We start from the raw sequence: 64,721 nt of genomic DNA, 5'->3' as shown, positions 1-64,721 counted from the left end.
CTGGAATCGCTCCTGAACCTGAGGTAATTAATTATTTCGACCTTTAAAATTTTGACTTTTTACATTAAAATCTTAATGAAATAGTATAAAGCCTACACACAATTTAATTTAAATGATTTTACTTTTTGATTCATTATTTGTGATAGGAAAATGTAGACAAGTGGCAACATCTTGTTGATTTGGCCGATTTTGCGCTTGATTTGATTAAAAAATTAAAAGAAATAAACGAAAATTCTTTCAATAGCTTTCACTTAAGAATTGGTAAGTGAAGTACAAATATTACAAGTTTTAAATACAAATGCTTTCGCTCTCCAAAATTCTAATATCAACAATAGATTATTTTAATATCTAGAATAGAAACGATTTAGATTCATTAAATATCAATAGATGTGATGTCTAGACAGATAATAAGGATCTAACGTATGAGTATATTCAATGCTTTCTTATAAGTAATAAATGAATTAGTACTATAACCATCAGCTTTCTTTCACTTCAAGCACGCTTGTTAAACTCATTTTCAATATAGCTTTTTCTTGATAATATCAAAAGTAATGATATTAATAATGCAAGATTATTAGCATATATTAAATTGACGTTAACGTATTGCTTTGGCATGATTGCTCGATCATTTACTGAGGCCTCATATATTGCAACGAACATAGATATTGGTATTGCTAGGCAAATGATTATCATATAGCATATGAAAATAGTATAGTAATATATTGCATTCCAGCATAACAATAATAGTTAGCACTCAAACAAGGTGAAGAAATTCGCCTTTTGGTATGCCACTATGCTCAAATGGATCCTATATAAGCTACTCTATGCTTATCTTTTTAATTATAGGAATATCATCTGGCCCTATAGTAGCTGGTGTTATTGGTGTAAATAAGCCACATTATGATATATGGGGAAATACTGTTAATGTTGCTAGTAGGATGGACACAACTGGAAAACCTGGCTCTGTTCAAGTAAGTTTCTAATTCTACGGTATCAGTGGCATCAGATTAAACTAGTAGCTATTTCAATATATTAAATATTATTAATCCGATTTATTAGTAATAATTAGATTAATGATGCATAGCCTCTAATTAACTTAATATTGATAATTTTCTGCCATAGGTTTTTCAAGAAACTCAAGAAATTTTAGCTACTAGAGGATTTAAATTTACTTGCAGAGGATTGATACCTGTCAAAGGCAAAGGAAAGTTATTAACTTACTATTTGCTTGGAAGGGAAGCGACTGGTGCAAATCATTTACCGAATATGCTCCATTAGCATACAGTATTTGTTTATAAATTTATTTAATTTAACATTATTTAATATGTTTCATGTTGGCTAATATATGGCATTAATTTATTATTACCTTGTTTTAAAGCTCAACATTTTAAATCGTATATATGTATATGTATATATAAATATAATGGTGACATGTTTATTTCACTTTCTATATAATATGCATTTATGCCGCTATTCGTAAATATAAAAGGCATAGCTACATAAGAAAACATTCTAATTTAATTTCGCTGTTTAAGTTTAGAGTTTTTAATTCTTTATTTCGACATAAGTTATTGCGCCTGTCATGATTATGACCGAAACATTTCCTAATTTACTTTCTCTTAACTTTCAAACATAAATATTGAGAATACACTGTGTATTTGTAAAATTAGGCGTGTAATAACTGACAGGATACAAAAATATTCTATTTAATCTTATCTTTTGAATTGATATCATGAAAATTTAAATCTAATTAACTCTCGACGGATACACATTTAATTGATCTTTTAAAATCTTATTTCTTGCTGTGTCACTTTGCTGTATATTTATGAAAAATGATTGATATTGCTAAAGTTACATCAGTAATTTCTAGTTGAAAGAATTTTTATACACTAGTGTAGTAGGTATAATTATAAACGTCTGCAATCGTAAATAAAATCAGTACCGTATGAATTAATATTACTTGCAATATGAGCAACTATAACGGTTATAAGTTATTTTACGAGTTAATCAATATGATAATCTATTTTCAAAAATAGGGCTCTTTGTTGAATCTTATACCCAAATTGAGTAGTTATTTTAGGTTTGAACTACTATGATTTTATGCATGACTATATGTATTATCATCCGCAGAATAATCTACGATATGTTCAGAGAAATATTTATGAATAAGGGTAACTTAGTTTTGCAGGCGATACTCTAAGCTAAAAATTTAAGTATTATCATATTTATACAAATATGACAACTACCATTCGAGATAGTAGCGGCAGGTGAATTTAAAAGTACTATTATTGAATACATTCTCCAACGCTCTATTATATGGCTAAGTTTAGTAGATACGTATGTTAAAGCTGGATATAAAATATCGTGTGATGGCTGAATAAGCTACAGGATGCGTCAAAATTTAACAAATCATCATATTAAAATATCTCGCTCTTTAATATGAAATATTAAGTTTTCCCAATTGAAGCCTTATGTAAGAATCATTATACAATACAAGTAATGTTGTCTAAGTTGTATTGGCTATTAGGTACATGCATCCAAAAAGAGACATATATATTTTGAAGGTATCTTGTCTTCATATGGCTCATTTTATATTTCATAATCTACTGAAAACTCACTCATAGTAAATTAAAGTGATATAGAACGTGTTTAAATTTCAAAATGAACCATTTAATTTGTAAGTATTTACGAAGGTTATCGAATTTTTTCGCAATAACAAATCGATTTACATGAGTTGAGCTAAATCAACTAATATTAAAGTAGAATATACGCGTTGATAAAAAACTTGGGGATAAAAAGTAGACCAGTACCAATTATATCAGTGCTGAAATAGTTATTGAAGTGTAATTGTACTTAATATCAAGTTACGAAGTAATTTTGCTGGATCGATGAGGTTAAAGAATACCTATTGAGAGTGTTAATAACCATACCATAGTCTGGACCGTATAAATAGTCAATCATTTTACAGACAATCTATTGGCATAACATATTGTAAACACATATGGGTTTATTACTGTGTCATGTAGGTAAAAATGAATTGAACTGAATAACCCTCTTTTAGGTATATACGCTGATAAGCATAGTATAAGATTTTTAGAGAGGAAAGAGTACAAACTTTTTCTTGATTAGTCCCTTGCTATAAGCACCATACGTTAAAGAATATTAATAATCAAGTAATACATATAAATGTTTTGTGTAGTGCCCAAGACGACTAATATAATTCAACAAACTAACCATAACCTAACGTTTCTATCCATAATGTTGCGAGTATTCCGTAAGATATTCGTAAAAAATAACTTAAGAGCATCCTTCAAATGAAAATTATTATGTTTACGTACAGTATTCATGACGTACTGGAGAGTATATCGATTGTTTGTTATTAAATTATAGATTGACTTGGCCATTATCTAACAGTCAGATTACAGGACAGTACTGAGGTTTCATTCATCCCGCAATGCATTATAAATTATACCGTGACAAGATTCATTGAATAATATCTAGAGAGAACATTTTACTGTTTCATTTACAATTATTTTGATGATGTATATATAATTATATGTTTAATTAATATCAGCTAATGTTAGTACTTACAGATACCTAAATATCTGAAATGCTGGCTATAGGATGAAACGAAAAGTTTTTATCTAACAAGGACGATGATTATAATAATTATAATAAACGATACTACATCAAGTTAATTTGTCGTGAACGTTATCAAACTCAACTTCATTATCACAACTTGTAAAGATAATTATCATAATTACTAAAAGACATAAACGAAATGATTACATATGATAATAGTTATAATATCTATTACTTTATAATTTGGTAGACAATTTTTTATAACATTCCTTTTATGATAAATGATGTAAAAACATCTCTTTGTAAACTAGGGCATTAAATTGACAAACTACAAAAAGTCGATATAAGTCACAGTTGCCATATGGCACAAATTTAATTATATGCATGTAGTTAATTAATATTAATAGTCATATGTTAAGAGGGTAACGTAACAAGGAATCTATTTTGCTAAATAATTGGGTGTTTATATTATATCGTATACTGTAAAATAGGAGAAATGGAGAGACAAAGACAGGTTGATAGGACGAGGGTAGCTAAGAATAACGTCCGTGTTTCATGCTTATAAGATTAGTATCATAACATCAGTGATATGAAAGATATTAATAAGTTCAGTAAAATTGACAAAATACTTGACTATTTAAATCAAATATTAACGAAGGAATGAATTCAAATGGATTAATAAGTGTTATAATACCATAATTGATAATAATTTTGGTTAATAACTAGCTGATAAGCATGGTATACAATATAATATGCATTAAAGATAAAAAATCAACTATCTTGATGACTACTGATACGAAAATTTGCTGGCTTTTAATTTAATCTAACTAAAATAATAATCAATGAATAAGGAATGCTTATTGTACTATAAGAGATACGGAAAGATAATGCTTGAAAACAAACTTATCACATATTACAAATACTGTCATACGCAATTTTATGAATTAATTCTACTCCCAGCTGGCTGCTGGTGTATATTGGGCAGGAAAATAGAAATGCACTTCCTCTTTCTTGCCATCATTTACCCGTTTACATTTCAGCATTATAGCAATAATCCGCTTTGTTATGCATAACCAATTTATTATCAACAAAATAGAAACTATCCGATCTAGTTTCGAATGGACTGTTGATCATTTCCTCTTCTATAATGATAGATTAACAATCAGAAGATGAAATTGAGAAATTATATAAGGACAATTTTCCATGCAGGATATTTATTATACGAAATACTTTAAAGTTAAATAAATTGTCAAGGAAATGGTATTGTTATAGAATGAAGAAATAGTATGATAGTATTAAGATGAACTATTGTATCACTTAACATATAATACTCATCTGCTTTACAGCGAAATAAGCTTAAAAACTATTACTATTAAAAATTTGAAAGCAGGTTTAAATAACTATTCCATAAGCTTATGAATAATCAAAATGGTTAGTAATTTATAACGATAATACGTAAGTCATTTAGAAGACGTCTATGTAGAAACTCTAGTTTGGTATGGGATGAGCATAATATTTGCTTTTTCATTTATGTAAGCAATGCACGACGATAGAATTCACTATCAATCAAGACGGAATAAACTTGCACAGCAAATTCAAATTATGAAAAGCACCGCTATTAAAGTTGAGGGTGCCTTAAACAATCGTTAGGTAGCACTAAGAATTATTAGAGAGTTATATACTTCACAAACTCGCGAATAATTATAGATATTACTACAGAAGCTTCAAATTGGTGTATTTGAAGTATTACAGTTCTTTTCTTGTTTTAAAGTGACTGATAGTGCTCTAGTTGTGACTGCTAAAGACACACTCCGCTTCACAACAAATCATATCGTCGGGAATGATACTAGAGTTGAAAAGGATTTATATATCGTATACAAGCCTACAATCAGGGCTTAGTTACACTATACGGCGACTTATAGGTAATCTAAAACGATTTTAATTTCTTAAAATGCTGCCATTAAAATCGAAAATGAATTTTGATTAGCATACAAAAAGTTTTACTACCCGTCTGAATAGTTGTTTACATCATGGAATCTATAGGTAATCTAAAAGGATATTATCATGGAAGGTCTATTATAATCTGCTAAAGATATGAAACTTACTTTTCCATTGCTTTTAGGTTAATAAATAAAGTTGTACAGAGTGAAATTACGGTAGTAGTTAACAACTTACTCAGATCGGGGTTTAACTCAGGATATTCGTAGATGTGCTCGCATGTATTCTTGCTGTTAGGTATACAAAAACCGAAATCGAAATCAAAGCTCTTTAACAATTTTTCACGGAAATAATGACATTCAATCATTCGAAAGCTATTAATAGCTTTATCGCCAACAACAAATTCTACCCTAAATATTAAAAATAAGATATAAAATGATAGAAATTGTTAGCTGAATTGTGACTGTAAACTATTTGATAAATAAGATTTGATATTAAAACACATCCATTTGCAAGCATATCACCATACATGAATACAACATATATATTATTATGTATAGCTGTAAAGCATTTTTAATTAAAAGAATAATTCTTTCATAAATTTTTCCTTTTCAGCCTCGAATGGAAACTACTACGTAGATTCAATTGTAGTTAGGTTACACCTTTAAATATCGAACAATGACAGAATTAATTATCGTTTAGTTTCAATCATATTCTTGTATCTAAATGAAATCTCTTTAGCTCGTCTATACTTGAGCCTTACAATGCTGTCTTCTAAGATTTTGGATTACTATTTAAGTCATCAATATGATTAAATTCTCATATTATTCTCGTAAAGATTCAAAAATCTCTAAATCGCTAGTGACTTTGGAAAGTAAAGCCTATCTCTTCTGCATGATATAGTACGGTAAATCGGTTTGATTTTATTAAAAGACTTCATCAAAACTACGAAAATTACATAGAGACGAAAAAATATATCTAATGTTATACCGCATGCAAATAAAAGAGAAAGGTAATAAAATAGTTTTACTAAGGCTTCATTTATCTGATTATTAGCTAATGCCAGCTAAGCAAAACTTTTACTTCTTGATACTATATAACAGATACAGTAACACGTTTATTTCATAATGTATTAATACTTATTCTATTCCAATTATTTAATTCATTTCTTATTATGTTTCTATCATCACAACGCTGTAATAAATCTTAATTCTTATAGCAATATAGAAAAATAAATAATGAAGTCGCTTAGAGATATTAGATCGCTTAGTTCCCTCTAAATACATACATTTGCTTTATTAAATAGACTTATATCGTACTAAGATTATCTAAATTTTGTTAATTTGCTTAAAAGATGTACAGGAACTAACTTCACTTCAAATTATATTCTATTATTAAAGCTATAACGAAAGATTGTTATGTTGTTTATCCTAAGATATATTATATAACGTTATTATCATAACGATTAATTAACAAAAGCTATACGTAGAAGATTGAATACATCTAAACGTAAATTATTATGAGGTTAATGACGAAAAAATAAAAATTGTTTGATGAGGACTGTGACTATCAAAATTGTTAAACTAAGTGAGCACTTAACTCTAATTTTATTTCGATTCCGAATATGAAAAAGTTATAGAGTTGATACTCTAATATCATTATTAACTGACGAATACGTTATAATCTATATAGTAAAACTAAGATATTGTTTGCCCTAACGGTCATGTATTATGACAGTTATTGGAAAGGCTTTTAATAATGATGAGTGGTAATTTTTGCTACTTTTTTAATCTCAGTTAGAAGGAATTGATATATAACTCTATATTGGATTATATCTTTGCGAATTTAATCGGAGTTAATAGCAACGAATCAGGCTAGATTTTTACTTTAGTTTATTGCCTATAGGCAATAAGCTTGAATATAACCCTATTATAATTATTAATCTACGTGATAGGTATCATATAATAATCATAATAATGATCTACTTCGTGTCAGATTCATTCAGGCTATCGTCATACTGTTGATATGATGGACATCGACAATCTTAAAAAAGAGGTTTAAATCTGTAGCATTATACAGTATTAAACTGGAGCTAATCTAGCAAGAATTATTGCTACTAAAGAGGTTCAATTCAGTAGGCCAAATGGATTAATTATAGAGTCTATCGACTGCAATGATAATGAAAGGTGAAAGTATTAAAGACACGAATACAATTAATTGTCATACTTTGGCATATAAATTTGAATATATATATATATTTTAAAAGACTATTCTAGAAGATTGGATAAGAATTTTCGATCTAAAATGAAATTAATGGTAGTCGATAATTGTAGTACAGTAGATGGTTAATTGATTAACTTAACTTAGGATTATTATAAATGTAGAAATATTTGCATCTGTAACAAAGCTTATCCACAATTGCTGGAAAGCCGAACTAATACAGGAATTCATGGTTAGTGGTAGAACTAAAATTAGCTAAAGAATGCTTGAGCAAATCTACTTAAAATTTTCAATCTACTCAAAATTATTTGTAAATTGTAATGAAGTAAATTATTTTTAATAAGAATTTGATCGTATCCATGCTAATATGGGCAGCATATGACGGGTTAATGGAGTAGAAGTAAAAATTGTATCTAAGTCATGCTGAAAAAACAAAAGGAAATTGTTTCAGCTATTTAAACTATGACCTATGGAATAAAAATTCTCCTCTCGTTTTCTTTAGAGATAATAACAAGAAATTATACAGAAAAAACTTTAGAGGAGGAAGGGTTGAGCTATACTAAAATTTTATGCAATGATATACATTAAATCGATCAGGAAGAGATAGTAACATCTATTAATTAAAATGTGATCTAATAATCCATCTAAGTACTACTATTATGCCATATATACATGAAATAAATTGAATTAAATTTATTGCAATTATAACATAATTAAGAAATTCAAGTATCAGTAGGATACTAGTAGAAGATTTAGAACAAAACAATATTTGTGAGTATCGAGTAAATGAAGGGGGTTGATTATTGGATTAACCGAAATTTACGACTAAAAATGGATGCTTAGTAGTTCTTTAGTAATGTTGGTTTAGATGATTAGAGATTGTAAAATAGATTTTCAAATGACACAGTATAAAATAGATAAAATTTGCTCAACAGCGTGTATAAAATGTATAGGAAAGTCTCATTGATCTTTCTTTAGGATCTATTAATTTTACTTATTTCAACACGATAGCTATTATAGTTGTTCATAGTCAATTGTATTCGATATTGGTTGTAGTATACACTTACGTTGCTCCAACAGATTTCAAATCCAGAAATTTAGGACTAAATTGATATCGGACATATCGGCCTCTTCTTGGATCATCATCATCATCGTTGTTTGTTTCCTGTGGTATTTCTTCAGCATTATCGGGTTTAGCTATTTCAAATATGACATCTCCACTTTCCATATCCCGTATTTTAAATCGCGTAAATTCGATACCAAAGACATTGGCCGAAGGCTTACAGAGGTAATCTATATAACGTTAATACAGCATAACAAAATAATAATGACGCTTAAAAATAATTAATCAAAAGCTGAATATTAAAAAATTAAAGGCATAAAAGTGCATAAACAGTAAATGCCAATAAGAAGTTGATTACACGTATTTAAAAACAGAGGTGAAGCTTCTGCCTTTACATGGTTAACACCATAATTAAACAAAGCCCTGGTAGTGTCTTGAATCAGTGTCGTATTGATGGATAGCCACTGAGCAGAGAATTGTAGAGTATGTAGAGACTTATTTGCAATAAGTTCTATTCTAGTACTAATTTTAATTTACTATGCGTGTTTAATAATTGGAAGAAATGGCTATAAATACAGTATATATTACGACATAAATCGTGTGTTTGATATTTTGGAGAGCACCAAAATCATTATGGGGTTAGAAATTTCTCAAACGCACGTTTAATTGTGAGAAGAGAGAAAGAAAAATTGCGGTATGATGTAACGGGCTTACGCTTCGAATATAGTTACTATATCAGTCGGAAGAGAAATGATAAAATAAAATATTCTATCAGGCGTTAATTATCTTTATTGCAACGATAACTCAAATATTACGATAAGAAGAAAGTGAATATCTTCAACTTTCTTGTTATTACGTATAGCTGCAAATTAATTATAGAATATAGAAGTGTAATGTGTAATCTAGCTTTAGATAAGATGATATTATTTTGAATTAATTTTTAGTCATGACGAGCGAGCTTGGTGCGGCGATGTTATTTCTATGTCACGTTTTGAATAGCCTTCTTAACTGTTCAAATTTGACATAGTATCTAAATAGAGAGATGAATAAATACCTAGTCTGTCTGTCGTAAAGGTTTATTCAAGCTAAAAATGATACATCCAGACTTTATCAGGTTGTACTATGTTTGGTATCTACTAGATGACGTAGGCTATTCAAGACTACAAATAAATTTGTTCTGTCTATAAAAATGTAGGGGCCATATGTGTTTTCCTACAATGCTATAACTGCTGTTATCTAATTTTAAATTCTATAAAGCAGGCTGACATATGAAGCACTTTAAAAAAAATCGTAGTGAAAGGTATAAAATATAGAATTGAATTACAACATAAGCTAGAGTAAAGATTGAATGCAAACATTTGTTAATGATCGCATAAAACGTGTGATTCAAATGCTAAACAGAGAATTAATGTTGATAGAGCAGTACGATGCCTTATATAAAATATTATCAGCATTTCAGTTGCATTTAATTCAGTATCATCCAAAAGCTCTATAAACGTATGATTGAAATCTACTGCTAAAATAAATGGCTGCATGACCTTTAGCTTTCAAAAAGTGGCTGTTACATAGTAATGATATTGGTATAGAAATAGCCTTAGAGAATATAGCATTCCAAATACGAAGCGTCTAATTTGTAGTCAACTTGGTCACCATTAATTGCCAATTTTCAGTTTTAACGAAGGTAGATGATTTTACAACTTTATAAACGGATAAAATAGTCGCAACGAAGATGAAATATCGCCTATTGGAAAACTACTGGTAGGTATAAGAAAAAAGAAATGGTTTTTCCATGTGATGGTGCATTTGTTAGGAAACCGACGTTTCTTTGGCGATAATGTGAGAAAGTATACTACTTACAATCAATATAGCCTAATCAAGATTGTTGTAATTTGCAATTAATTTGAGTAGTAAGTGAGCTACAGACTCCTCACTGATAACTTATCTGATACTGGTATAAATTGAACAAATTTAAAATCATCATTTGTATAGAAAGAAGATAGTAGTCTACAGTACTTTACTTTCTGTCATCTTGCCCAATCTTGTAACATCTTCCGGGCGAATAATATCTTTATTAAGTAGTTCTTCTTCGGTGATGGATTTCTTTTTTTGAGCTTGTCTAGCTAAAAATCCGCCGCCTTTTTTTCGACCTGCGCTAGAGTTGCCACTCATTTTTTCGATGATTTCAAGTAATGACTTTTGATGAAGAAGAAAAAAAAGTACTGTAGGTTATGGCCTAATGGTATGCCAGCGCAATCTTATGAATGATACAGGAGGAAATATTAAGTTAGTAAGGTAATCAACTGTCGATTTACTATGACCAATAATGATCGAAGTTGTTGTAAAATGTAGTGGATAAGATCGCCAATTGTGGACAATAATGGACGATAACAAGACTTAGCTAGGTAGGGGACAATTACCTAGAGGAATTGCTCCAAATGTAATCCACCGCTACAATAATAATTGTGCTGAAAGCCCTCTGCAAGTGCGGCTAAATACTGAATTGTGCCGTTTATACCGTAGCTTACGATACAGTAGTCCTCAACATTAGGTGCAATATACACGTTATCGTAGACGGTAGCGTAGGAGCTGATTGGAACAAGATGAGAAAAAAGCAAGGCAGCTTTTATCTGGCGCAAGAATCCATTTCACAAGTTAAGGGCGTGTCGTTGCTAGGATATATTGAGTGATTAGTACAATACCGTGGTTGGACTGGGGTTTTACTACCATGGTCTTCGTTGTCGTTTCACTCGGCTGGCCTGTATGGGGGGTGGGGGGTGGTGGTTAAGGAGTCCCTGGTTTGAGACGGTTTGTTATTGATTGTGAAACAGTAAGTGGAACAGTATTGTGGTGCAACTGAGCAACCGCAGTAGCCAGCGGCTACCGATTCTTTATATATAGTTAATTCATTATTTCCTCTTTACAATCATTTAGCATTGGTATGAATCGATTCTTTAAAATTGCAGTGAGTAATAACGATAATAAAGAAAATTTTCCATCAGCCTGAAGCACGGATATGCTGTAAATAATTTCCTCTATAAATACGTGTATGATGGATATCAGAGTGGAAGGGTTCATGCATGACTGAGTAAACGATGATTTGTATCTTGCCCTGGCTTCTACTAACTCATACCAGAACAGTACTGTACTGTACATACAAAAACCTGTACGCTCTTGTATATACAGTATCTCGATATACACACAGCCATCGTCCCATCGACGCCAGGTGTGCACTGCGCAGTCTAAAGTACATTACAGTACTTTACACTGTACAGTCATGAACTTCTAGATACTGTACAGTACAGTACTGGATTCACTATACTGAACAGTATCTCTCTCAGAGGTATTTGGGACTTCTGCCAGTGGAGGTACTGTACACTGTGCAGTAGAAGTCCAAGTTTCAAGTTTCAACATGGTTGGCACTGACCAAGTGACCATGAACTAAGAGAGTATTGATGGCATAGCAACGATATCATCGAGATAGAAGAAAATAATGTTAATCATAATGAAACTAGACCGTGATCAGGTGTAAAGCCACCAACTGGGCAGTAAAGTACCTCGAATCTCCATACAGCACTGTCAACATGCACTTTGTGGTTCCTTTTCGGTAGTCAATACCTCGTAACTCCAGTTCTCTTCTCTGATCTGTCTGTACAGTACTCAACCTACTGCCAAAGCTCCATACTGTACACTGTACACTGTACAATCCTATTGTGGATTCTCACAGTGTACAGTACTTTTATCGACAGTACTGTGCACTGTACGGCATCTTACTGTACTGTACTGTACTGTAGTAAATAAATTGTGGTGCATTTTATGATCTGCTTAACGTACTTACGGCTATTGGAGAATTGATCGTTCTTAACGGGGTAAATAAATTCTTATTTTGAACACAAACCTGATTGGAATATTCTCAACTATGACAAGTAGAGAATTAATTGTTCATTTTCTATCTACTAAGTGTATTGTAACGAATTGATTCTTTAGGGTTGTACTCTACACATTGTGAGGAATCCATGCAGTATGCCTGACGGCAGAGTTTATCCCGACAACTTTAGTGGTTGGCTGTATAAATGGACCAATTATATTAAAGGATATCAAAAGCGCTATTTCGTCTTATGTAATGGATTGCTATCGTATTATCGGTCAGTACTCTATTTTCTTTGATAACTCCACTCGGTAACCATAAAATAGTACATCCAATAATCATGGCAGCCCAGACTGCAAGCCATCCTTGAATCTTGAGACCATTTTACAACTTGACCACAACATCAACCTGATTGGACCATGAGTATTGCTGATCGTGTCGATGACTGGATGACGGTACTGTAGCGTATGATGCAACGTGTCACCTACTGGACGTCACCCAGCAGAATAGTTGACTCCCAAGACGATAAACGACAAGACGCGTAAACTGTCATGGCCGCCAGATTGGCAGTCTTTCAATGGAGATTCTAGTAGTTCTATCAAGTGGATAAAAACATCCATGTTGTCTGATAGTTATTGAATCTTCATAATACATTGAGCAACTTGTCTATAAAATCAAATTACAATACTTTGACTGCGTTTTAGGCTCAGTAAATGAACTTTCATGCAAAGTATTTTTTGTTTTGGCGTCCATCCAATTTCATCTCTTTAACCTAAGTTACAGTACCGTATCGTCCTCACAAGTCATGTTGAACGGTCCCTACTCTACCCATCGACACTTAAACAACTCTGGAGCTAACCGATCTAGCTCTCAACCTACCCCATTTTCATGCACAATAATCATTTCTTTTTTTGGGGGGGGGGGAAATACAGCCATGAATCAACTAGAGAAGCACTTTGTAAAAATATTTGCCCCAATTTTTGAAGGAAAATTGGACCTGAAACGGAATGTACTATAGCGACTGTCTCTGATGTCATTTTTTTTTTTTTTTTGCCTGTTGGTCTATATATCGCTCTCGTTCTCCTTAGAAATCAAGCTGAAATGGCGCATACCTGTCGTGGTACCATTAATCTAGCTGGCGCACATATTTATACTGAAGATTTATTCAATTTTGTCGTCAGCAATGGTAGTACACAAGTATTCCATCTTCGAGCTGCTAATGAAGTGGAACGCCAGCGGTGGGTAACCGCTTTGGAATTATGCAAAGCCAGTGCGATCAAGCTATTGGAATTAGGTAAATAACAAATGTCATTTACTACTTGTAAAATAAGCGAGAATGAATCCCAAAGTAGCTGCACTACGATATGCTTGATTAGTATAGAACATAGTATAGCAATCCAATAAGAATGGCGCTTGATTTGTACACTTGATGTGACTTCTGGCACTCGTATTTTGGCGACTTGGCTAAAGTACCTATTCTTCCTTCATCAACTAACATAAAAACGTAGAATAGGCAGTTTTCATTTTCAGTTGCTATGGATTGATTGATAAAAGCCATTTTCGACTTTTATAAACGGAAAACACGATTTCAATGGTCTATTAGGTATCATTTCTAAAAAATTTGGCGTTAACTTTCCTTTCCAAGTCCAACACTATCCTTATTTTATCCACCTACACACAGTACATCAATCTTCAATTGCTTTCTAATGGTGATTTTATGATGTTCAAATGCAACAAAGTAAAACATCGATCAAAGATACTTGTAACATTGATACTATTCCGATCCGATTTTCACTGTACCCGTATGATTCCAACTTGATGACGCTCCTTAATCGCCTTGAATATTTTCAACATTGCCTCAAAAGCTACCATGATTGAATTTGAATTCCAAGCCCTAATGATGAATCACTTCTTTTTTGTCTTTAGTACGACTGTACGTACTATTGAATTTGCTACAGTAGTTACTAGCTACATATTATAGTTCAAATCAAAATATTTCTATCCTTCTATGACACCATTTGATAGTCATTGTATCCACTGTAAATCAGTGAGATGATGAACATAATAACGGTTCTATTCTTCATCTCTTTACTTCAACTTACAGCATATTTTACACCACATACAGTAGTAGTGAAGATAATGATTATAATTCTATCTTACAGTATACTATACTGTACGTTAATAAAATGAAGAAAAGAATCGAAATTCTTCAATTTCTGATTCTTTTGCAGCCGTAGTATTTCATCATTAGTGCCCAATCTCCTAAACTAAAACAATGGTAGGATTATTCAAACTTTAGCCATTGACTGCAGCCTACGTACTATCATATTGCACATGCATAGTTGAAAAGTTGGTGTTGCAGTACTCTAGTTGGATAAAATTAAAAATGTTGGATAAATTAAAGTAATCGATAACAGTGATGATAGCATGTAATCCTCAAATCAGGGGGGGGGGTGCAATGCCAATTTAATAATTTGCCAATAGCTTATACTTGATATGTACGAAAGTGGGTAACAAAACTGAATTTACAGTGATTAGTCAGTATGCTACAATAATAAATTATTTGACGAATTTTTATAGACAGTATAGTACTACAATTGATGGATGATTGGAATTGAACGGAAAAGTATATTCTGAGCGAAAAAAATTTCATTCAAAAGAGCGATATTGTACACAGACCTAAATTAATTTAATACCTATCCAATTGCTATTCTATTCGGGTGTTGCATTGATAATTTGTAATTATAATAAATTCAAATGAATCCGATTGTGTCTATATAGGTAATTAAATAGCAATATTCTAATAGAAAAAGTCTTATTCGTGTTTTCTTAAGTAGTTCGATAATATGTTTTTACAATAGTGCCTTCCTTATACGTTAGGAAATTACGAGTTATTTATTATTATATACTACTGTACAGTAAAGTGTTTTCTCCTCAGCTGCAAGTTTATAGCACCTTTTTAAGTACACCTGAACCTTAACTGATTTCAAAATACAGTTATTTTCAACAACAGCCGTCTATTAATTTTAATTAAATTATCAAAAAGAGCTCGATTCGGGGTAGGAATTATATCTTAATTTATTAATCGTGAATATGAATACAACAAATACGTCTCCTTACTAAATTAGCCTGTAGTACATCATGTACTGGTAAGAAAGACCGTTGTGTACACCTTACTTTAGACTAAAATAATTATTTTAATTTAATTATACCGTAGCTTACTTGTATTGTATGTAAATATTTTACGGTTAGACACCTACGTACATACTGTACGTATCTAGCATATGCTTATAGTTGATACTGAAATTATTCAATTCGGTTAAGTAATCTAATGTAGGTATACTATACGTATCGATAAGTTACTGCTAGTTTATAAAACTCCAACTTTTTAACACTCATCAATATTCTCGAATGAATAAGTAAATTAGCGTATCAATAATCAACGATGATGAAATTTACCGACGATATAACGATGCTTAATTGACTGTATGCCTACTACGATGGACTACTAAAATGCTATGGCGTACTCTAATACAAAGTGATCGTGATAACCTTGCCCTAACATAACTATTCTAAATTATTATGATACAACGATATCGAGGTTAAACACTCTCATCTATGGCTAATTATAATAGACTATTAGTAATTTATATTTTGAGTGATATTACTTCATAGCGGCCGTAAAAATAGTTGATCTTTAGACCTATAGACTTATTATAGTTAAATAGCTTTGAAAGTGATATTATCAATGTATCAGCAACTTTATTCTGTTTACTTGACATATCACTATAAGATTAGTTGCTAAAAATATATCAAGAAAAACGCTTATCAGTCTATATCTTAAGTAAGGGAAGAACGTCTTAAACTTAATTATAATACATCTTTTACCAGCACACATATACAGTATATTAGATAGAGTTAGGACTACTCAAGCTAAAAGAAAAGATTTTTTTGTTTTTATATTGAGTAGTCACTAATACAACGCACTCGTGAATTTGTCTTATACAAATTAAAATTGCCATATGTTGGCTATTGTTGACAAATATTCTTACAATATGAGTAAAAAAATGGATTGATTACGCTTATCAATTATAAATGAAAGTGCACGCATTTCGCCTTCTTGCACAATTTGTTTATCGTTTGTGATTCCATTGCACCTTGTTATAGTCAAATTCAGTAAGCACTATTTAGCAAAGCAGCGAGTATTTGTAATTATATATTATTTCATACTTTATTATTTTGCATTTGTTTAATACAGTTCACACTGTCGACGATTTTAGCGACGAAGATGAATTCTGCCAAGTTGTTAAAGGTTCTTATAGTGCAATAGCAGCGACGTTATACTAGAACTAATTACGTGTATAGTGATGAATTTTTTAAATGTCATGCTTGAAAGAATGTGCAAGAATTTAATCATAGTTCTTGACAATAACTCCTACATCTTGCCTGATCGATCTCTGGAAATATGGCCAAAAACTCTAGATACTGTATCATACCATGGCAATTTGTAGTTTTTGATAATAAGTTTGATGTCGGTTTAGTTTATTTTCACAAATTGTAGAATATGTATACCTAAAGTATCTTTTGTAATATACAGTAGGACTAAAACATAATCTGTCAGCCGAAGAGATAAATTGGAGTGGAGATATTACACAGTTAATCAATTTACACTATATTCAAATCTAAATCTATGTTAGTACAAACAGGTTATTATCCGTTCGTATCTCCTACGCATGAGATGTTGCTATTCATGGCAATTTTTGCCTCGCATATAGTTCCAACTGGATGTATTCCTCCGATAGATAATATCATTTAGGAATAGATTAGCAGATACAAATTGAGTGAATTCACCTGATTTTTTTAATAATGCAAGGTCAAGTATATTTGATATTATGTCAGCAATACTATGTCAACCCTTCGTTTCTCTTATAATACAATAATAACAACTAATAATTGGGTCTTTACGCTTTCGAAAATAGCATTCATAGATTAAGCTATTCCGTAGATAATATCGAAGTTTAGTGCTATTCATCATGATGAACAATGTACTGTTTTAATTACCAATAGATACTGTACAACGCTCATCATAGGTAAATCCATTTATCTGTATTAGATCACATCTCTTTTAATATAAATAATTATGATCAGAAATTTGTACCGAAATTATTACTAAATGAACGGTGATTCGATAAGACTAGAAAGTAACATCCCAATATCATTTTTGGCGATATTATCATGTCTATTATTACACAAATAGTGGTACAGATATTTATCCATCGAAATTTTATTCGACCTTCTTACAATCCTTTTGAATTTACGGTTTTATGCATACAGCATCTGTATGGTTATTTCAACACAAATATTTTTTTAATATACTCGTATTACTGTACTATTTTGTACTTATTGTATGTATAAAAATTCTAACTAAGTGGTATATTAGCAATGAAATTGACGCTTATTTATTATTGGTGCAATTGGTAGGATACAAAATCAGCGCAATAACTTTTACTTAATCACTTTTATTAAACTTATATTACATAATTACTCTTCGTCATTTGATATATTTGCGTTTCATGCCTTATTGAATCACAATTATATCAAGTACCCTGTTATTGTTGTCATTTTTACTCTTATCAAAGCTTTGGTAATATACACATATTACTTACACTGTATTTTTAATATATATATACGCGTATGTATTTGACGCTATATTAATGTATACTTAATTAGTATTTAAGCGTACGTGTAGCAATAGTTCAAATCTTTTCTTAGGTATTTCAATTCTTTGATGCTAAGTTGCATTGGCAGACTTCTGTAGGTCATGCCTAATACAGTGGCTATTTTTTTCTCTATTTGATCAAGCTCAAGATCAAAACTTTATTCCGTTATCTTGAAATGATCTAAAATTTTTAATCTTACTTTTCACTAGGTGATGAGGAAGATGTTGGCAAGATAGAAATTGCACCTTATGTTAGATCACTTGGAAATAAAATGAAAGAACTTCAAACACGACATGAATTAGTAGTTAGCCATTTATCCTCATTTCAAAGGAGTATAAGTGAAATACTGGTAGATGGAACAGAAAACGATAATGCTCTAATCACCATTAGTGATAAAGCATCGATGTTTAAAATTACCGCTGTGGATTTAGCCAAGGTATATGAATATTGTGTTTTTATGCTCAGCTAAGCTTCTTAAATGCGAATCTGTATGTATCTAGAAATACAGAATTACTTATTTAGAATTATGTAAAGACATTTAGTTAATTTCATAACGACATAGTTAATAATTTTTTGAGTAGGCTTGCGAAGAGTATCTCTCGTTAGCACAAAGTCAAGAAAGGAGATGGCAACAGGCTATTGATTTCGAGCGACAAAAGCGTGCAACTTTAGAAGAATCTTTAGAGACACTAGCTAAACAAATGAATCATTTAGAAACTCGTTTACGAGCTCAAAATAAAATCTCCAGATCGAGCAGTATAAAAGGACATGGTTATGAGAACGATCAAAGCTGCTTTTATCTTTGTTGCTAACTTTAAGAACGAAATCGAAATATGTTAACCCTTCTGTTGTCTATATTTTATAGGAAGAAAATTATCACAAGATCTTGCTATGAATACATCCGACGACGAAAGTGATAATGAGTTTTATGATGCTACGGATGTTACCGTTGATGTTCCTGCTAATACACCGCTGATAAAACCTTCAGTTAGCGTATCTTCAACAAGCAGTCAACCATCCGCTAATATTAACACGGAAACAGAAGAAGAATGTGATGGAGCTGAAGCTAATTTGGCACTTGTTCCAGCATGTAGTAGCCCTGAGATACGAATGTTATTGGAAGGTCCTGCAAAGGTGACTGTTTATTTTGATAGGTTATTTATGATTTTAAATCATTGAAATTAATTTTTTCTTGAAATTTTATATTATATAAGAATTTCTTTAACGGAAAAAGAATTGATGTACTACTTCGTGATCGTATTCCTGAGAAACCTAATATTCGCCTAAATTTATGGAGTATTTTAAAAAATTGTATTGGCAAAGAGTTGACGAAAATCCCCTTGCCAGTAAATGAGAGCATTTTTAAATATTTACATTCTTATCATTTAGAGAATGGTTTGTTAGACAATGGTGTAAGAGTTTTGTAAATGATTATCTTTTAGGTTAATTTTAATGAGCCGCTATCTTTCCTACAACGGCTGACAGAAGATCTAGAATATTCTGAAATACTCGATCGAGCTGCTGCGTGTGATGATCCTTGTGAACAGTTAGCTTATGTAGCAGCGTTCACAGTGTCTTCTTACGCCAATACTACTTATAGAATTTCAAAGCCTTTTAATCCGTTACTTGGGGAAACATTTGAATACGATCGGAGATCTGACCTTGGCTGGAGATCATTATGCGAGCAGGTACAGTAATAATTATGATTTACACATCGTTTACAAGGGGTACTTCGCAGCACTAATTAACATGCTGGTTAATCGTATAGGTCAGTCATCATCCACCAGCTTCCGCACAATATGTAGAACACAAAGATTGGGTTTTATGGCAAGATTTTAGTATGACTAGTAAATTTCGCGGTAAATATATCCAAATCATTCCCCAAGGGATTGCACATTTAGTATTTCCAAAAAGCGGTAACCACTATACATGGAGAAAAGTTACCACCACTATCCACAATATAATTGTTGGAAAACTTTGGGTTGATCAGGTATAATCATTATACCAATCAACTTATTGAAATATTCTTCATTAATATTGTAGGGTATTTTAAGCATTATAATTTTTAACAAAAATGCAAGTTTCATCTATAATTAAATTAAATTTATCTGATAACTTCTATAGTCTGGTGAAATGGAAATTACTAATCATAGTAATCGCGACAAGTGTTATTTGAAATATTCGGCTTATAGTTACTTTGCCCGAGATACTCCACGGAAGGTAATACTATATTTTAATAAGATTTGTAAATAGTTATTTACGGTATATTATTTTGTTTCAACGAAGGATACGCTAACCTTTACTATATCACGCGTCCACTGTAACGTATCTTAGGTATCCGGCCAAGTTGTTGACGCTAAGCGATTAGTACGGTACGTCATTAATGGCACCTGGGATAATAAAATAGAATATGCAAAAGTTATTGATCCAATCCCATTAGAAGAGTATTATAATGCTGTGAAATCTGGTAAACCACCTCCAACTACGCAATCTACGCTATCTTGGCAAAAGAATTCCTTACCGTGAGTATTGATTTTATCACTTTCTGCTAGAAGTTTGGTGAATTACTTATATATCTGTTTTATGCGTAATAGGCCAGGAAGAGAAAATATGTACGGGTTTGCACCTTTAACCTGCTCACTAAATGCACCTGTAGATGGCATTGCTCCTACCGATTCTAGGCTAAGACCTGACCAACGCTGCATGGAGAAGGGTGATTTTGATGGCGCTAATAGTGAAAAACTTCGTTTAGAGGAAAAACAACGTGGAAAACGTCATAAATATGAAGCTATGGTTACATCTGCGAAAGAAAGCGGGAATTTACCGCCGAAACCTTTTGAGCCGATATGGTTTAAGAAAGTATTTGATGAATTTTGCAATCGAGATGTTCATGTATACCGCGGTAACTATTGGGAAAGTCGTGATGTTCAAGACTTTTCATCATCCCCTGATATATTTTGAATTTAATGAGAGGAATCCGTCATCTATGTGTATATATATATATAGCTTTTGAAAGTTAATTTAAAACGAAATCATTTTAATATCAAGGAGTTATTATATGTGAGCATGTGTAATTATAATTTAACATTCTGATTACCGTATACAAGTTACGGTACATTGCCTTTACCGCTGTATTACCATTAGAGAAAACATTATTTTCAATGGATTTATTCTCAAAACTTGCTGGCAGGTGAATATGCTTTTCTCTGGTCAGGACAAATATTATGCTTTTTTGTTTTCAATTATACGTCACTCTTAAATTTCGTGCGGTTTAAAATTAACTTAATTGATAAACCCACCTAAACTTGGTAAAGTGTCAACTGACCATATTCTTTTAAATTGCATTTTTCAATGACAAAAGCTGGTCTGTTTAATTCTTAACTATTGCAGGAATTACTTCATTTGTAATAAATGATTGCAATTAGTAAGAGTATACTGGCTGTGCGTCTGAACCTACCTACATAAGTATCAACACAGTACACATGTTAATATTTTTTCTTTATATTGCAAACTATTCAAAGTAATTACAATTATTAGGTTTTCGACCTCGCTTAAAAAACGTCCCTTCAATATTGCATATTATAACTACTTAGCTAGAGAAGTTAAATACTATATTATGAGACTGAAGATTTCTTGGTCGTAGCAAAATTGAACATACTATAGTTAAACTTCGGGCAAAGAGTTAAAATTGCTAATATAAACGTAATGATATTAAGTGGTATTTACAGTACATGTACATGCACTGTATAGATAATTGTATACTGTACTGGTTGCATATACAGACTAGAAAAATTAAATATTGTAATGTATGAAACACAGTTCATTTTCTCCGATATAAGTATTATAAACGGATTACTGTATATCAAGATTATCATTAGATTTGTCCAGGTAATACTGTATTATTATTTTAGATTTCCTGCTAAGATGGTTTTTATAAGTATTCATTTTAACACAATAAACTGTAGCGATGTTGCTGAAGGAGTTATAATTCTGACTGTCTAGGGTAGTATACGGTTCTAGGTATATTTTAGAAATCGAGAAACTACTGTACGTGTAGATTACATTATAGTCGTGTGCTAGATTTAGATTAGTAAACGTATGTACATCACTGATTTCATTTCTTTTTTTAGTCTTAGTGACGTGGAGTATTAATAGCCATCTTAGATAAAAGAACGAATATTTATCCGTTTATATTCCCAAGTAGTGCTAATCGAGTATTAGTTACTTTATTTATTATTTAATAGATCCAGTAATAAGGGAAGTGGTATAGATATGATACGGAAAGTTATCCGCAGTTTATTTAATTGTAAATAAATAACTTCTTTAAACGGCAGATTAACATCGGCAGATAGTCCAGTAAATAAATACGCAACAATTGCCGTGATGATAATCCCATACATCCATTAGTCAGAGTAGGCAACTTGCTTATACAATCAGTATATACTGATGACACTATTAAGATCACTAGACTTTTACAAATGTAAGAGCAAACGGTAAGTCTACAGTGAACCAATTTTTAGTTTAACTAACGATTCTCTTTTTATTTTATAGATTAAATTCTTTTTTCCAGCCTTGCATTAGTTCATGTGTTACGCTATAACCGCCACAAACTATGATAACAATCGGCTTGTCCGTCTTTATATGTCCATTCTGTCGCAATTCCTCTAATTTCCCACTGTAAGCGACCGCTAAACCGGCTCCACATGCAGGTTGTACTAATGTCCTGTGATCATCTATTAATGAATATAAAGTATGAGGATACAGTAACAAGTATAACAATGGAGTTACTGTTGTCGGACATTTCAAATCTATTAAACTTGTACAGATCCCACTTCGATAGATAAATCATACTTGTTATCAAAGTGCATTTATTACGTTATGATACTATAAAAATATTTATAAATAGAAAAGATACCTGCGAATCGTGAGCAGGCATTTACAGCTTCTCGATCTTCTACCAAAACTGGATGAAAAGTGTGAATTTTAAGCCATTTAACGCATTCGGAAGCAACGGCACGAGCACCAAGACACTTTGCAATTCTATAATTGAAGATTTTGATTTAAATCTTATTGCTATAAGCTATTAGAGTATACTATATAATATATAAATATATCGTGATATAAAAGGGACCATAAACGACTAAAGATATGATAGCAATATACATAGAGCTTAAATTTTACCCTGTAATTGTTGGCAACGTAACCAATTCTCCAGCCTTGAAGGTTTCCGCAAAGCTCCTAGTGCCTTCAGTTTCAGCAGTAATGATCGGTACATCAGACCAGCCAAAACGGTGCATGCCTTGCAAAATCCCTAACAATAATCCAGCCCCTCCGACAGCTACTACTAATGCGCCTGGCTTTTCTGGAATCTGTGATTGGATTTCATCCATGATTGATGAGTTACCTTCCCTGTAATACAAAAATGTGATCTTAGATAAACTCTTTGTATACTTAACACCGTGTACCAACACGTACCAAACGTCAGGATGATCAAATGGGGGTAAGTACCAGCCACCTAAAATATAAAAAGCAGCAATTTCAAAATCTTTCAAATCTCGTTTAGGGAATTTTTATTTTCCATTTGGAATTGATTGTTCACTATTGTGTAACCTGTTTCTTTGGCGATTTCTTTTGCAGCAGCTTCAGCATCATTCCATATCTAAAGATATTTAAATAGGATTTATTTTTTCAAATATTTAAAGTTTCTTAAATTCATAAGGTGGTAATTTTTGGCGATAACATGTTAACTTTATTTATATTTCCTAGTTGAGACGCAATTTAGTATGGTATAAATGAGAAAAACAGTTAATTATCTTATTGCCTTTCTTTGCTTAACTTAAAAATATTGACATTAGAATATAGCACATTGTACAGCAAAATTTATTAGTAATATTAATATAATGTCATTTGATACTAATTTTACCTGGCCTTTGACAACCAGGTTTGCACCTAGTTCAACAATGGTGTCCTTTAAGTGTTGGGGTGTAGGACAAGGAACCACGATGGTACACTTAACTGCTAACTTGTGTGTAGCGTAAGCCATAGCTAATCCGGCATTACCGCCTAATATGACATTTATAACAAGAAGATATAATTGTAATTTTATGTACAATTTTTAAGCATACAGCAGTATTTTCAATTTTATTTTTTGATTACTGCTTTCATAACAGAGAAATTATAGTTTGCCTTTAATTATCCTTTAGAGTTGAGCTTCACTTCAACTTTTTATTCGAACTGTTGCTATCTGAATGATTTTATTGATAGTCATTACAGTTCATATTGATATTTGGTAATACATTATATTTAATTATGAAAGATAAGTCTTATTGCATCGACTGTGAATGAAGATATGATAGAGTATCTCACTTTAAGAAATTCGATTCGATTTACAGAAGTTGATCACGTACAATCCGTAATAACATCGCCATCGCGAGTAAACTTTTCCAATACAATACGGGTATTATAAAATAAAGTAAGAGCTGTGTCATTTACCTGAAGATCCAATAATATGTGTGCATCCATTCTTTATAGCCTATAATAACGGTAGAATAAGGATTTGGTTGTCAAGATCAGCAACATGAATTCAAATCAGATGTTTATGTAGTATAAAGATGACATTCTGCCATTATAACAGCTAAACGTATTTTATCTGTTTAAGCTTAGTGTGTCAATTGTTCAGTCAGTTCAGAGTTATATATAAATATTGTACTCTAGCATTAAAACTAAAAGTTGTCGATAAACAACCTAAATGATATTTTTGATTACATTGCAAGATTCTACGTAGCCATTATACAAGGTTTACTAAGCTATTGGAGTTTCCTGGTAATCTATTATTTCAACATTATTATTAGTAATCCAGTCATACAGGTTCATTTATATGTATATAATATCAGCTAAAATGAATTGCTGCGCAATTTTATCAAGAAAGACAAAGAATGTCTGTCTTACTTAAACTACAGTACTGCCCAGAATGATGGCAATTTATCTATGCTACTGTTCGCTATCGTATGTACTGTATATATAATTAATTAATATTATTTGGATTTTGATGAAAATGTCTAACTAAGCAACCTACTGTACCTACATAAAATGGTGATAACTTGTTTATACTATCGTCAGCAATTATCTTGATAATTAATCAATGGATTTTGATGAAAAAAGCTTAGATAAACAAAAAGAGTCGATTGACAAGAAGACAAGTTGACATCAACTTACTTTCTGGCATATATTGCCAATACCACGAATTTTAAAAGATGCTGAAGGTTGTAAATTTTCCATCTTGAGATAGACTGGGCATTTCAATAGCTTTGACAAAGGATAGCTTTCAATTAAAGGCGTTTGGATATGCAATTTATCTTGAGACATGGTTGATCTAGATTGACATTAGGCAATGTTATTCATCATTATTATTGAAATACGATTTGAAATTCATTTCTTACTTAAACCTAATTGGAGTAGAATTTATGTATACCGTTTTCAAATCGTTGTTGATCTTTAAGATATCGAGATTTAATAAATCAAAATACTCGAATGATCGTTGAAGGTTTCCGTTAGTTTATTTTTTTAGATATAGCATTGGTGGCTGGCCTGCAAATTGAAGCTCTTGCTGTCCGATGTGGTTACCTAGAGATGATGCGAGCAATATTATAGTTCAAGGCTTCAAACTACAGTACACTAGTACAGTACAGCGTTGTAAAGTGTAGTACTTACTACTGTAGTTTGGGACTGTAGAGAGGAGGGGCAGGGGGAGTTGACCCCACACCCCTGGACCAGCAGAACTTTCGGCTGTTTGCAAGGACAGAGTAGGGTGTCCGGAAAGTCTGGACACATCTTATTTAGTTCTGTATGAAAGATGCGTCCCAACTTTATTTCCAAATTTTGCATGCAGTAAGATCATGTTCTGGAGATTTTAATATCGCAAACAGTAATGTTCTGAGACGCCCTGTAGGCACATTAGCTGCCGATTCAAATATAAACTTGAGTATGAAATTGGCACCGATGCATGAGCTCGTGCGTGCATCCTGCAAAAAGTGCTATAAAAGGGATCTATGCTCAAACTAAACGTCCAAGAAAATTTCTACTTTTCGCTAGTAACAGGGAAAACAAGGAATTATAGGTAAGTGAGAGGAAATTTTGAGTTAATTCCTAGCTTAAACTATGTAAGGCAGAGTAGGTAATGCTACCAATTCTAGTGATATATGTTAGTATGAAATTGTCACTGATGTTTGAGCTACAGTAGTGGAGTAACACGATCGACCGCCTGGTTGGCCACCTTTTTAAAACGTCTATACCATAACCAATTTTGCCGACTGTCTATATATTTAGTATGCAATTATCGCTGACGTCTGAGTTAGTAAGCTACTTCAGGCTACTACTGTCACTGGTTGAGTACCAGTTGGACCGGTACAGATCTGCTCTATATTGCTATGGCAATTGCGATCGCATAGACTGCGATCATTCAAATTACCAAAATTATGGAAGTATATCGGAGATTAAAGTCGTGAAAGTAAGGACAAAAATCCCCTTCGACTTCAATGCTATAAATTGCAGTATTTTAATCCTAGCTGGCAGAATGGTTACAACATTATCGATTTATTGCCAATGGTTTTCCAATAGGCAAAGGGTATGTTGACTTTTTGGAGGTGAAAATTCTTATGGAGATTATACTATTGCTGCATTGGATGCCTCAACTCAGGAGCATTATCAATTAATTAAGCTTGAATAACGCGGTAGTGGTAATATCTCATCGGGTAGAAAGAAAAGGCGTTTAAATTTTTTATGGGTTATGGCTTCCCCGATATTTCATAGTATTGAATTACGCCGGGTTGGATCTGAAGATGAAAATAGCCATCCTTTTTACTACACTGTTTATCAATGGAAAATGGCTGCTGCACCTCCCGATTTAGTCCGATTTTGCGATCCAACCTACGATCAACAACGAAAGAAGGAGTTAACGCATTGGATTAGGTAATTTCCAGCATAGATTTGTATTTTCCTTCTTTGCATCACTAGCATCCAGCGTTATTCGATATGGCTGCCTCTTGGCTTAGGCACAATATCATAGCTAATAAAATACAGTACTAGGTGTTTGCCTGCGAATAGCCTATTTAGTGGCACAATTGTAATCGAGAACGTGAACCTTTACATCAGTATCTATACTCAATTGAATACTTCTCAAATTGTAAACAAATCGTACATTTCTCCCATTGCTCAACCTTGACAGTCGAGAGTAAACTAAATTCCTACTATTTCTGTAAAATGATGATGCAGGCTACTATTACACCATAAACGTACTAAACGGATATCTTTTAATATCCAGAAAAATGGTAGCTACCCTGTTAAAATCCAATCATTTGGTCTATTGTATCTATCAAGATAATATATGCTGTAGATGACAGAACTGTGATTAACTTGCTTGTAATCTGACTTTGTATCTGCCTAACTTAATTTAGTTCAACTTTATCATTTAACATATTTATTCTCGCAGGAATCCTGATGATAAAACTTCGTGTCAAACTTTGCAAATTTTATTTGCATTTTCGGTACCGACGCTAGAGGCAATCAATACCCTTCGTTCTTTACGTCGAAAGATTGTATCAGCAGGAGCTGTACGTAGTTCAGACAGTGTTCTGTTAAGTAAAATATTATTAGTAATACTGTAGTTCTTGATTACCCTTTAGATGTACAGTATAATTATTAATAACTTAATGTGTAAACGTTAATCTCTTCTTAATTGTAAAGAAATGCAGGCTAAATTCATGAAAGAATATAATATCAATTTTATATAATATTTATGCTCAACAGGGTTGCGGTTATTGGGAATTTCTTCTAGCATCGCGTGGTGTTGAGATTATAGCTTTTGATGCTAATGGTGTTTATCCAAAGGAGATGCACTATATCACTATTCAGGTAACTTAGGCCTTTTAAAGTTTACATTCATATTATGTTTTAGCCTCTATTTAGTTAAGGCAAGATTTTGCAGGTACATTTAAATTAAATTAAAATGGCATATTTTGTTAGTAATCACAAGTTGTAAATGACTTTTATGCTATGGTGACATGATGTATTTTTTCAGAACACGAATTACTTAGTTTACGCAGCTATGACGTAAACGTTAGCGTCATATACTATGTACTATTAACATAGATCTAGTCTGGATTTAAGTTCTCTAGTTTACAGATTTCAAAGCCTCAAACTTTTCAATACTACTATAACAAAGAAGGCTATGGCGATAAAATATATTTCATGATGACAACGAGAAATATTACATCCAAATGATTTTTTACAATTTTAATAAATTTTTTATTCATAGACTGGATCTAGTGAATTATTATCCCAATATAGCGATTATGCACTTATGCTGGCTTGGCCTGACGACACCGGTAAGCTTTCATTATCGTATATAAATATTGCATTAGTCTTGTTAATTTGAATTTCTTAGCTATGCTCTGCGTAGTTTGCTAATGGCCTTCATTTTTTACTGGAGTTGTAAATACTTACGTCGACCACTGCTGTACTTGTTGCATAATAGAAACAGTTTATAAATTAATAAATGACTTTATAGCGTTCTCATCATATATGTAATTATTCTAGACGAGTCCAGTTTCTCTGTGGATTGTTTATCTCATTATGAAGGTGATTGTATAATCCATATTGGCGAATTATTTGGTGAGACGCTTTCTTTCAATCCTTGGGGTCAATCAACGTCCTGCAAGTTCCAATTAGAACTTTTAAAATCATTTCGATGTATCAAAAGAGTCAATTTACCGAATTGGCCTGGACATAAAGATAACTTGACTATCTGGAGGCGAATAAATAGCAACATTCGATTTCCAACTGAGACTCATTGTTACTTTGAATTATAATTCCTGTCTGTCTAGTACAAACGGAAATAACGTAAAATTTCTATTGGATAAGATAAAATCATCATAGATTTGAGTAAATCATTTGAAAGCGTTATTATTGTAATAAAGTGTGTACTCATATCTTCATATTATATTGCCTCTTGTAATCGTAGTCTGTCAGCTTTTTACGCGTACGATATGATAAACAGTGGATAACAAAAGGTTGTTTATCACATCAACCGGTATTAGAATGGAATACTTAATGAAGAAGTATACGTACGTAATGTATTAAGCTTGTAGGTGTACCACGTTATTTACAACATGTACTTTATGATAATTTTTCATTACTTAGCTATTACGTAAATAGTAATGCTCTGTTTCATAAATTTATTTTAATTGTTCTTTATTTGCTTATATCGGAGCACAATTATAATTCTTATCAATAAATTGATACCGCTAAGATACTTAATATTGGATGTAAATTTCTTACTTGAAATATCTGCGTATCGTAAAAGATGAATAAAAATTGGTTTCTTTCTTTATGATGTCTTATAAGAATCAAATTTGAGAAAGGATAACAAGTTGCTCATTTTTGATAGAAGCCATTCTTAAATTATTCGTTCGAAATTAATCTTGTATAAATTTGTATCTCATACTATTATAATTATCTATATTTAATATATCATAATTACCGTATAAAGATTACGAAATACATTATATTATAATTAGTATTGGATGACCACGACGTAGTATCATTCAAATACTAACTAATTTTGATATTGCAATATCCTATAATTGTAGTATTTATCAACAGAGTTGATTATTCTTGCCATAAATTTACTGTAATTGCTAATTTGCTATGTTAATACAGCAACCATAGTAAAGTAATTAGATTACGATATCTTCTATAATGTTCAAATCACAGCACTTTACAATATGTAGACATAATAATTCATAATTTCAGCAACAAGTTCCTTGTAATAATATATGCTGACAGTTGAAAAGGCAGCTCAAGCTATCCTGAATATTGACTTCGATTATTGCCGTTTTAATTAACATATCACGCTCTACGCTACCAAAGGTACACGAAATACAGTCTGCGTACGTTTCGTACTTTTGAAAGGATATCTTAGCATTACAGTAAGACAATGACTTCATTGTATCTTACGTTATTGTGCTTGCAATTGCTGCTAATTTATTAGCAGAATTTACGTCGGGTACGGTATATGATTTTATCGATGTTATACTATAGAACGTATAGGCCCACAAACCCAGACAATAGTGATGTAAAAATTACAAATATGTCAGAAACTAAGAGATCGAAATGATTACATATAACATACACTTGCCGTTGTGATATTGATTACGTATTCATTAGATGACAATATGATAATTGTGTAACAATTCCTTTATTATTGATAGTAATTACTTCCTTTACTTTCATTCCGTTGTGTTATTGTATTAAACATAATTACCTACAGCCTCTAATAAGTATAGAAATTACGGTATCTGTTCGAAAATAGTTGCTATGGTGCTGACATAGCACGTTGTCTTATTTCATATAATCGACCATTTTAGCCAGAGAATTTTATCTCCTATTCATATAGATATAATAGGACAATACAAACTATTGAATTAAAGTCTCTGATCAACAAACTACAGATAAAATTTGATTAATTTTCTCCGGTAAAATATGATCAAACCCTTATTGTACTGATTGAGCATTAAATAAAGTGCAAAAGTATTGTATTCTTGCCACTTTAAAGTGATATTACAAACGCTCTTCTCTCTTCTCATGGTAGACTGTCAACTTAATATTGACAAAGTAAAATCCAGTGGGATCAATAGTTTTCATCAATCTATTACAAGTCAATCGTTTAATTTGATCGATTTCTGTTGTCATATATCTTTCGTTATTCTCCGTTTATGATTAGCTAGATAGTTATAGCCAATATGAATTCGTTTGCTTAAGGTCAAGCAAAGTATAGTTAGCCCGCCCAAAGTATTGACTGAGGTATTCTTACTTACAATCATCTGGTTAACTTAAGCCCAATGACATTATACGTGTTAAATTGATTGACGTTGCCATAACAATTAAATCACCCATTGGTGATTAATAAAGTCAGCAGTTATAATGTCAGGGAGCATCAAAATCCTACTATATTGGCTCTTTGCAAAGTCTAATTTAATTAATCAACTTTATTCCTCCCCGTAATCAAGCTATTGATGTATAAGTTAATGACGAAAGGATAAATTTTCAAAATTAGGTTCATCATTACTTTTCTTGATTCATCAAGTTTAAAAGTACATTCTGAATGTCTATTATTGATATCTATCATTTGCAAGTTTTCGATCCAATTTCTAAGTTGTCGTATGCTTTAAAGTCTTAATTCATACTCTATTAAATCAAACCTTTAAAGGAATACTTTTACTATTTGAAGCTCATTAACTAAGACAAAGACGGTAAAGAAGGATAAGATTGAAGCGCCAATAAGCTAAACGTTCACCTGGAATACAAAATCGGTAGCATACTATTTCCGTATATCATCACAGTAATCGTTTCCTTCCCAGTTAATTATATGGATAAACAAGCTAAAGCTATGATACCATAACCAAGAAATAGGTAATATAGAAAATAATCAAGTTAACATTTTCCAATTTATGACTTTATCAGAATGATTATGTTTGCCAGGAGCTTTCAGTTGTGCTAGCTTTTAGTGAATAAGTACCCAGTGCTTTCGGTTCATTATAATCTTCAAAGTAGTACATATTATAAAAAATATTCAAAGAGAGAATACACTAGCTTTCATCGTATTGCGTGTTATACAGTTTGGAAGAAATATTGTTCTGAATTGTAAGTGATCTTTAAATGTTATATATACCGCTAATAACATCTATAAATATACGTAAAACTCATATTGGTTATTGACGTGTAAAATTGTTGCTTAAAATGATTACTAAAATCGATCCACAAATTTTGTAATGTTAGTATAACTAGACTGCTGATGTCTAATCTGAAATTAGATCAGTCCTACTTATTATGTCCTTTTTCATATTTAACTATCCGATGGTTTTTACGATCAGATATCGAGCAACAGGTGGTAAAATATAGACAATTTGGGCTTAATTTAATTTATAGTCATAAACAATATTACTACCGTAGTATAGTTTTTGGTAATAAAGACGTAAAGATATCTTTCTAGTATGTTTGATCGTCTAAAAGTGAATTTTTAGTACTTTTTCAGTTATAGCAAACTGTAAACACACATTAGCGTATCCGCTATGTACTGTACATAATTATGTTAGATAAATTTTTCTAAGATGTCAGCTGCCGAGCATCGAAGAAATTTTTCCGATTTTTTTTGTAGACGTGATAAACATATGGTGATTACGCTAATTAATCCATTTATTATTTATAGCATTTGATATTGAATTTAGTTAGAAGCGATTTTATTATACTTGGAAGACCGAATATAAATCATATTTCAGTAATTTTTGTCAGTTATAGTAACTTTGATGGATGATACAGTTACGTCTACATGAGAATTTAAGCTTGCAAATAAATCTGTATTAGGGAAGTCTACATTAGCTCCAGTATTGAGAATTTAGAAATGTATATGTACTTTTATAAATAAGAACAAGAAAGTTTGAAAGGAGTGAACAGAGATAGAGTTAGAATAGGATGGTGATGACACTTATTTTAATAAGAAACGCCTCTCTTAATTAATCTATTTTTCTAGCAATTATATACTAGCGTATATAATTAGCAAGAAAACAGAATTCATGTTGTGATAGAGACGTTCAATTTCATTTCAGATGATCCAAGCAATTACGTTCATAAATGAAATAAATAAATCTTTTACCTGTACTAAGTTAGGAAACGTATTTAACTAACCGTTCAATGCCTGCATAGTACTTGAAATCTCCTAGTCTATTTTTTTTCTAGCAATTCTATACCAGCCTATATTATAAGCCAGAAACAGAATCCATGTTGTGATAGAGACTTTCAGCCCCCTTTCAGATGATTTAAGTAATTATGTTAATACGTGAAATTAAATCTTTTACCTGTACAAGGATGGGAAATATATTTTAACCAATCATTTAATACTCATACAGTAGTTGAAGGCCAAAAATGGACTCAACCTCCAATAAGCCCTTTATCAATTTTATTTGGTTGTTTTCTTATGAACTTATTAAGAATATACTTTAACTAACCGTTCGATACCTGTACAGTAGTAGAATGCCAAGAATAAATTCTAACTCTACTAGGCACTATATTAATTTCACGGTATCTTGTTGTTTCTTATGAACTCATCATAGAATTTAGGTCGCAAGGCATTTAATAATACACCAAGCTTTATTTTTATAATTCTAGATTTAATCTTTCAAGTGTTCACTATTAATAATTCTTAAGGTATTGCTCTACGAGTACCGGTACTTTAAGAATTATTCCATCTCCATGGCCGTTAATTTTTACAATTTAGAAAATCATCACCACCTTTTAATGCTGTAGATACACACGAGAGACTACAAATTTATAATTTATCCATATATTCCATAAAAGCACATTATAAAGAACTCCATTATCATGTTGCCCATGCATTCTAGACTGCTAATTTACACTCTAGAAGATTTCAAATCACATTCTGTAGACAGTAAATACATAAATAATGTAGGGCTGTTACGTAGTATATACGGTATATACAAGAACCTGTTGATCTATACTGTGACTGAATCGAGGTCTATAACGAAGTTAATGTCGGTGCCATACTGTGAACAATTTTTCTATTTTCATAGGTTAAAAGTACGGCTACGGTGTCAATGCTAATAAAGCACAACCCAAAGCTAGATTGAAAGTGACTAAATCATAGATGAAAATAATTAAGCGTTTAATAACAATTAACATTAAATAAAGGGTGGAGATGGATTAAATAAAATGATTGACGAAAATTATATTATAGTTAGAATCATTCTAATGTCGCAGTTCTATTATAGTTATTGATTTTCTTATGTTACTATAAAATGGCTTATTTATCCAAAATGATTACTAGAGCTTATTTTTGTTTATTGGTAGGAACTATCCTTCTATCATTTAGCGATTTCAATAAGAAATTATTTATAAGAACTATTGTTTATAATTATAGGAACTTGACCAATCGATGTTTATTTTACTCAAAGGTATAGTAAAGTAATCTTAAGACAAATTTTTTCCTCTGAGATTGAACTATTACTATATAAAATTCTAGACGTATCTTGTCGTATAGAAATTTCTGTTTTAACGGGTGATAAAAAAGTAAATTATTTAGCTGGTTCCTTTTGATTAGGTTGGAATAAGAAATAAGAAATTGAATTACCTTCACTGATTTATCATAGAAATACGTGATTGAAGTTTGATAAAATCAAGGTAAACAGAAATGAGACTTTTAGATTAATATAGGCCTTTAGAGATTTTTATGGCAACATAGGTAACAATAAAAATAGAATTCTAATTTCCTCATCTATCGTTACTTCGTCTATTTTATCAATTCTATTTCCGTTTAAGGGAAAATATTCTTTCCTTCCCATAACTGTAACCGTCGCCCGTCCTTCTATATACTGATTATTTCTCCTTTCTCTTCAAAGATACCACCCAATATATTTGTCAGTTCATTTATAGCTAAAGAAAGTGTTCTCTCTCTCTCTCTAATACAACAAAAATAGAAATCTTCTAGGTGTTGAATTATCATATTTATAGCTTGGGTGAAGAGGCAGGTAAAAATGAGGCTATTAATTTCTTCACAACTGTAACGATTTCAATCCTTCTGTGAGTTCATTATTTCTCCCTTCTCTTCCTATATTTGCAAATCCATTTATAGCTGAAGAAAAAGTGCTCTCTCTCTCTCTCGATCGATTACAACAACAGAAATCTTCTATACGCTAATTTATCCTATACGGGCATATTTCCTAGGGTAAGCAGCATTTGGGTAGGTAAAAATTGCTTATTTTAAAATTATAAGATGGATACCGCTACTACCGGCAATGGGATTAATAGAATAATTTATTCTAGCCCCGCTTGAATTTAATCAATTCCTTTTCCTTTCTACGTGTACTTAGCCTTTCCGCCACTTGCCAAACTAACTTCTGTCGAAGAACAATATTCCCCCCATCTTTACGATAGCCATCCAAGCGGGAATACTATATCATTTATCAACAGATTTGAGGTTATTTCTATTCTCTAGATGACTACAAAACGTCATTGAAAATGTCCAAAGATTACGATATTCAATCAGCCCATCAAGATTATCCGACTAAAAATGGTCATGATCCTCATTTGCAGCAACAACAAGAGCACATCATGACTGTTGAGGAAACTACTCCAATAGAAGGAGGAAGTGGAAAGAAAAGATTACAACGCAATAACCGATCTAGTAGCTCTCATATTTTAAGTCAATTTTATCGTTGGAGCAATGCTTTCACCAAGGTACGAGCACAAAATCAAAGTGTTCAAAAACGTCGCCATGATTCATTCATCGAAAAATTTACAACACGCCAAGACCGACGTATATCTATTGACAGTGAAGAGGATTTAGTGACTGTTGCCAATGAAGAAAATTCACTGAGTGACGACAAATCGCATGGTAAAGGCCGTGATGATGACGATGATGTCGTTATTACTGATCAAAAAGATTACTTCTATGATACTTATGGCGATGTCCGAATGCGTTATGAACGTTGGATCATTAATCCTAAAAGTTTAACTAATCTTTATTGGTTAGCTCTGCTATCCTTGGCAGTGTTATATAATTTTTGGTTAATTATTATTCGAACTGCTTTTCCAGAGTTCCAAAATGAAACTCCAATCTTGTGGGGTTTTCTTGACTATAGTACTGATCTAATTTATATCGCTGATATCTACCTCTCAACACGAACTGGCTACTTATCCCATGGCATCGTCGTCACTGATCGCCATAAATTGCGTCAACATTATTTCCGCTCTGGACGGGTTGTGATGGATGTTATTTGTTTATTACCTTTCGATTTTTTCTATTATAACGTTACGCAAATGTTTCCCATTATACGCATTGGACGATTATTAAAATACTATCGCACAAACGATTTCTACCGTTTAATCCAATCACGGACTTATCGGCCCAATTTTTGGCGAATTTTAAATTTAATTCACACCTTATTTATACTCATCCAATGGTTCGCTGCAATTTATTACATGATATCAGGCTATATCGGTTTTGGCTCGGATGGATGGGTTTATCCAGAGCCTGTTGGTATTAACGGCAATTTATCCGTCAAGTATTTAAAATCGGTCTATTGGGCAACGTTAACATTAACAACCATTGGTGAAATCCCCTCGCCAGTTACACAAATTGAGTAAGTAGATTTGACTACTGCACGTATATTCCTTCAATGGCAACTCATGACTGTAGTAATCAATTGGATATCCATTATTATGATACTTTTAAATTATCATGTTTTGTATTATAATAATTGACATTCAGACTTATTTTCAACTCTTACTTAGCCAAAAAATTTTTAACCATAGAAGATTATAATCTAATATTGGCATTCTTTCTTCTTGATTATTAGGTACCTTTTCACTCTATTAAGTTATTTCTGTGGATTATTTATTTTTGCTTCTATTGTCGGTATGATTGAATTATCTGTAGTATTAATTTAATGATCTTTTATAGTAACATGGCAATAAAATCATAGATCATAGTAATACTTTCAATTTGAGCTTAGAATATTATTGTCCTTATCCTTACAAAGAATCAGTTTTTATACTAGTCTGCGCTAAAGTATAGAAAATTTCCAATGGTACAGTAAACGTAAAAGGAGCGAGCAACAGTCTTCTGTTCTTAAATAAATGCTCAGTATTAATGTAATATCTTTTAGGCTTATTGGGTAACGTTATTGCTAAGCGAAATGCTAGAAGATCTCAATTTGATCAATTACTGGTGAGAAACAGTGACCGCCTCATGTTAATTAATCACAACAAATTATTTTAATTAACATTTTATCCATTTAAATGGAAACATAAAAATAGGACGATGCAAAAGAATATATGTCTAAACGAAACGTAAGCAGCAATTTGCAGACTCGTGTTCAACGATGGTTCGATTATTCCTGGGAAAGGTAAAGTTATGCCAGCTTGATATTCTTTTTCTACCTGTAAAGATATCTGTTTAAATAATCTATATTTTGCTACAGAGGCCAACTAAATGGTATTGGAGAAGCTAGAGCAATCAGTATGCTACCAACCAAATTAAAAACCGAATTAGCTCTTCATGTTCATTTAGAGACACTAAAAAAGGTTAGTTTATTTATGAATAGTTAGTATGGGAGATGATTATTTCCAGTAGTGGTCATGATAAAATCGGCATACATAAATAAGTGTATTACAGCGATCTGTATTACTATATGAATATCAGCTTACTCCTAAATAATTTCCTCCAAAGTTGCATTATTGAATATAAGGTGATAAAGCGATCTTCAGTTCCATTTTACTCTGTCTGATTAGCACTGAAGAACATGAAATTAATTTTGATCGTAACGAACGTATAATATGGTTCTTTCTACGCGAATGATCAAATTCACTAGAGTATGATTTACTGCACCTATCGTCAGCGCGAATAAAATATGCTATTTTAAATAATAATACCTATGCTAATATTGGATGTACTTGTATTCATGTAATTATCCTTTTTGGTTAGGTCACATTATTTCAAAACTGTGAACGAGAATTCCTTCATGATCTAGTTCTTAAAATGAAACATCACATTTATACACCTATGGATTTAGTTTGCCAACTTGGTGAAATTGCCCGTGAGATGTACATTATTAGCAACGGCAAATTGGAAGTGTTAAGGTAATTTACCTTGTATGAACTAAAAGACTACTAAACAACTAGATGTAGATAGAATTGTCAAACATGATCAATCATAAATTGGATATTATATCGATATACCTTATTTTGAGTTCTTATGTATAGATGTTGATAACCTTTGTCGACTATTTTATTATCAAATAAACTACAGCGAAAGTGGAGCAGTTATAGCTACATTGAAAGAAGGTGATTTTTTCGGTGAAATTGGAGTTTTAAGTCTATCAGAAGCAGCAAACAGGTAACCTTTCCTAGTCCTTCCATCCTGGCTTGTAGAGTTGTATATCAGTAATAACTACTTATGAAAATACGATAATAAACTTTGCAATCAGCTATGTATAACGACAAGTGTGTCATAATAAATCTAAATTTTAGACAAACTAAAGTATTAAAGTATAATAATTCTATTATATTTCTCAGCCTTCACACGGTTGGCATTTGTTTTCATTCTTAAAGGAAATTTTTACTGCCAGCAGATGGCAGAGTAAAGTTAATAATCTTTATATCATACAAGAGGGAGTGCTGCTATTATCATACTATCTCTGTACCTTAAAGCTTAACACCTCCAATCAGTTAATTAATGAAAATTTTACTATTACCAGCGAATATATTTGTAATTTGTACAAAGCTACAGCCATCAATCACAGTTATATAGAGCTAAATTGTAAACAAAACTACCTTCAGTACCTGGTCCTGGAATCATTAGCAAGCTAAAAGCTATCACAATGAATCTAATAATTTTTACCTTCCATCTATTAACTGTCTATGGTTTCCTTGATAGGCGAACTGCTAATGTTCGATCGATTGGCTTCTCAGAATTATTTGTATTATTAAAGGATGATGTACTGGAAGCTATGGAAGATTATCCAAAAGCTAAGGTATCATTACAGTATTTTGTTAATGCCTGCCTGATAGCACTTTAAAAAGTATTATTCAAGTATTCTATGCCAAGTACTTTATTTCGTGTAATTTGCTTATTTAAATCTTTTTTTATATTTATATAAGTAAATAACATACAAAGTGATACATAATAATTCAGAATCGATAATTAATACAAATACAATTATGGGTATTCCAAAATTCTAGATATAGTAATTGACCTGAAATTGAATCATGTTGTAGGTCTACTTAACTCAATACGCTAAAGCTCGTTTAGCTGGAATGAAAAGAGTAAATTCAGAAACACAGGATACGAAAGAAAATTGTGAAACAGATACAAATACAGCGAGAAATCGAGTTGGCTTAAGGAAAATATTAAATTTATCAATTACTAGAAATAAGATTAAACCAATCAATGAAAATGAAGATCAGGGAGAAATACAAATTAAAAGAAGGTACTTCAATGGCTAAATTAAATAAATATTTGATACCCTACACTTGAGGTACATTTCCGTATATATTTTACCTCGACAACTACGAAATTTACGCCCATATGAAAATTAACATAAAATGTTATGAAACGATTTATATTTGTAAATTATTTTCTCTTTTTTTATTTCAGCCATACTATATCAGGTGGTAGGTCAGGTCCTTCTACATCTAAAATTCGAAGACGATTACAATCTGCAACTAGTAGAAAGAGGTTTTCAAACAGCAGCAATAATATTAATGTTGATAATGATATATCTCTTCCTATGCGCGAAGATATTGAAAGAAATGAGACTCAAAATAATTCAAAGTATACTTCGAATTTTACCGGTCCTGTGACCTCTACCACCTATGCTAATTTATTACCTTACGCATCAGACAACACTGGTACAGTTGAAAATATTACAACACGATTGGCCAAATCAGCTAAGAGTATTGAAAATATGATTCATGATTTACAGGTAGGGATGAATTTGGAATGCTTTTTCCATGTTTAAATACAAAGCTAAATGTATAATAAAATGTGTATGATGTACTTCATAGTAGTATTAAAGTTGATACCACACCTATTAATTTAAGAGAAACTACCGGTACTCTATTACCTACTAATATTCTTTCTAACTTACCCATACTTTAGGCCGAAGTTGCAAGTAATCATGCAACTAATGCTCGTGGAATTAATAGTCTATATAAATTACCTACAATTAGTTCATTCTATGTGCCAAGAACCGAAGATGAGAAATCATCATTAACATCCGTTGAAGTTCAGCAGCTTAAGGGATTAGTTAGGCAGTTACAAGATGATATAGAAGAAAAGAATAAAACAATTAATAATTTAACCCTTGAAATTCATAAATTTCAAGGAGATACAACTAATAAAAATATTGAGAATTAAATTCCTGAGGAAGGGAATATCCGTATCAATAATATTTTGAAAAATATTAATCATTTTTACCAAAAACACATTTACAAAATTTATAACTTTTTCTATAAATTAGTAGATCCTGGAGGCAGCATATAATAATTATGTCTATATCTATGTACATGTTTTGCTACCGAATCTCAAATTTATAGTTTATTATCTATGTAAATTTGCAGAGAAAAATTTTATATCAGATAGATTATAACATATAATTCGAGATTATTTTCGTGATACTCTAGACAGACTTAAAATTTCTACAGCTTTTGTTGCTTTATCTACAAAAATGATAAAACTTAATTTTTGTAGTTCTATTATATATTACTGTACATATAATTATTAAATTCCTCCTTTCGCCCTCACCTACAATAGCTCTTATTTATATCTAATATAGATATCAATTTATATCATTAGGTTAATTCTCTTTTAGAATAATTTATGCCTTAATTACAGGATAGCAAAAGGTGAATTAATTATCCGTTAATTTTAGATTACAATTATAGTGAGTTGAACGACGGTGCTTGTAGGTTATGTTTATATTAACGATCTAAAGGGGATATTTTGAACGATCGATTGAATGGTTTGATCAATTTCATGTTATTAAAATAATTAGTAACATCCATTCCTTAGATGGTTGTCGAAATTAAACTATTTTAAGCTGATTTTGAAGCTTACTACGGCAGATAGCTATACTACTGTAATATTGATTACTTCATGAAGGTAGATTTATAGGCGTACATGCTGTGATTGATTTTTCATTGCAATAGTTAGTATCCATTCTACGAAAGATAGTACGACACCGCAGGTATGCTATAAAAATACTGTACTATAAAGCATGATTAAGGCAGTCTTTATATGAAAGGAATATTTAACTTATCAAAATAAGTCAATATATATGATAGGTATAAAATGAAGATTTAGATTGATTGACCGGTAATAATTTGGGATTAATTAGAAAGATGGCCACTGTAATTGTATATAGCAATTATAATATCATATGTGGAGTAAATTGTACGAGAATACAGTATAACTACCCTTTATAAGTTACACATTTAACCGTATTATACCCGTATATTTAAGCGATAATGCGTCTAAAATACTCTAACATAATATTTGATGATGTACAATAATATTTTCATGTATAACCTGTACAACGTGTATATCTATTTGTGATGAATCCTAAAGTTTTGAACTATTGCATATTGCCTGAGATTAAAATATTTTAATCATGACTAATTTTAGATTACTAATTGGTTTAAGGAAACAGGTATTGCCTACTAGAAGTACTATTCACAAAAACAATTTAAAAATAAGATAACAAACAGCATTTATTGATGTTCGAAATGACATTTTAAATTCGTCATTTCCGCCGAATCGTACCGACACTTCACTAATTTTCTTGATGCAGTAGATTAAAAAATTGCGTGACAATTTTTATACTGCGTAGATCATGAATTTAAGGATATATAGAAATTAAAATATATAATTTTCTCCATTGCAAATCTCGATCTCAATACTTATGTATTTAATGTAATACTTGAAAGATTACATAGACAATAGTACGAATAAAAAGGTATAAAAGATTATTCTGTAGGCTGAGTCATTCCTGCATACTAGTACAGTATATCCTAATATTGATATAACCAATCATTAAATCAGCCGTGCATAAACATAACGTAAACTTATTGTTACATATCAAATCATTCAACTTGGAATTGTGTAACCCAGCTCAAGTAAATTACTGTACACTATCACACTTAGCCTTAACAAAAACGTGATATATTGTATAGTAGTTTCAAATCGTGGTTTCTATGTCCAAACACGGGATACACAAAAAATAATATTACAATCACAGTATGTAACTGTACATGGCCATAATGTTAATTGTAAATAAAAACAATTTAAATTTTCATTCATATAATTTTCAACAAATACAAGAGCATCCGAAAAGTTGTGGTAATTTAAATATTTTTAGGTTGTTAATATATAATCATTGCAACCATTACAGAGGTATTAATAATATGATACAGAAATGTATAATAATATTCGGCTGATTCGTAGATGATTAAGAATGGAACTAATTTATCACTATTCTTCATATCAAAATTGTATTAGTATTGGTTAATGAAGCGTGCGTCATTCAAGTATTATAGTATGTTCGTCTGTAGTTGCAGTAATCATAGCATTTCTTATAAATTCGCTGAATGTTTTGGCATCAAATGTATCGTAATAGATACATTCAGTTGATTTAACGTGTGTATAAACAATATGAAATAGCTCGCGCAATTAATTTGCTTGGCAGTCGCTCGATTCGAATTTTTCAACGATATTCCTTATGTAGCCGGAACTGCGCTGTAATTCATTCTTAGGACAAGTCTCATCATCGTTGGCATCGTTCTTAGTTTCAGCAGTGCTTGTGATGCCAAGATTCTGAATAGAACTTTTTGACGTATTAAGTGAAGAATTATTTAATGATTGCATGTGAGCTGATTCTAATTCCAAAGTTAATTCCTTAACTGATACATTGAATTTCAATTCTTCAACATCATTTTCACGGTCAGCCTCAGGTGATACAATCAGCTTATCGAGAGTGTGATCGACGTAATTATCCCGCTCACTCTCTGTTGACGAATTAATTTTAGGATTTGGTGATATTCTATCTTCATCAAATTTATGTTCTTCACTTTTGCTTACAGGGGACTTACTGCTATTTTGACGCAATATAGCTTTTGAAGCCTGCCAGCCTTTAGATATACCTTCTAAAAAGTTCTTGATCCCTTTTACCTTCGATCCTTCTCTTTTATTCGATTTGTTCATTGTTTTATTGGAATGTGTTTCGTTGTCTCCTTTAGACTTCACTTCGTATAACATTTTTGTCGAACTACAACAATCTTCCTCCTGTTTATGTCTAAGTACAATAGTTGGAGATGCGCCCAATTTTGATTCGTTAATGGCGACGGTATCATTAGATAAATTACCTTCGGCTAAAGTATGCTTGTCAAATCCTTCTGGGTGACTATCAAATGATGTGTCAATCGATGCACTTGATGTAATCTGATCATATGCTTGACTATAATCGTTTGCTAAACTACCTAGGTTGGGATTTGATTTTACCGGCCTAGGTGCTTGTATGCGATTTTGCAGATTACGGCCCTTACGATGAAGTGATTTCTTTATATTTTTCTCCTTTTTCCTATCATTCTTAATTTGATACTCACTTATCAAGCAAGAAACACATGAGTAAAATGAGATAAAGTCTGTATCTTCATTTGCTTTCGTTGATGCAGTATCTTTACATTGGGTTTGGCCCGATTCATCATTTTGCTCTGTTATAGGTGCTTTCTTGGTCATTTGACTCCGACGAAAGGAAATTAACTGCTTAATAGAGGTATCAGAGTATGATCTCTTCCTCCATAAATGACTGTGGCGAAGGCGCCTACGTCCATAGTAAAAATGTTAGTTAGAGAGACCAAGAGTTGTTGCAGTTAAGTCAATTTATTTTCAAGGTTTAAAGTTTAATTCTAATTACATTACCCTGCTTTTATTAAGCCTTCATAAGTAATCAATTGATTGTAAAAGCCCGGATTAGGATTAATGCAATTGCGACAGCTTTTCACATGTTGTAAGGCGGTCTCTAAGGGCCACTTATATTCCTTCATAACATAAGCTATGACCTACTCATGAAGCAATGAATTAAGTTAATGTTCTATGCTTAAAACTTTAATATTTGATAAAATGGCTTAAATCAGACTTTACCGTTGAAGCAGACCTGCTAACTCCCATTTTACAATGAACCAGTACTTTTGAGCTATTATTCCTATCAATAAATAGATCTGTCAGGCCAAATTCTTGCAAAAAAATTTTATTAGCCACTTACCTTGCACCTTTGATAAATTTATAAGTCTTGTCCCAATTTGTTATTAGATCTGTTGTTTCTTTATCGACAACTCTACTCATACAATGATACAATCATTATTAAAAGACCTTTACGATTACGTTAGTATAGACAGCATAGGAATGTTTTAATTACCTGATATTCATATAGGAAAACTGATTTGGAAAAAAGTTATCGACTTCACAAGTGATATTTAAAATGTATTTAATACTATAAGTATAAAACAATAACTTAAAATTAAACAATGTCAATTTGCGCAAGTAACTAATATTTTACGCATCCCAACAGATGCTCCAGGTTAAATTCTATAATAAAACGACGTTATCATGAAACATTATATCTTTAAAATTTAACGGTTACTTACCCTTTATTTTTTAGCTCGTCGATATTAGCAGCATTCCATTCTGAACCCTAAAATAGAGTATTAAAAAATATAAGCTTTTTTCTCTTAAAGTGCTTGATAAATTTATTTTAAAGAAGATAAATCAGCAATTTACCAAATATAGGTAAGGCAGTATTTCAGATGCTGAATCCATTTGTCGTAAGATAACAATCATACATTCATCAATGAATTCCTTGAATTCAGTAAGCTTCATTTGTATTCTTTCTTCTAGTAATGACCGTATCTGTTAAGTGAATAAATAAAAACGTTAACAATTTATAGACATAATTTTAGATTTTTTGAATATATTGCAGTATCATTGCTTAAACAGAAGTCATTTACAATGTACCGGAGATTACATGATTACCTGTTTACTAGTTATTTCTTCTATATCTACATGCGCCATAATCTGTAATGCCAATGGTAAAATATCATCTAATAGTACTAAGGTACTCGTATTATCATTGAAGTATTAAAGCAAAGCTTACATCTCGTAAATTGACCTTAATTAGATTTCGTGTGGCAGCTAACTTTGATTGATCCCTATAGATTTAACAAGTTTAATTAAATTATCACTATAAAGGATTCGATTTTTAATTCACAGCTCAAAATACTTACAGTTCAGAATCTATTTTGGCGTCAAAATTAGTTTTAGATTCGATATCAAGTGCATTCCATTCAATAATGGCCTTTGGCGAACTATTAATTTCTTTTACGTAATGGTTAATCCAAGTATGTGAAGTACCTTCAGCAAAAAAATTGTTATATCTTGCATTTTCTACATTCTTATTCAACGTCTGTAAAGCGCTCCTACGTTAATCAAAGACTTGTATCAAGATACAGTGTTACAGGTAGGTCAAATTGAAATTTTATCTTTGAAGTTAATAACAATAAGTTTAAAGCTAACCACATTGATTGCACTGATACAGGCTTGAAAGTATGTTTGCGATAATCTGAAGTTACTACAAAACCTCTAAAAAAGGGTATGAAATATTAAAGATGAGAAAGGATTATCAATTAATTCGAATGATTAGGATTTAATTAGTTGCTTACGTAGTGATGTATCAAAGCAATGTAACGCATGCAACTGAGGATTACAAGAACGGATGCTTGGGTTCTACTCACCCGTCGCCATCAAGGACAATTGATGTATCAGCATAAACTGGAAGGACCATTCCTAAAGTGGCTTCATCAGAACTGTTTTATAATAAAGTGTAGATTTATATAGATTAATCTATCTATTATCCATAGGTAGATCATTTCAGTGAGGATTTCGCATTAATTACGATGAATTCGATTATATAATTAATTAATTAATATCATTGCTAATGAGACATACGTTTCATCCCAGTCAAAACCTAACAGAGCGTTTTCTTCTGTATTGTCGATATCAGTAATTGATACCACAGTTAGGTATCTCGTTCTAGTTGATAGTAGGCATTCTAATTTGACTGCCTGTATAAAAATGTAAAATAGATGACTTATTTAGCAAAATGCGCAGGTTTAAACGATGAAGTTATAGCTGAAACCTTCAATACTGGTATAGTAACTACTGTACTTCTTTTCATTTGATAGTAACAATACAACAGCAATGATACCGAAATACGATCATTTTAAAAAATTTTTGACAACATAAGAATTAAAGATATCGTTTTTTATTGTCGACAGAAATAAAAGTTTCTTTCTTACTAGGGTAATTGAGTCCTTAGGTCTTACTGTCTCAGATATAACGCGTAAATGGTGTTGAATATCGCCTGCTAAAATAGGAATAATCAAAGAAAATGTTTGTATTTCAAAATTACATAGGATTATCGATATAGTAGTCGATTACTCGCGTTATAATGTCTACTTATGAAAATTTTTCGCGTTCTTATATGATTAGGAAAAATCATAAGAAGAAAAATAAAATACTGTAAATGAAGCATGAACTAACTGAAAAGCATCTAAATTGTTTATGTCGCAATATCAGCGATAACCAGTAGCCATTTGGAATCGTTTCATGTTAAATATTGTACAGTACAGTTCATGGAATTGAACATGGATAACGATTTAATGGTTTTGAATAATCTAAGTGTCATCCTAAACAAAATGTTTTTGAATATTTTCATCTCGTTAATTATTGAGAAAATAGTCTTGATTGACGGGACAGATGCAAAATAACTTAAAATGGCGTAGGAACGCTTTTACTGTAAACAATAAAAGAGTAAAGTTTCTATATCGTAATTGCAGATTGATACTGTATAGTGATAGTCTACTGTACTATATCTAGTCATCGGAATGTCAATGGATCTTTCTGTATTGTCTCAAGGTAATTAAGGCAATTTGATATATGTGAAGATGTTTTTTTGATGTGTGAAATGGTCATTATGTAGTTTATTTAATTGATATAACTGTATAGTACTGTATGTTTCTGTCATACTGATGGGGATGTATATATATACTTTAGAAAGGCATCAACGAAAAGTACAATTACGTAGTGCCACGTCAAATTGATTATCGATTTCAATGTAGATGATTAATTTGTTGGAAATTTTAACATAATGTATCCATACATGTATCAAGATTGAGATTGATACTGTATTATTACATTTCTATTACAGTACAAGTAAGCAAGGTAATCAGCGTTGGACTAGCGCTAATCCATTCGTTGTATACTATGCTCGATCAGGGCAAACTAGGCAAAATAGGCTACATTAAACCTTCTATCTCTACGTCTATAATGTTATTGTATCAAAGTATGAATAAGAGCCATTTTTTTTCAAATGTGCATTTTCTGCTACCCTATTCAAAAGCAGTAATGAGCAATTACTACAATTTACATTGGGCAAATCAATGCCATTTACTTGTGGGTATATTTGTGAAATGCTGCATTGGTATCCTGTATGATAGACACGATCGTTTCTACAATCTATCTAATAATAGTGCACCAATGGCTTTCTTTCCGGTGTTTCATTCAATATTAATCAACATAAACTCATCTACTTAAAGCACCGTATTGGTGCATGTGGATATTTTTCCTTCTTATTCAATATAATCAACTTTAGTCTACCTTCTTTTTCGTTGATTGGTTGGCGAGGGCTGCCATGAACACGAACAGCGATTCCTTTGATTGCACAGTAATGTTCCACGCTATGATAGATAAATAGATTTGAAGATGAGCGGCTTTAAATTTCAATTTAACAACATCTAGTTACTATAAAAATTCTTCCTATGAACGATTTACAACAAAGATAAATTTTGGGGGGAAATGATTGTATTAGCATCATGATCCTAAGCTATTTTTAAGAATTGGTAGAAAATAGCGCATGTCTATGTATGACTAACTTAGGGTTACTATCGGTACTGTTCTACATATCGATCAAGGTACAAAAATAGTTTAACGCCATAGACGAAATAGTCCTGGATGGGTAAAGAAAGAGTTCAATTGACGATTAGAATTAATAATGCATTATTCACCTGTCAGTGATTTGCCCATCGTTGGCGTCAAGATGCTACAAGAGTAGAAATAAGAAGAAAAAATGCTAGATATAAACCATTGCTATCCATAGATATCCACTACACTGTCGGTCTATTTCTTTGAAAGCGCGTTAGGTTGATAATGAAAGGTTTTACAAGCACAATCGAAAGAGTGATTTTATCAAGAGATAGTTTAATAACCATCGTGAAAAGATATTTATTTAAAATGGTCGTTCTTATTGAAAACATACTGTAGAGTTTTGCGGACATTGATTGGGCTTAGCCTGGTGGTGTCTTCGTATCGAGAATAAGGACATTGCCAATTTTTTTTTTTTTTTTTTCTCTCTCTTCTCGGTTCTGACTTCCACTGGGCAGTATCTCTTGTTGTCTCTCTCGATACAACCTTGTAGTCGGTATCAGTGTTGACTTTTTAGGCTATGGCATAGCCTTCTTTTGGACCAAATGCCTTTCATTCTTCTTTTTTCCCTTTTTGGGGGACAATTTAGGTCAAATGGGGCAGTTCAGAACTATTTAATGCAAGCAGGCGGCCCTCCTTCAATGGATTGATTAGGCGTTTTAGGAAATCTTGCCTATAAAAGTACACTTTACCCTCAACTGCTACAGTATAGTACTACTGTACATTACGGTGTAAATGGGCAGTGCAGTCAATCCTATACAATGGATGCTGCCTTGAATATTCCCATACAGTAGATTAGTAGTGCTTTTAAGGCAAAAAATAGTGATTTATTTATTTATTTTGACATGTATGCCAGGGCATGATAGACTATTGGTAGTCCATGATTACAGTACTCAATGCTGCCAGTATTTTTTTGTTTTAGTAGTGCTAGTAGTGATAGACTATTCGCATGACTGCAATACTCAATGCTTCCAGTATCTTTTTTTTTAGTAGGGCTAGTAGCGATAGACTCTATTGCTAGTCCATGACTACAGTGCTCCATGTTGCCAGTCTATTTTATATTTTAGTAGTGCCTTCCAAAGTCAACCCTAACTGCAATGCCAAGGTTGATGTCCATGGTTCAGCCATTGTTGAGTCCAGGATACTAAAAATGTCCCTGCCGGCCATTTTATTCGATCCTGTCTAACTCATTTGAATAACATAGGAGTAGAAATACACTGTTTTCTCTCGATGCCATCCAAGGGCTTCTACACTATACTGTACCTCGATTTTGATCGCTAAGGGCTTAGATATGGCTTTCGCCTAAAGCTTTCTCTAGTCAGAAACGACTAAACGAGAATCTTGGATACTATACTTTGACGAGTAGACTAAAAATTCTTGCTTGTGGGTAATGCTGTCATGATAGCTAGGAGAAGAAGAAGTCGCCCAAAACAGCAGTGGCAATCTGTCTGGTGGAGCATAGTGATATGATTTTTGCTCGTAACTGGCGGTCCCCTTGATCAATGATACTCCCTGTACTGTAATAGACGGCGCATTATTATTATCTTTTGGTAGTGCTACAGTATGCCTCTTCCGATTGCTTTACGGCTACTAGTATAGACAGTACTGGAACTTCTTTCAGTAGTCTCCCAGTCTCGTGATCTTGTCCTTTGCAAAACTAATGTCACATGTGGAGGCTGAAGAAAGAAGTTTCAGTATACAGTAGTATAGAACACCAGGTAGTAATAACATTGGTAGTAATCTGTTACGACCGAAAGTTCTGATTTGGCATTTTTTTTTTCCAGCACCTTTGGCAACAACGATGTACATTTCTAGTACTCTTGGCAACATTCACATACCTGACAACATAGACTTTTACCAATTTATCTTCAGAAATTGCGATCAATATTATAATCGAATTGCCCTGGTAAGGTTTGATCGGTTCTGTAGCTACTGTCGTAGCTCCTATCGTAAAAATGTCTTGCTCAAAAATTCACCAGTCTTGCACAAAAGTAGAGAATACGCGTAAGATAATTTATTCATCAACATTCTCCACTCATCATCATCACTCCTAGATAGAAATTACGACTCTGTTGACATGATTTTGAATACGTAATTAAAAAAAAAAGTAGATTATAAGATTATTATATACAGGATAGATATAAAAACAAGAATAGAACTGATGGGTGGGGTACAATTTTTACCGGCTATCTTTCAATTTCCAATCGCCTCTATTAGTTGAAGCAAATACGATTACCTGTACAATTAAGCTAAAAGTTCAGGGAATGATAGATACAAGTACAGCACATCATTTGATATACTGTAGTCAGTCGATTTTACGATAGATACCCGTTGGCATTGTATCGAATATTGGACCTTTTACCTAGTGAAATGATGACTGTGTTTGTTTTTAGTTTCTCCATTTTACAAGGAGGTCTACAACAAGAGTTTCCGCTGTATTGTTGATCATTGATTCTGATCGTAGTGAAAATACATTGCTAATCTTTTAAATTATAGATTGATGATGATAAAGAAGAAGCGAAGTCAATTACTTATGGCGAATTGCGAGATCGGATTGAAAGATGTTGCTCTGGTCTGATTCGTTTAGGATTGCAACCCAAAGATGTAGTCATGATCCGAAGTCCTAATTGCTTAGAGTTTGTTATCGGCTTCTTTGCAGTTATAGCTGCAGGTGGTATCGTGACTACTTGCAACCCAATCTTCACAGAGCATGAATTGGCAAGACAGCTGAATGATTCGAAACCGGCATACATAATTACTCACGAAAGTTGTATCAATACGGTTAAAAAAGTCAACTACAGCTTCAGAAGAAAAATTGTTATTGGCAAACCCCCAATCCGTGATAACAGCTATCAAGCTATGTTCGATCTCATAAAGTAGGTTCATTTACCCTGTTTCATTTATTCGCTTATAGCATAAACATAGCATGCATTCTATATGACTGTATGAAAGTTTCCATGAAATGTCGTTGCAAAAACATCCAAAATATTTACTCTACTTTTTTTTATATTAAGCTAATACTTTACTGTACAGCATGACTGTATATAGATTTTGTAGATGAGGGGCGTTATTTCATGTGGTAGATCATTAAGTTAATATTCAACTAAAATCTATTTAATAAAGCGTCAAAAAGTTATCCTCACAGTTGCGTAAATCCGGATGTTCATTGTGAATTTTTATCATAAAGACATACAGTACAATGACCTTTGGGAATGCTTGCGTGTGATTCTTCTCCTTATAACCATAAATTCTCTATATTGTAGCGGCAAGGTTAACAAAGCTCCTAGGAAGTTCAAGGTTTCCCCTAAATCAGATGTTGCCGTGATCTTATATTCGAGTGGTACTACTGGGCTACCAAAGGGTGTCATGCTCTCCCATTATAATTTAATAGCTGATATGGTGAACTTTAGTCATCGTGATATTGGAGCTTTAAATATGGATTCTGAAGACGAATGTTTGTTAAATGTCTTACCATTATTTCATGTATATGGTCTGGTGTCTATACTTTCGTTTACGTTATGTAATGGACGTCGCTTAGTCCTTCAATCGAAATTTATACATACGAAATTCCTGAATGCAATCCAAGAGTACAAGGTATTTATAGTTTTTGAGTGGATTGAATATGGATTGAATGTAAATAGTACGTTATCCCTTATCGATTTTTAGACAGACGGCATTTTTTTCTTCTGCATAATTATAGGTCACTAAATTATTATGTGTGCCGGCCATGGTATTGTTTCTAGCTAAAAGTCCTTTGATTGATAATTATAACTTGTCCAGTTTAACCTACATTAGTTCAGGAGGCGCCCCAGTTAGCTCAGAAATTGGTGAAGACTTGCAAAAGCGCTTAAAATTACAAACGTTTAATCAAGGTAGAGTTGAATCGCTATTTTTAAATTATTTATAAAGTAAAGTCTATATCATTATACGTGTCATATATTCATGACGTTATATAACTTACTTGTCATCTCTCTGTATGTGATGGATTCTTAGGTTATGGTATGACAGAATTAGGCCCACTGGTGGTGTATGCATTTTTAAACTCTTATAAAGTTGGTTCAGTTGGTAAATTAGTTCCCAACACGGATTGCAAGGTTAAATTATATTCTTTGATTAATTCTGTAGAATAGTAATGATTAATTACAAACATCATCAGCATCATGTAATCTACCTCAATTTTATGATAATTACCCAATAGGTTATCAACGTTGATAATGGTGAAGCCGTTGGGCTCAATGAAGTTGGAGAATTATGCTTCAGGGGACCGCAAATGATGTTAGGCTACATCAACAATCCACAAGCGACTGCAGATACTATTGACAAAAATGGATGGCTTCATACTGGTGATATTGGGTATTATGATAATGAAGGCAACGTATTTGTGATAGATCGTTTGAAGGAGCTGATTAAATTTAAAGGATTTCAGGTTAGTTTAGAGAGCATTGCTAATTTTATAATCTAAGCCTTTGCTGCTGTTAATATTGTCAATATCATCAATTCTAATTTAAAATCATTTTGTAGATTGCACCTGCTGAATTGGAAGCTATTTTAAATGATCATCAACAAATAGCAGATTCTGCAGTAATCGGAATTCCTGATGAAACGGCAGGAGAAGTCCCAAAAGCTTACGTAGTTTTAAGAAATTCTAAAGGTAATATTTTATGACGTTTGTATTTTTAGATATTTTGCATTAGCTAATAAACTGAAACTTTTTCAGATTCGCTTTCTGCGAAAGACATTATCAAGTACGTAGCCGAGAACGTAGCTTGGTATAAACAACTGCGAGGTGGCGTAGAATTCGTCCAGTCAATTCCGAAATCTGCTAGTGGTAAAATTTTACGTCGAGTCATTCGACAGAATGAAAAATCTCGAATCAGTAGCAAGCTGTAATATTGACCAAGTAAGATACTGACGGACGAGTACTGATGGCGATCTTTTAACCTGGTGCTACGACGGGGATGACTAGCTGTTTATCTACCCTCTTTGACTGATTCCTATTTTGCGTGATTGAGATGATAACAGCTATAGGCTGTATTGTCAGCTTCTAATATAGTAATTTAGGCAACTTGGTGGTGAGCAATTTATTTTTAACGTTTGCGAATACATCTGGTGTACTGTATATTAAAATTTTGAAAGAAATCATTTTCAATTTCATTTTTCATCAAGCCAATTTTTTATGCGTAATTAAAAGTAGAACCTGTCAACATATAATAGCGAGCACATTATTCGATTAATCATTATATTTATGGTTTCTTTAATACAGTACTAACTTAACCCGCACCCACGGAGTACGAATGAGACTGATGATAATAAATCTATAACTGTTACGGCACTGCGTTGCCTAAATTATAGAATTTCAGAAAATATTGTTGCTGACAGTGTTTCAGTATTATAGCATATGAGCCTTTTAGAAGGGTAGTTCTTAAGCGTTATAGTAGCAGTACTCTATTCTGACTAGATCTTTGGACAGATTAGGGTAGTAATCTGTAGAAGCAACTCAAAGTCAGTACTTTACGTTAGACTAGTACTGTAAACTTGTGAGGAAGTAGTCCGTGACAATAACATTATCAATTAACTAGTTAATGTTATACTCAGCATGCTCAGCACATAGTCATAGTTAATATTGTATGGATTGTTGTTCTAGTCGATATTATAAACTTATAATTCCAATATGTTTATACGGATAGTGTCACACATTACATTTCGGAATCGACACTTTGAATGAATTTATTTTATTTTAATACCAATAGCACTTGAAAACGTTGACATTGTAAAGTGTCAAAATGGCAAAGCCGGTGTATTGACATATTAACTATAAAACCAGTAAAAGATATATGCATTCCTTCTCGACATGCAGTTATTTATTGATGTATAATTGCGCATGGCATTCTACGTCCACGTATGGACTGTACTATTATCCTATTTTGCTGATCAATTTAATTTATCTTAACCGTGATGACCATCGGTCATTGTACACTAGCCCCCGCCACCTTCCCTTACATATAGTTCTTAGAATATTTAGCTGAAACTGTCCTAACAAGTTTATGTAAGGTGGATGGAGCTACTGTATGTGCACTAGTCTCCGGCATCTTGTAATTCTATTTTATTTACTACCTATTGGCATTGAAATATAATGTATCGTTGTAATATAGTAAACTATAATTACAAGATGCTGGAGACTAACGCACTGTACACGACAGTGCTCCAGCTGCCAGGTTGCCTTTTGGTTTTGCACAATATGGTGTACGGTTATGGTTACAATTCTAGCGACAATACTTCGAAGAAGAGATCATTCTTCCTTTTCCTTAGTTTAAAATACTGCTCTCATCGTCTGTCTCCTAGTCAAACTCAACCATAGAAATTCTTCTGACCTCGATGAACTTAACAGACTGACTATAGTCCAGTTGTACACCAGACCAGACTGGATCGGACAGTAGACACTCTCCTCGGATGGACGGACTTTCCCTAGCAGATGAGGCCCCCTCCCAATGGCGAAAAATAGTTACTCAGTATGGATTTTCCCAGTCTGTTTTCTAAATCACTCTGATTAATTTGAATAACATTTATTGTTTAAAGTTACTGCTTCCAAGCAGAGCTTACTAACAGCCTATGAAATACAATGTAATATTACTTCATTCACAAAATCAATCAATTTAGAATCGACTGTCTATATACTAAATTTAGTACTGTCATAACGAAGTGTTTGACACAATTTGTTGACCAAAGTTGGCCAAACGTCTGTCCATCTAAAGGCATATCCAGTCCAGTCTTTTAGTACTGTAGTCCATCTGTCCACGACAGTGCATATTGTACAGTGTACAGTGTACAGTAAAGAGCCTGAGTGTACAGTACTGTACAGTACAGTACTGTACTGTACTGTCACGGATCGTGCCGTACCGTATCGTAACCTTTTCCTCGCAATCAGCCAATCAAAGCGCACCACCAGAATTTTCAAATTCAAAAAAAGAGGAGGTGATATTTACGGTACTTTAGGTACTATATAACATCCAAATTGCTGGGATTTGCCCATTTCAAATCAATCTGCTGTTCATTCGGCGAGCAGTAAGTATACTATACCTTAGATTTCAAGACTGACTGTTCGATTCAATCGACTTGATTCTAAATATTAACAGTGCAGTCTACTAACAGACAACATTGAAGGAGCGATTGAAAAAAAAGTCGCTCTCGACTTTCCACCAGTTGTGTTGTGATTGGAGAGCATTCCTTTTCTGTTATTCAAGAATCCTATTTGTAATATTGCTGTTATTACCATGGAGGAATCTGCAACTTCAAAAAGTGGCAAACTAAATCAGTTCTTTGGCAACAAGTTGGTCCATCCGTCATTGAAGGATGTTTCCTGCAAGGAAAGTTTTATTGATTGCTTCTTGATGTTATATGACGAATGCGTCCGTGACAGTTCCAGTTCTACGAGTGTTAGCCGAGATGCTATAAAATACGTTAATAAATGTATGTTGTCCATTTTTCAATTGATACAATTAAAATTGATTTTTCTCAATAATTCTGTATATTTTCGATGTGCAGAAATTGAATTTTATTATCTCTCCTAGATACTGATGCTATCGATACTCTAAGAACCATGTTCGTCAACAAGGAAGACTTTGAGGTCCAGCACATCATTGGTCGTGGCCACTTTGGAGAGGTAATGTGCATTCTCTTGTTTTAGGGGGGTAACTTGTTGTAATTATAGTCACTAAATGTCATGATATAGCTGTTTGCTCTACTGGAGTACGTAAGCTATTCAGTGACGATTAGCTTGAAGTTTTGTGACGATTGTTTTCAGAACAGCTTGAAATGTCATCTACTTACTTTATCCATCTATTTTAGCTATACATATGCGCATACGATATCTACTTAGGGGTAGATACTTTATGCTCTTTCTACCTTACATTTTGTAAATAAGCATTACGTCTATAAAGTAGTACAATACATTAGTCTTAAGCTGACGAAGTCATTCGGTTATTTCTAATTCAACACAATTTCCTTATTGCACCCTTACAACTGTATCGAAATTTTTTGTAGGTACAAGTTGTTAAAGAAAAGAATACAACAGATAATTATTATGCAATGAAGGTTCTGAAAAAGAGTGAAACACTCTCTCAAGATGAGGTAAGTCAACACTTGATACGCTTATAGTTGTTATACACGGATATATACGAAATATTAAATTTCTGCATCTAAATCTTTCTTCAAAAATTCAATTGTAATGATGTATCCATATTAAAAAATAAAATTATCAATGTTATATTATAGATCTGCTTCTTTAATGAAGAAAGAGATATCATGGCCAAAGCTAATAGTTCATGGTTGACTAAATTATTATATGCATTTCATGACGATGACTTTCTCTATCTGGTTATGGAATTTCATCCTGGAGGCGATCTGTTATCTTTACTAAGCAGATGCGATAATCGATTAGAGGAAAGCGCATGCCGTTTTTATGCAGCTGAATGTGTTTTAGCCATCCATAGCCTACATATGATGGGTTATGTTCATAGGTTAGTAGAATATAGTTCATTCAAAAATTTAGCTTTTAATCTATAATGTAAATTAAGTACTGTGTGGTACGATTTTTTTACTTTCTAAGAAATTACACCTTGTTATAATCATATCACTAACTGATTTAAATTATAGAGACATAAAGCCTGATAATATCTTACTAGATAGCTCAGGCCACGTTAAATTAGCAGATTTTGGCTCTGCTGCACGACTATCTCCTAATAATACGGTTAGAATTGAAACCTTAATTCGTCATTATTATTTACCGTTGATTTTCTGTACTTTAATAACTTATTTCAAAAATTTATTATAATTGATCGGTTTTTAACAGGTACTTTCAAAAATGCCAGTCGGAACACCAGATTATATTGCTCCGGAGGTTTTATCTGGCCTCGAATATGGTGGTACTTACGGTATCGAATGCGATTGGTGGTCACTAGGAGTTATGATATATGAAATGTTATTCGGTCAAACTCCTTTTACCGGTGATACCATTATATCTACATATGGTCGTATTATGGGTTATAAGGTAAGTAAATTTACGATAACAATATATTTCGGATCAAAAAGATAAATACAGCCTTCTTGACGATTCAATAATAATTTTTTACATCGAACTTTAATTGAAAATAGTCCTGGTTAATGTGAATTTTCTATCTAAAAAATTCAAAAAATAGGATACTTTTAGCATTCCACCACATGTATCTGTTAGCGATAGCGCTAAGTTACTTCTTAAAGAATTAATTACTGATCAGTCAGAACGATTAGCCTACAATGGCCTTGGTTGCCATCCATTTTTCGATGGCATTAATTGGGCGACATTGCGTAGTACTGTGCCACCTCATGTACCAGAATTGAATGGATATGGGGATATTGCATATTTTGATACTTTTGATGATGCAAGTAATACTGCAGCTGATTTTCAAACTGACCTACAGACACTGAAGAAACAGCTACCATTTGCAGGCTTTACGTACATAAAAGATTTATCTGATGGGCAACCGATCAATTTAGGAATTGATAACAGTAATCAAAATTGTCTTCAGGATCTTGAGAAACGTTATGCAGGTAAAACTGAGGAATTGAAAGAAGCCATGGCTAATCGTAACGAATTAAAGTTACTAAATAGCCAATTACAGTCTACAATTGAAGAGCTTATGTCTACTGTTGAAGAAAAAAATGATCTTGTAGAAAGATTGCAAGAAACTAATCATAAATTAGAAAAAGATTTTGCAATGAATAAAACTGAAGTGAAAGGATTAAAAAGGCGAATTACGTTGGGTTTATCTGATAGCGAGAAGCCAGACAAGAAAAAATTGCTTGCTGAAGTCGAAGAAATGAATCAAAGAGAAGAAATTTTAAAGCAGAAAGATGAGAAGATCCGTGAGTTAGAAGAAATTAAGACTAAGGTAGAGTGTGACATGGATGGATTAACTAAGAAGATAGAACGATTAGAGAAAGAGGTACTGAATCAAAAGCAGCTAAATGAAGATCAGAAGCAAAGAATTTCAGAGTATCAATCTAAATGCGCCAAGTTAAATGAAAATGCTATGAAAAGTGCGGATACACTACAAGTTCAGTTAAATAAAGTTAATGCAGAATATCAAACTCGCATGGAGGATTATCAAAACAAATTGTCCAAAGCTAACGAGTCTAACATTGAAGCTACTGAATTAATACAAAATTTAAGGAGGACAAAATCATTAATGCAAGATGAAATAGATGAGTTAAAAAAGAATGCTAATGAATCCGATATGCATAATCGAATTGAAGAATTGGAAAGTGAGAAGAAATGCCTGGAAAGTGAACTTGGAGAAATACGACAAGTAGTAGCAAATGGTGATGCCGAATTTAGACTTAGTCAAATGCTAAAAAAGAAGACTACGCAATGTAATAGTCTTCTATCACAAGTAGACGAATTGGAACAGAAATTATCTTCATCTGAAAGAGCACAAAAAAGGGCAGAAAGGACTTGTAGAAAATTAGAAGATAAAATAAAGGAAAATGGCGACGAATATGACCATCAGATGAAATTGTGGACTCGTGATAGAAAAAGATTTGAAATAAATAAGATTGCACTAAGTGATGATATTAAAAAGTTAAATAACAATATTTCAAAATGCAAAGATGAAAATACAAATCTTTTAGCCACAAATCATAGCTTACAGGATGAAATTTTCGAGTTACGGCGTCAAAAGTATTGTCATTCATCTAGAAATTCCGTTGAAGGAGAAGTGATCAAAAACTGGAAATCGGAAAAGGAAAATCTCGAGCGACAATTAGCAGAATCAAACAATATGTTAGATTTGGAAAAACAGAAAACTGTAGCTCTTGTTACTCAAATTAATGAACTTGATAAAGAGAATATCGAAAATAAAGAAAATTTCCAAAATCGAATTACTGATTTGAAAGAGAAGTTATCAGGATCTGAACGTGTATCTGCAGAAGATGCTGACTTGATCATGAATATGAAGGAGAGTGAACGTAAACTTAAAAATAGAGTAGATGAACTGCAAGCTCTATTAAAAGCCAATAGCGATAAATTACAATCTACAAAGGGTGATAACGAAGCAATTAATAGTCTTAAAAATCAATTAAATGAAAAAGCAAAACAACTTGACATGGTGAGGGACGAATGCGATAATTACAGAAGAGAATTATCGCAACTTAAGAATGGCACTGATCGATCGAAAAGAATTTGTGAAGAACTTCGAGAACAGCTTGCAGAGAAACAAAGTCACATCGAAAATCAAGAATTGACCCTTAGTACCCTACGAAAGACATGCAATATTCTTGAAGCACAAATTCAAGATTTGGAATACATTAATGAGGAATTAGAAGCTAAAGAGTCAAGTTACAATAAGCTGCAAGTTGAACTTGAGAATAATATGGATGAAGCGGAAAGAACAATTGCATCTACAAAGGCTAGCTTAGAGACTGAAAAGCAGTCAAGATTATATTTCGAAAACAAAGTTCTTGAATTCGAAAATTTGCAAAAAGATTCATTTAGTAAGCATACAAAAGATGTTGAAAAATACTATCAACAACTTGAGGAATACAAGAAGGAGTCAGCTATAATGAATAACGATATGGGTGCTTTAGAAAGGAAACAAACAGTCCTTGAATTAGATAATAAATCATTAAAGCAACAATTCGAACATCAAACTAAGCTATATCGCAAGGCTGAAAAGGAGCTACGAAAGTGTCAAAACGATCTAGTAGCCGCTAGGAAAGCGAACTTTATCTTAAACCAAGATATTGAAAGCACAAGTGAAGAGAAAGAAATGCTCTCGATTAAGATAGCCGAATTAGAAAGTCAGCTTGAATTAGTACAAAATATGCATAATGAAGAAAAAATGAAGTTGCAAGCAACTGCTATGCAGCAATCGAAACTGATCGATTATATACAATCATCAGGAACACAAAAGAAGAAGAAGCTATTAGGAAAGACTTTCAATGGTAATACGAATAAGGAAATTCAAGATTTATTAGACAAAGAAAAAGCTAACAATATTCAACTGAAAAGCAAGATTACACGTTTAAGATCAGAATTGGAGGCTTCTAGGTTAGAAACAGGCAGATTAAAGAGAAAGTTAACTGATTTAATGGATAAGGAAATAGCTGGTGAAAAATCGCTATTAGATAACACTCTCGATGAGTCATCCATGAATGAGTCTATTAATAAACCTATTAATGAGCGTTCTAAAGAAAGGATTCATCATAACATTCCACATAGGCTTACTACTTGTCTTACTATGCGCCCGGTAAGCTGTAGTGTATGTCTACATAGTATCCACTTTGGACGCCAAGTCGCAAAATGTACTGAATGCCAGACTACTTGCCATGTTAAATGTTCCCCTGCGTTGCCGCACAATTGCGGTTTACCGCTAGAATTATTAGAGCATCTAACTGTAGATATTAATAATAATAATAATAATAATAAAACAGATACTGATAAAAAACATACTATAAAGCAACAGCAAAGTTCATTATCAATTGCTGGTCATAAATTGCAGGGTTGGATGAAGGTTAAAAGACCAGGTAGTACTAAGAAAAATTGGGAAAATAGATGGATTGTATTAGCAGAGGATAGAATTGCTTTATATAATAAAGAAAGGGATGAAAGTCCACTGGAAGAATTTAGCTTGATTCTTAAAAATTCGGAAACTGTTATTAATGCCGAAGTGAATAGTGTTGAACTAAGTAGCGTTGCTTCGACTGATCGTCCTTTCATCATTGGTATTGAAATACGACCTATTACTGCTTGTTGGCCATCTCAGATAATGTATTTGATGGCATCCAATTTTACTGAGAAACAACGTTGGGTAAAAGCTTTAGAACATTTAATTGACGACCAAGAAGATAGTAGCAGACCAGTTGACGGAAATGTAATACTTGAATTACATGGTAAAAGTGTCAAGGAGATCAATTGTACTCTACCAAGTAAAGAGAAATACGTTTTTGTTGGCTGTGAAGAAGGCTTATTTACATTACACTCATCCAGTATCAAATCTAGTCATCGTTCCGGTAGCCTCAATCAATTGTCAGGGATACCGGGTGTATTTCAAATGCAATATACTGACGATCAGCAAATGCTAATATTAATCACAGGTTTGATATTATCTTATTTTCATGAAAGCAGTAACTGGATAATGATAATAATATAGAGTAAATTCTATTTTTAAGGTAAAGATAAGCAGTTGTGTTGGATTGATAGAGACGATCTTTCCAAAAAGGCTGGCACTTTTCCCCAGATGAAGCTGGCTATAAATACAGTGCAAAATATTCATTCATGCCATCTATTTTCATCCGCACGAGTAAATATGTAGCTTACATATATATATATATATATATTGATACAGTTGATGGATAGCGATCTAAAATTAAAAATTACTTATGATATGTTTGCAGATTAATGGACGCCTTTACGTTTGTGCAGCATTACAAAATAAAACAACTTTACTTGAATTTTCTGCAAAAGATAAAACATTCTGCATTAAAAAGGTGAACTTAGTAATACTAAATGCTACTTTTAAATTGTAATTTACCGCAACACTATCTTACGCTTATACTATATTTATTTGAAATTAGGAAATTGCAACCCAGGAACCATGCAGCTGTATTCAATTTACAAATTCAGGAGTTATTATAGGAACGGATAGATATCACATTATTAATTTGAAAACTAATGAAATAAATGGTAAAAGATATGTGCTTTTACATACGTACATGTAGTTTATTATTTTAAAAAATAGGCGCATATTAAATTTTTCTTTAATAGCAATTATATCGAGCAACAATTAAGCGTTGTATTCATTTCTCCTATTTTAAAAGAATTCTTGGACCGTGATGATTCTTCCCTTGCATTTGCAATTTATGGTGTATCATCAGCTAGCAGTTTTCCTATTGCATGCATTAAGATTTCAGACGAAGAATATTTGCTCTGTTTCTCTGGTAAGTGGCAAAGTGAAATCTTAAGAAAGTTGATGATGTTGATACAGTATAGACGTATGTAGTAAACATGTTTATTGTTGTCACAAGTTTGGTATTTTTTTGGTGTACTTAACTAGAATTTGGCATATTCGTAAATGAGTGCGGAAAAAGGACTAGAAAGGATGATTTAAAATGGTCAAGATTGCCTCTTACTTTTGGTAAATTAATTCTGTAATATATTACGTATACTATTAGCTATTTTAGTATTATAGGATTATACAGCTCTAACTATCTTAAATTTACGTCTGACATTAATGTATTAATATTCATATAGTATATCGCGAGCCATTCCTGTACGTCACCCATTTTAATTCTATGGAAATCATACAAATCCATCCAGATAACAGGTTTTTTACGCTTATGTCAATAACCAGCAAATAATCTTAAATGTTTATTTATGTTAATAATTTAATTATTATTTCTCTTGATGTATAATTTACATTAATGGAAATAATTATGGTATAATTTGATGCAGTTTAGTTGACTTAGTAACAATTTTCTGACATAATCATTTCTTTAATACTTTTTAGTTCTGTCTCACGACATCTGATGAATCTTGCCAGTCCTCGCTATCTCGGCCCAGCATTGACACAAGGATACATATATGTAGGAAGTGTCCACAGCGATTCAGTAAAGATGATTGCGATACAAGGTAAAGGTATTAAATCTATCCATAGCAAGCAAAGCGTACAGAGAACACCTTTAAATGAGGCCATCGAAAACGGCCAAATATCGAGTAGAAAGGTTGGCAAATCGAAAGTGACGGCATCGAAGAAAATACCACAACATCAATCAGAAAATCGTGATATGGGTGGTACTATAAATAATAATGCACAGACCTGTGTGTAGTAGGCTGTTACAGATACTGCACTATACTGCAAACTGTGCTATAGATATTACTCCATAAATGTGTGTTTCGGTAGATTGCTATATTGCACTTAAATTAAATTTGTGTATGTTCAAAGCCAGTAACGATGCAATTTGTGTATCGTACGTCATAAAATATACAAAGTAAGAGGGTATCTTTACAGAGTAATTCGGGAATTGTTAATTTTATATAAGATTTCAATAAATAATTGCAGGTTCATTTTTCTTGTTATAAATAGGCTTATAAAGAATACAGGTACAATTCTTGAAAGATTATTTAAATCGTTTCTTATTGTAACGGTAGTATCATATTCATCAGACTAAATGCTGTTATTAATAAGGCCTGTATTTGTTTTCATGTATATTACTTTCAGCTTAGCAAGAAGAGATGGAATACACATTACTTAATTTTTTATTTTTTATTACATCAATCTCTAGTGGAAATTATTATTCATTCTCTGACCATAAGAACTCAGATTCAGCTTAGATGTTAATGATATAAGGGCATATTGATTATTACTATTTTAAATAAGACGGCATTTTAATTCCTTTGTAAATGTTTGTAATAAAATATTCTGGGGTGTGCGCTAATATGAAACGAGGTATTTGGATTAGAAAGTGGATTGCTACGTCATTTGTTTGAGTTGATCTTCGATGTAGATTGTACAGTACTATATTAGTAATTTCCAGCCAATGAAATAACCACATTGGAAAAATAGTTTTAATTGATTTAGTGATTATGCTATGGAAACGGTTACTGTATACGTAAATATCCCTAACCTTAGCTCATGCCTTAAGATTGTGATATTTTGGCTGGTTGTATATGATTATAATGTTTATACGGTATAGTAAGAAAGATTGTAGTACACAAAGTTATTAGCTGCTAAAATTTGTTCGCGTAAGAAAGCGTATGATTTAGTCAGTTAATCAATCATTACGAGTACTATTGAAATTTTCCTTGTTCACCCCAATACACGTATGTAAACTGTAGGAATGTAAGAGATCCGCCTATAGCACCTCTAGGCTTGCCCGCTATAGGTCTATTCAATTCAATAAATGAAGATATGGATGCATGGGATGCTAGAGAATCAATTGCGTTCTTCAAATTATTTTTAACTTTGTATTATTAACCTTAACTATGGCAAACTAGTATGCCTTTATGCTGTAGTAGTGTTAGAGAATCAATTGCGTTCTTCAAATTATTTTTATCTCTGTATTATTAACCTTAACTATGACAAACTAGTATGCCTTTATGCTGTAGTAGTGTTAGAGAATCAATTGCGTTCTTCAAATTATTTTTATCTCTGTATTATTAACCTTAACTATGACAAACTAGTATGCCTTAATGCTGTAGTAGTGGAATAATTTGCATATACTGAGACGGAAATGCTGACAGGTGTCGGTTGACGCAATTTAATACGGAGTGCTAGCATAGAAGCAATTATAGCGCTGCACAGGTGTAATAACGGCCTATAGCCGAACACAGTTTGTAGTATACGGGTTCTTAGCTCTAGGTTCGTAATCCGTCAAGTCAAAATTCTGAGTTGTTAAAATCGAGCAAATCCCTAAGTTCTACACGACATACCATCACTGTATTGCCTATACAAAACTACTGTAATGAGCTGAAATTACGACACGGTTAAACGAAAAAATATCAATTCTATGATGCAGAGGTTTTATTCACAACTATTCGCGGTTCCTTAGTCGCTTTTTAAGCAGCCTTAATAAAAGTAGTAGCTGTGATAATTAAATATAATCCAACGCTGCTACGATGGTGCAGCGTTCCATTTTTCTTCT

The 64,721-nt window shown here is 32.3% G+C and overlaps 10 protein-coding genes across 10 annotated transcripts in view; 7 read left to right on the top strand and 3 right to left on the bottom strand.

The window, feature by feature from the left end:
* Positions 1 to 1,278, top strand: part of TRIADDRAFT_58375 (uncharacterized protein) — a gene marked incomplete at both ends in the record, with an annotated part of 9,030 nt that extends 7,752 nt beyond the window's left edge. Inside the window, 3 exons of the mRNA XM_002114458.1 lie at positions 147 to 261; positions 847 to 971; positions 1,123 to 1,278. Coding sequence (XP_002114494.1) covers positions 147 to 261; positions 847 to 971; positions 1,123 to 1,278 — 396 coding nt within the window. The remainder of the gene's footprint in view (positions 1 to 146; positions 262 to 846; positions 972 to 1,122) is intronic.
* Positions 1,279 to 4,611: 3,333 nt separating this feature from the next.
* TRIADDRAFT_27980 (uncharacterized protein) lies at positions 4,612 to 10,972 on the bottom strand (the record flags this gene model as incomplete). The annotated part of the gene is made up of 4 exons (XM_002114142.1): positions 4,612 to 4,724; positions 5,758 to 5,930; positions 8,808 to 9,033; positions 10,822 to 10,972. 4 exons carry the CDS (start codon positions 10,970 to 10,972, stop codon positions 4,612 to 4,614), a joined length of 663 nt encoding a protein of 220 aa, XP_002114178.1.
* A 1,851-nt stretch (positions 10,973 to 12,823) lies between these two features.
* TRIADDRAFT_27761 (uncharacterized protein) lies at positions 12,824 to 21,349 on the top strand (the record flags this gene model as incomplete). The annotated part of the gene is made up of 11 exons (XM_002114457.1): positions 12,824 to 12,945; positions 13,757 to 13,962; positions 18,598 to 18,824; positions 18,970 to 19,159; positions 19,272 to 19,468; positions 19,603 to 19,734; positions 19,831 to 20,076; positions 20,157 to 20,378; positions 20,513 to 20,608; positions 20,723 to 20,910; positions 20,983 to 21,349. 11 exons carry the CDS (start codon positions 12,824 to 12,826, stop codon positions 21,347 to 21,349), a joined length of 2,193 nt encoding a protein of 730 aa, XP_002114493.1.
* Positions 21,350 to 22,933: 1,584 nt separating this feature from the next.
* Positions 22,934 to 25,753, bottom strand: TRIADDRAFT_28057 (uncharacterized protein; the record flags this gene model as incomplete). Its single annotated transcript, XM_002114141.1, has 8 exons — positions 22,934 to 23,121; positions 23,304 to 23,428; positions 23,570 to 23,797; positions 23,864 to 23,903; positions 23,999 to 24,047; positions 24,312 to 24,451; positions 24,881 to 24,920; positions 25,604 to 25,753. The coding sequence occupies 8 exons, from the start codon at positions 25,751 to 25,753 to the stop codon at positions 22,934 to 22,936; spliced, it is 960 nt and encodes a 319-aa protein (XP_002114177.1).
* Positions 25,754 to 27,173: 1,420 nt separating this feature from the next.
* Positions 27,174 to 29,253, top strand: TRIADDRAFT_58371 (uncharacterized protein; the record flags this gene model as incomplete). Its single annotated transcript, XM_002114456.1, has 5 exons — positions 27,174 to 27,355; positions 27,876 to 27,996; positions 28,193 to 28,297; positions 28,701 to 28,770; positions 28,982 to 29,253. 5 exons carry the CDS (start codon positions 27,174 to 27,176, stop codon positions 29,251 to 29,253), a joined length of 750 nt encoding a protein of 249 aa, XP_002114492.1.
* A 6,802-nt stretch (positions 29,254 to 36,055) lies between these two features.
* TRIADDRAFT_13081 (uncharacterized protein) lies at positions 36,056 to 39,000 on the top strand (the record flags this gene model as incomplete). The annotated part of the gene is made up of 8 exons (XM_002114455.1): positions 36,056 to 36,597; positions 36,814 to 36,872; positions 37,123 to 37,184; positions 37,274 to 37,362; positions 37,438 to 37,540; positions 37,941 to 38,095; positions 38,265 to 38,351; positions 38,892 to 39,000. Coding segments are annotated over 8 exons (1,206 nt in total), but the record flags the coding sequence as incomplete, so codon positions are not given.
* A 4,927-nt stretch (positions 39,001 to 43,927) lies between these two features.
* TRIADDRAFT_28064 (uncharacterized protein) lies at positions 43,928 to 46,432 on the bottom strand (the record flags this gene model as incomplete). The annotated part of the gene is made up of 13 exons (XM_002114140.1): positions 43,928 to 44,071; positions 44,154 to 44,214; positions 44,275 to 44,349; positions 44,428 to 44,502; positions 44,657 to 44,703; positions 44,790 to 44,918; positions 45,042 to 45,083; positions 45,163 to 45,217; positions 45,293 to 45,484; positions 45,582 to 45,647; positions 45,800 to 45,871; positions 46,014 to 46,129; positions 46,364 to 46,432. Coding segments are annotated over 13 exons (1,143 nt in total), but the record flags the coding sequence as incomplete, so codon positions are not given.
* Positions 46,433 to 49,848: 3,416 nt separating this feature from the next.
* TRIADDRAFT_27462 (uncharacterized protein) lies at positions 49,849 to 52,937 on the top strand (the record flags this gene model as incomplete). Its single annotated transcript, XM_002114454.1, has 8 exons — positions 49,849 to 49,953; positions 50,544 to 50,923; positions 51,311 to 51,641; positions 51,748 to 51,919; positions 52,041 to 52,141; positions 52,246 to 52,473; positions 52,569 to 52,698; positions 52,765 to 52,937. 8 exons carry the CDS (start codon positions 49,849 to 49,851, stop codon positions 52,935 to 52,937), a joined length of 1,620 nt encoding a protein of 539 aa, XP_002114490.1.
* A 2,336-nt stretch (positions 52,938 to 55,273) lies between these two features.
* TRIADDRAFT_27610 (uncharacterized protein) lies at positions 55,274 to 57,553 on the top strand (the record flags this gene model as incomplete). The annotated part of the gene is made up of 7 exons (XM_002114453.1): positions 55,274 to 55,514; positions 55,616 to 55,707; positions 56,088 to 56,174; positions 56,319 to 56,563; positions 56,700 to 56,793; positions 56,896 to 57,093; positions 57,242 to 57,553. Coding segments are annotated over 7 exons (1,269 nt in total), but the record flags the coding sequence as incomplete, so codon positions are not given.
* Positions 57,554 to 59,185: 1,632 nt separating this feature from the next.
* TRIADDRAFT_27763 (uncharacterized protein) lies at positions 59,186 to 62,906 on the top strand (the record flags this gene model as incomplete). Its single annotated transcript, XM_002114452.1, has 8 exons — positions 59,186 to 61,175; positions 61,251 to 61,381; positions 61,476 to 61,568; positions 61,656 to 61,764; positions 61,899 to 62,018; positions 62,135 to 62,215; positions 62,332 to 62,419; positions 62,588 to 62,906. 8 exons carry the CDS (start codon positions 59,186 to 59,188, stop codon positions 62,904 to 62,906), a joined length of 2,931 nt encoding a protein of 976 aa, XP_002114488.1.
* Between the last annotated feature and the right edge of the window lie 1,815 nt (positions 62,907 to 64,721).

This window comes from Trichoplax adhaerens, genomic scaffold (assembly GCF_000150275.1).
Source record: "Trichoplax adhaerens TRIADscaffold_7 genomic scaffold, whole genome shotgun sequence".
Classification (NCBI taxonomy): Eukaryota; Metazoa; Placozoa; class Uniplacotomia; order Trichoplacea; family Trichoplacidae; genus Trichoplax; species Trichoplax adhaerens.
The sequence above is the reverse complement of the archived record's forward strand: the minus strand, read 5'-3'. Positions and strand labels throughout refer to the sequence as shown.